This window comes from Haemaphysalis longicornis, unplaced genomic scaffold (assembly GCF_048455015.1).
Source record: "Haemaphysalis longicornis isolate Haplotype H1 unplaced genomic scaffold, Haemaphysalis longicornis Haplotype H1 scaffold_1, whole genome shotgun sequence".
In the NCBI taxonomy this organism is placed as follows: Eukaryota; Metazoa; Arthropoda; class Arachnida; order Ixodida; family Ixodidae; genus Haemaphysalis; species Haemaphysalis longicornis.
In genome coordinates, this window is record NW_027526203.1 from 415,162,606 (window position 1) to 415,232,728 (window position 70,123).

The following is a 70,123-nucleotide window of genomic DNA, read 5'->3' on the forward strand; positions in this document are numbered from 1 at the left end:
AAACGTTTGTTGTTGTTAAAGGCGCCCTTCTTCCTCTTGTGAATGCAATGTTTTTGATGTCAAAAAAAAAAAAAAAAGGAAATGTATGCACATGCATTACAGGTGCGTGTTTTTGCGTCTGTATGTGTGTGGTCGTCCACACGCTTAGCTGGAACATCAGGTTCAACTTAAGAGTACGTAGAATATCTCAAACCTTTTGCTGAAAAACTGTTCAGATGAGTGTGGAGTACTTAAGTTCCCCTTTGAACTTCATAGAAATGCAGCAGTTGTGGCTAAATTACCTTACGCCAAGGCAGGTGGAGGCGATAAGTGGGTAAAGCATTGTTCCAGCTAAGACGGTGGACGGCTGTACATCCAATACCTATCTTCACATGCGGTGTGCTGATTCCCTCGAAATAAGAATTAACCCAAAAATTTTTTTCACCTCCACTATACTCCCTATTAACAAGTTTTATTCCAGTGAACTTTTTGAACAATTTGATTAGTACCTATGAAAGAAATTTTTGGTGTGTAGCAAAATTATAACTTTCTACCATCATTAAACAAAATATTGCAAGAAAATAAAAAAGTAAGCATTTTGTAAGCAAAAGTAAGCAAAGTGTACAAACAAGTTGCTTTAGTCGGTAGATTCCAGCACCATGAATCCAAATACCCATACCACTCAAGGCAACAGCAGTCGCTTATGAATGTAGAAAATGTCAAAAGCTTGAAAACGGGTATTGCTACCCTATCCACTTTCCTGCACTATGAACCGTGGTGTCACAAATTATGCATGGTGAAATGACATTGATAGAGCTTGTCTAAGCGTTTTTTTTAAACAAACATTAGGGCAGGTACACGTATATGTAAAACAACTATATGAAAAAACTTCTGCTGAGCACACGTCTTTTTAAAAGATTTATCACGCAATCAACTGAACAACAACCTGTCCAGTCATCAGCTGCCATGCTAGAGCATTTCACAAGTTCTAGATACTTCTAGTTGGCAGCACCTCCCTCACTGGGAATGCCTGGAATAACTCTGTAGGCTGTCCTCTACACAATGTGCGATGTATTTTTTTGCATCACAGAAAAATGGATAGGTAAAGGAGATCAAGACAGAGAAACGCTAACTTCAACTATTAGGGGTGAAGCCCCTTAGGAGATCGGGCTGTCCGCGTCTCCTGCCGTCGTAGTCGTTTCATATAGTCAGGGTACTAAAATGCTGGGACACTCGTTTTCCAACGCCTCACGCTAGAACGCTTCGTGCTTCAAAGACACGAGACCTTTACAAGCAAAGCTGTATGCCTTAACCCCCCAACAGTTTCATCTCCGTGGGCAAAAACGCCAAGGCGCCAAGAATACACTTATGCACTGCATGCTTCGCCCCTCTTCAGGTTTGACGTTAGTAGAGATGGCCTGGGATTTTTTTACAACCAAAGCATTGTTTGCCATCAAACAAACGTCAAAGGACTGATCTTTCAGTTAAAACAAAGCCATTCAACCTTTAGTGTTTCATTAAGAAATGTGTACGGATAAGATTTGTAAAATATAAATTTTCTTGGCTCACAAAGTGCAAGAAGGTCGGCAGGTGGCATAACAGCACCATTGTCACAATGTGTGGCAGCAAGAAGCCCCCTTCCCCCCCCCAAGAGTCATACTGGGTAACCTATCGAGGCAGAAGGAAATGGGAGAGGTGGGCCTACTGAGAAACAGCAGTGACACTTGTCTGCCAAAAGAAAAGTATGCAGCTGCCAAAACAGAACGTAACAGCTGCAGGGGGCCAGTGGGCTCCTGATCTATGTCACTCACATGGCCCAGAAAACTTGCTTTCCGTACAAAGTGTTCCCATTAGATCAATGGCAAATTGGGAAAGAACATTTCCTCCACATCAAACAAGACCAACCACCACTTCCCAGGCCTGTTACAAGCAACACTACGGCAGTCCGGCAGCGTGTCCTTTTGCATGAAAGAATATCACTGTTCTAACCCATACAAAAAGTACAATATAAAACAATTGGTCATCATTCCAAAAAAGTTGACGACAAAATTATCTTTTTTTAGAAATATTTTCTTCAAATCAAGTTTTTTTATTTCACTCGGCAGAAAAACTGGGCGAGAAATCTCAACTGCTAGGCTCAAGTGCAGCGGTTCTCAAGGGATGCAAAGACCACAGTGTTCTGTGAGAGATTCCCCGCCCAGTCTTTTTTTGGTTTCACAATGTATCACCCAGGCAGTACTAATGCAAAACTATCAACGAACTCGTTTTTATTCAGCTTTCCCAGTAGTCTTAAAAGGAAAAACATGTTAAAGGCACATGTACAAGATACAACATGCAATAACACGACTAGAGATCGAAGTTGGAAATTTGTGCAATGCAGTACAGCCACCACAGCACCCTTAAAATTTGTTCAAATAGCACATTTATGGTTCTCCTCTTTGGTGCTATAGCTGACCACGTCAGCACTAGTTCCCAATCACGTCCGTTCCTGCTACTTAGCAGTAGGTTAGGAAATAATCCTGAACTTACTTCGTAGAAATATGTACAAGCACACTTTGTGCACAGAAAGTGATTCAGCAACTTTACGAGGCCGAGATATTGAGGCATTTGTAAAAACAAGTTAAACCCCTTTTTTTTTTCATCCCCCTAGTGATGCAATCTCCAAAAAGCCTATCTTACTGAACCACTGTGTCACAGACGGAATGAAGTGCCCAAATTTCAAGTCTCCATATGGCTGAAATAAGTGAAAGAAAACTGCAAGCAACCAGCAAAAATCTTATGATTTCGACACTGAAATTTAGAAAAGCAGAGGCATTCTGGCCAGGCACAAGTGACACCACACCTAGCCAAGAGAGCAACACAACCAAGGCCGGCAAGCATGCCCGCACAGCCGCATTGGCTGATGCTAGCAGTCATGAAGAGATAAGCACGATGCCCTGGCAATAAGGAGGGCGGAGATCGACCATTTCTCCAGCAGTCTGGTCAGCTGGTGGGTTGACCGAAATCTCAGTTTCTGTGGTTACACTGTCGTATGCCACAGAGCTGTTTTAAATAGTACTTAAATTACGGGCATTTTACAGAGCTATCACACCTTCCGCAATAACTCTTCATTCAGAATAAATTTAACTGCAATTAAATTTTGCTGCAGTTGGCCTGAAGAGGAAACATGACAATTAAAACTAATTTTATTACTTATGCGCCATGTATAACGAAACTTTGTGACAGGTTCGGTTGACCCCAGCCTCGTAAGGGCTTCCACAAGGGGAATAGATCCATGCTTGAGAACCGCCATTGTAATGCCTAGATTATACGCAGTGGGACCACTCATCAAAGAACCAACTGCCTCCCACGAGATGGTGCTTACATGCTGGTTCTGCTGTCAATGCTATGTCGGCTGCACTTTTGGCTAAGGCAAAACAAACCAATGCCCTTGTGCGTGAGCTCCCAGAACCCCACGAGCTGGTCTAAATTGTAAATTGTGCGTGACATTTTGATTCAGGTGCCGATGCGGCTTACTGCTGTGCATGTGGCAGACGTTATCTGCTATGCTTTTTACACCGAGCTAGGTTCCGCTGTCCACTAGGCGCGTCCCTAGGACGAGTCAGGTGGCTCCTGCTTGATGTGCACCCCTGGGGGCAGGCCAGGCTCAGAGGGGAGAGTTGCGGCTGCCGCGACAGCGGCCATCCGTGGCTGGAGGCAGAGCTGCCGAAAGGCTGCGTAGCTCAGGTAAGGGTCGCTGTCCAGCCGCTCAGTCTCGTCGATTGCACTGCGCGACACCTCGAAGCGCACCCACCTGCCAACAGAACATACACCCTCTGCGTTTACGGTACGCACAAGCTGGCCGAGTCTTCAAATGTGCCGGGCATGGGGCCCCGACAACCCTCAACCATTTCATGTGGAAAGCAAAGCTAATTCTGTTGTCATAACAATGAGTTGATCACCACAAGGACATTACATCCTATACCTTTCTGCTCGGCAGAGGCATCTGGTACATACGCAGCACGGTACTATGAATGTTATTTCACTTCGACCTTTCAAAAAACCGATTTTCCTGTTCATATATACTGTGCATATCCTGCATTTCAGTTGTTGGCAGTTTGCCAAAACTTGTGATTCCGATAATTTGCAAGAATTTCAGTTACACTCAAAATTACGGCTCTGGCTTCACAATGCTTCAGCAACACAAGGTTCAAACTGGGCCACTGCATGAACCTTAACTTTAGGCCTCGCCCCACTTGGTGGTGTACAAACTAGGTTGAAGTTGAGGTACACACCAAGCCCCATAGGAACACATTACGTGACCCAGCCTCTAACTTGTAGAGCAGGCATTCGCCTGGCCAGTGCCGTGCTCCAGTGCAAATCACATCAGACAATTATGTTCAACCAAGGCCTGGGACATTGCACCAAGACATTGCACACAGAAAGCATCAACAGTGACACCAAAAAAGAAAGCAAAAAGTCAGTGAGAAAAAAAGAAAATTCCATGATGCTGGAATAAGATATCACAGCCTAGTGGCCCCACTTCATGATCGTTTGCAAAAAGATTCAATGACCTTATTTTTGTTGACATGCATTAAAATAATTAAATTGACATTTTTCATTTCCTCAGTCATAAGGGTGATTGACTGATGATTGATTTATTGTTAATCCCCATTGTAATGGGCGATCACATGTGCCATCTGATCATAGAATCTGTGCATCTATATTGCATTGTGTTTTTAGTGCTGCTATTAGTGGGCGGCTCAAATTAAATTTTGCCCATTACAGGTGGCAGCTGTCATAAGCTATAGTCCCCTCGCTGTTCTTCCTCCACCAGCATTCCAATCTTGTGTTAGTTACCTCTACAGCTTTGTAGTTAGCTGTCTCTGGGCTGCCTTTAGACCCAAGAGCTTCAGGAGCGAGAATATCACCCTCATATGAATTTGCATGGAGACAATCAGACTCCAACACAATGTGCTGAACTGTTTGTTTCCTTTCTACAGGCCACTGATGCCCCACCATTTTGGGTATGCTTCCCCACAACGCTGTTTGCAGGGGTGGAAGCAGGCTTGAGCCTTTTGGAGCATCACAAGGCGAATTTTGGAGCAGTGAAAGTCTGTTTGGGTGCAGATTTGTAGCGCCAAACATCATTTATTTGCCATTTTTCATTCCTGGTAAACACAAAAACAAAACAAAAATTCAAATGCCTTTTACTCAACATTCGTTCAATACTGAGCAGAACACTTTTTCAACAAGTTAGAAATATATACGTTGCCGGAATTAAAGCATCACAGTTGACAGAGAAGTCACCAAGAAAAAACTAGACGTAAGCGATGCTTTAATACTTTTGTGACCGCGCCTATTCCCATCGATAGTATGTTACCAATAAATACAAATTAAAATTTTGGTGCTCTCCGAGCGCTTCTGGACAGCTAACGCCACCCAAAGAGTAAAAGAGGAAGTATTTCATCAGTTTTGCCTTCGAGTTTCTTTTCTCCGCCGCGGGGGGATTTTTAAAGGTCCTTTGCAGTCGGACGCACGTGGTTTCAGTTGCGGCGTCGATGCCGTTGGCCGATACTCCATGGGAACGGCGAATTTTGATGGATTCCGATGAATCTGAGCTGTAATCTCTGGATGATGGTAGGAGCACAGACACTTCAGACGACTTTGATTCATCAGACTTCAGTACGGGTGGCGAAAATGCATCAAACCAGCCCGAAACGTCAGCAGGTATCCGCCGGTAGCCTTCGCTGCCTCCTCGGGTTGTTCTATCGCTGTGGGCATTGATGTAAACATATACGGTCTGTTCTAAAGGTCACAGCTCTTATCTGAAGGGTGTCGGCTTTGTTTGAGCAGGACCACTTGGTGCTGGCTGCACAGAGTGGGACCAAACCTTGTTTCACCGCTTCGAGAAATTGCTGGCGCGGTGGCATAATAGACACTAGTGCTTATATTTTTGCATGCATCTTGTATTTGCAGTATTATTCTATAAGGGCCTTGTATTCAAAGAGTAAATTTCAATTTTTTTAATGTTTACCCTGTGCAAAGTAGCATTGATGTTTTCATCTTTTTTTTTTCTTTTTGTTACTTTCTTGTTTTGATAACTTTTTGAAAATATTTGTAATAAATCTGTGGTTTGAAATTAATACTGTTAGAAATCCCTACCCTTCCTCTATCATTTCATTTCTTACACTTCAGTATCAGTCATTTTCTGATGAAGGAAAAACATTTCTCAGACTACCAAAACACAACCGATTTTTCGGTTGTGGTTTGGTAGTCTGGAAAGATCGGAAAGAACCGGAAAGATCGCCATGTCAGCTAGTGCCGACGCATGTATCACTGCACAGCAGGCTGTGCGGTGAAGCTGCATTTTGGGGCAAAGTTCATGCATCACCCGCACCTCCACCCAAGTGCTGTGAAACCGCACTGCCACTTAAAGGCCAGGAAATTATGAGCAGTGACTCCGAGCTGCGAGTGTTAGTCCTTTAGGGAGTTCGCCGAAGTGCGCCCCGTCACAAATCATAGCTGAATGAACGAGTCCCTACTGCTCACTGCTAAATGCGGCTGGCATCGAACATCACCTCACAGTTGCCTCACATCGTGTGGTACCCCACTTTGAAGCAGTTCCTGTGCAATACTGCCTTTTTGGAGCAGGATGGCACGGGAAAAGTGGATTAGCGCAGCACTTGTGTTTGTTATCAACCCCTGTGTTTGTTATCAAGCAACCTGCTCTGTCTCAAAAAGCAAAGCACTGCCCTTGCAATTATCGCACACATTTTCCTTTCTGGTATCAATTTTCCCACTCTGTACATCCCTAACAATTTCGATTCCATTTTTTCCCCTCCATTTATTCATGTCTGTCTGCCTCACTTCTTTTTGGTTACCTTGGCTGTTTTTGATTACTCACTGTTCCTCACATGGTTCATTGTTAGCCTTCTAGTTTCTCTTCACCACTGCATGTCCAGGCCTTTCAAGCAGAGGTACCCAAACACCTTCGCTGTCCACTTACATGAACCCATTGCTCTAAACCTCTTCCTTTAGTCAGAGCTTCTTGAACTTCAAGTGAAGCATAGCCCATAGCTCCCTGCACTGCTTCGTTAGTCATTTTACTTTAAGCACCTAAGGCCAAACAGCCAAACAGTCTCTGGTTTGCTTCTAAATATGATAGCACGTATTCTTTGTGAGGCCCAGAACCATTACGGCTTTTCAAATTTCTCACACTACTTCATATTTGTTTACCTATACAGAGCTCTATGCTTTCCTTTGATCTGATGTTGTTCTCGTGAGTTCTTATTTATTCTTCGTTTACCTTCCCTCCCAAATATTTGTATTCCTTGACTTCGGGTATTTCGTCATGCTGGATTGACACTGCATCTGTGCTACTGCTGTTATTAAGTGTCAGGAGTCTGGTTGTTACAATTAGGGAGTTAATAAGATTCTGAGAACATGCAAATAGAGTTAACCTTGAAGAGTGGGGTTGCCTATGAATGCACAACACTATTCTTCCACTAATAAGAAGTTATAATAAGAAGAAGAACACTAATAAGAAGTTATACCTCAGAGAACCTACACGTTGTAGCAATAGGCCAGAGCCACAACTACTTAGCATTCCTGATGTGCCCTGCACTGAAATACATAGCTTGACGGCCACCAAAGTGTTTGTTTTGTTGGCACAACATGCTTTTTGCTTGCACACGTTGCAAAGAATGGCGGAGAGTGGTGCCCAAGACCAAGGCAGGAGTTGCACAGTGCAAATGGGCTGAATGCCGGCCTCACCTGTAGTTGGGGCACTTGCGGGCCCCGGGGCAGCTCTGCACAAGATTCTGGATGGTAGGGTGGGACAGGGCGAAGAAGTCTGCCCCCCGAGCAGCGGGCACAATGACCTCGGCTCCACAGGCCCGGTTCACGGCTCGCAGGAGGGCCACATAGCACTCGTCTGGACTGCTGCCCACGAACGGTCGCTCGGGGGCATCCTCCGCAACAATCTCAAACTGTAAGGGCGTGAAACAGGTGCTGTAGCCACAGGCATGTATGAGCGTGTGAAGTTGTTCATTTAGCTTGACTTCACAGCTGCTATCACCGTGCAAGTAAGTGTCAAACCCTCTTTCTCACCAGTGACTTTATTCTGACAAACACTTGATTGTGTGGATTCACTGCACCTCTGGATGCTAATATTCTGGCTGTGCGTGATGAAATCGAAGTGAAAGTGACGGCTGCAGTTGTTTCCTGTGAATGGTGCCTAGCTTCATAGGCGCCGACTACGGGGTGGCTCCTCCAGGGCCCGCCGAGCCCCCTCCAGTGTGTCCTGGGGTGGGCAGAGCCCCACCCCCCCCCGTAAAACACACTCTCCAAAGAGCCATTACCAGAGTTCTGTTACCTACATCAATTGAGGTTTCATTTGAGTTGCCTCTACCTTTTCACTTAAACTGCAGAGGCACTCGCTCAGGCTAGCTCCTTCGCTAGTGGCATGGATTTGTACAATAAAATAAAAAAGATTACAGTGATGTGTCTGCCTAGAACGGTCACTGGTCGGCAATCAAGATCATTGCACAAACCTTGCCACTCATACCCGAGTCCCATGGGACGTGGGATTTAGATTTGCCTTTAGAACAGCCGCATACACAGGATTCAAGCAACAAGCAAGTACCCGAGGTCCAGTGCCCGCATCCAAGATGGTGCAGGTGTAGATGCAGGCATGGTTGGCATTGAGGACGCTGGCGTAAATTCGGGAGCTGCAGTAGCCCACCGGGAACAGGCTCTCCTGGCAGTGGAACCCAATCCGGTCGGTCACGATCTCCCCGAGGCTGTGCACCTTGCAGCCCGGCAGCACTATAGGGAACAGGGGGCGGCCGCACGAATCCAGTGGAATCGGGGCCACAAGTCGCTTGTCTGCACCAGCTGGTTTCCTCCGCTTTGGCCGCGGCAGCTCATCAGCAACCCCTTCCTGAAAGGGCAGTCCAGGGTCAGCAAGAGAATGCCCCACTTCTGTGGCAAGGGGGTAACCAGCGAGGAAGAGGCCCGTATACAATCCACTGGGAGCCAAACAACAACAACAAAAAAACGCCCCTCCCTCCTGGCTTATTTCAGGATTAAAAAAAGAGGAAGCAGAATAAGAGGTGAGTGAGCAGCTAATATAGCATAGTCACTAGACGTACTGGGTATGCTGACATCTGGCGATAGCTTGCACGAGAACTGCTAGCACCAGTAACATAGAGGAGAGGAAAACTCAGGAGAGGCCCTGACGCCACGTCTCCTGATGCCAGAAACACCATTTTAAGAGGTCTACCTTTTTTCTTGTATTTTACGCACACTGGTCAGCACCTCCGCCTTTATGTGGTGCTAATGTTGTCTGCCCCGTCTGCACCTGTCAGTCTTTGCATACTGGTCGGGCCATGCCATGAAGTCAGACCTTGGAAAACTGGCTTTTCACCACCGTTGCTACGACATCTTTGCAAGTGGCCTCCCGAGAGTGTGAAAAAGCTGTGTGAGTGCTGTCATGCCTCTTCTACTGTGCCGATGGCTAGTGGGGCCTTGCCCAAGCTCTCCTTCCTCCATGAGCAGGAGTAATCATAACAATAATAACAAAACACATCAGACCAGTCTTGCTCATAAACACTGTAACGCTGCATGAAAGTAAAAGATCACAATGCTTTGCTAACAAAAAGATTGATTTGCCATTGCAAGACAGTCTTCTAGCTTACTGGCCAACTGTTTGTCAGCTGTGCACTCAAGAGACAGCACTTGCCACCAGCATGTTCACTTGCCCCTCCTGCTTGCTCGCATACCAAAGCTGCCAAAGTGTCTCAGGTGGGATGCAACCCTGCTGAGCCATGTTACAAAAACTCAGGACAAAAAACAGTGCATCTTTACAAGAGCTGTTTTCACTTGTTTCAGCCTAGCGATAAGTTAAAGGAGTACGGACAGGACACCAAGGCTCAATGTATAAAAACTGATATGGTTCGCTATATGAAAATGGTGTGATGCCTTCCTACAATTATCGGCGTTTAACGTTGCCTGAACCCAATTTCACATCTACATTACTGCCACAGTTTTGTGGGCCCAAAAAATAGCTGTCAACTCCCTTCCTTCTAAATGACAGGCATATTAGTCAGGAACGAAACAGGCAAGCACACATGGCAAAAATACAATACAAAATTGACATCTTGGTGGAGTTTGTGGCATCTTTTGTCCCCTTTCTCCCCATCGCCCCCACCTCTGGTTAGTTTCGGAACTGCTGAATGTGGTGGGACTAATATTCAATTGAGCTAGGGGGAATGCATAGTTTAGGTGGTCATGAAAAGTGCCCTCTAATGCTTTTGAAGCCAACGACAAAGCTGGCGTCTTGCTTGGACAGAAAAAAGTGACTCACACTAGGCCCCAGTGTCCTACCTGCCTGCTCAAGCAAGCCTAATGCCATGAATGGTGCTGTAATCCATAATCAGCAGCTCGTTGGCCAATCTAAATTCATGCGTTGCTGTTTATGGGCAAGCAGGGACTTAAAAAAGCGAGAAAACTGAAGAACATAAATATGGTGTCAGTACTCCTTCAAAACGTGTACTCGAGCACCTATTAGTGCATACTGTACACTAAAGTTAGACTTGGCCAGACTTCGAACAGACAAGGCACAAGTTATGATCTTTATGGGGACAACTACCACTTTTCAAAGTCAGTAGAAACACTCCTCAAGTTCAGGTGAAAGGACAAAAAGCAAGTATGAAGAAAAGGAAAACAAAAAAAAACAGGCATAAAGAAGCTAACCCTGAAATTTTTACCCCAGTCGTCAACCATGGATGCACCACTTATCCCTTGTGGGCAGTTGACGATTGTGGCAGGGGACCTCCACAGAGGAGAAGGAATGAAGATGTTGATGCCCGACATCACTCCTTAAAATTCTCTCGCTATTAAAATTTTGTCCCGCTTACACTAGGTTTATGCATATTTTATGTGGTTCGCCTTTTCTGTGTGGCTTGGGCTCAGTGCTGCAAAGCCAACTTAATGGTGTGTTGTACAAAGAAGTCTCAAGACAGCATGCTTTGCAGCAGAGCGAACTCTTTGCACCAATACCAGGGGTATAAAAAGCAGAGATGAGATAAACATAACAAAGTGTAACAAGCTGGACAGGCTGTGTCCCACCAATAGGCTTTGACTTCGTTCAGACGGCACATGAAATGACTGTTACTAAAGTGACACTCAAGGCTGTCACTGTCAAGGCTGTCACTCAAGGCAAACAACCCTTTAATATTTGCATTTCTATGCAGGCTGCTTTAAATTTAGAAGGCAGGCACACGATTCTATGTCTGGCACACATTACTTTTAATGCGAGAGCTTAAAAGGGCTCATTGAGCGAAAAAGTCGCCATGCCACAAACACGGCAGATAAGTTCCAACTGGTTGAAATGGGAATGCAACGCGAGGTACAGCCGATGGAAAGGTGCAATGCAGGTAAGCAACGGCCTGGTAGGCCCAACATCGTGAACCAGTACCTGCAGCTCACTGTACGAAGAGAATGACGGGGCTTGGCACGTCGTAAGGCTCAGCAATAAGGTCACCTAACGTTATACTTAAGCACTGGACGTAAGGCCTAATGCCCTGCTTTGACGTCTGATGTAATCAGCCGGTACCCATTCAAATAAGTACTCACTGTACTTCAAAGTGCAAGTACTAAGTAGAATTTCTACCAGATCCCATGGTGTGAAGCACAATATCCAGGGTCATCTGAACTGAGGAGGGGCAAAGCACGCAGTGTATAAGTGTATTCTTGGTGCCTTGGCATTTTTGCCCATGGAGGTGAAACCATTGGGGGGTAGCTTTGCTTTGCTTGAAGCACTAAGCGCTCTAGCGCGAGGTGTTGGAAAACGAGTGTCCCGGTGTGTTCTTTTAGTACGCGTTACATTCTAGCGTGAGGCGTCAACGAGTGTCCCGTTGTCTTCGTACCCTGACTACATGAGGCGCCGACAGCCCTTAAGGGATTTCCCCCTAAAACTCTTAAATGGCAAACACGAAGTAGACAGCACTAGCACTAACTGCTTGAAGCTAGTGCTAGTCTTGTCTATTTTGCATTCGCCGTCCATGTGTTTTTCATTGCGCTTCACACCAGGGGATCTACAAGTACTGGTTTATGCCAAAAGATCTCAAAGCATGATGGTAGGCTTAAGCTCGCAATCCACGCCGCATACCCGACAGTTGGTGCGGTTAGTACAGCAAAGTGTTACATGCCCACATAATCACACATACCCGCAAAGTCCACTAAACCTCTGCATCGTTTTCAGTGTAGTTGACAAAACAACTACACTGAAAACGACCTATCTTAAGCCCAACTGAACTCAGTAGAAGTCCTGTGCATCGGCCATGCGATAAACGTTGGAACAACCCCGTGGCAAAAAAAAAAAAAAAGAACACTATCAAAAGCCCGATGAACAAACGCTTGTCAAATTCTCAAAACCACAAAAAAAGTTACCTTATTCTGGACTCGAACAAAGTCCGCCCATCTAAAAGCCGGTACTATACCACAACAACACGGAAGCAGCCAGCAGAATGAGCTTTCTCGGAATATTTGACCCAACAATGTCCCAGGTGGCATGCTTAGCCAATCACAAGTAACTGCTGTAAGAATTTCCGCAACGTAATTCTCATGGCTGTCATGAGAATAGACAGTGCCAAATTTTTACGCAAGGGCCCCCTACCTGAGGCATTCCCCTGGGTCTGCCCACATTCTGGTCCCCACACATATTCATTCTTTCTGCAAAAGCAATTGTAATTTTGTGAGAGCAAAATTTTTTTGATGAGCCCACAAAATTTGCCTACACTAACGTCTTGCTCTTTAGATTGAGAGTGCTTACGAGTCGACCTAGAAGTTCAGAACCAACTGAGTAAGCAAAAGACATCACTTAGTGACCACTGAAAAATCCCAGTGGAAAATATTAAAGGGGAAGTTGCCCTTTGGTCTCCCTCCTCAATAATTTGAGCTGTTAATGTTCACTTGTCATGAATTGCCTATCAGCCAGTAACGCCCATTGCGAAATAATTCTGGCATACATAGGTCGACCTGGGTGCTAGCTTTTATTACATTCGCTGAACTGTTTCAGCATGCTAGCTACTATCCTGGTCTATCATTCAAAAGATATTTGAATTAGGAGGCGGAAGGCACTACAAATTTCCTTCACAGTCCGCTTGTTGTAGCACCATTCTTCACTCCGACGTCACAGCCTTACGTCAGCTGCGAACACTTTCGCGATGACCTGTTACCAAAAATCACATACAACCAGATGGCTGCAAACTCAATCACAGCATGGTATTCATCATAAGCAAAACACGGCTACTGTGCACACAGATTCAGCGTGCTGCCAACTTTCCAGAAAGGAAGTGGATATTCTCCAGAAACTCATGTCCCTATCGTCGTCGCTTACGAACCTTCGTGTTACGTCGCTTCAGGACTTTCCTCGAACTCTTCGTCTGAGGCTTCTCGGTGTTGTCCACGAAACTGCTGGCCGGTGCAGGCGGTGGCGTCGAGCCGCCAATCTGAGCAGGCGCGTTGGTGGGTGCGGGCCGCACTACCTCCACGGGCCCGTCACGCTGTTGACGGTACTGCAGAAACTTCTTGAGTAGGAAGCGCCGTTCTTCTTTGGCCACAAATATTGACTCCTGCACGCGAGCCACCTGGTCGCACAGTGCAGCACTCTCAATGACCAAGTCCTTCATAAATCGTTCAAGCTTACGGCATTTGGTGCGATAACGCTCATTTTCCATAGTGAACATGAGGTTGGCCCGCTTGAGGGCCAAATTGCTGGGCCCTTTCTGGCGCCCACTGCGAGGAAAATACTTAATTGTGTGCGCTGGCACGCCAGCGTCCAAGTCGCTAGAATCGTCCGACACGTCGTCATTCATCTTTGACTCCAAGAACTGCTTTTCGACACCTGACCTGGTCCCTTGGCGATGACTTGATAGCACGACGCAGCTCGCGGCACTTCGACGTGACGTCCCAACTTGCGCGTTGTTCACGCCAGATATTTAGCGCTCGCCTTCGTCATATAGTCATTAACTTACGGGCACACTGATTCCGACGTTGCACTATAAACAAAAGCACGCCCAACGATTAGCGGGGAAATGAACTACAAAGTTCGCCTGCTCACGCCAGCAACCAGCAAAAAACACCACAAACACAAACTCAAGCAGATCGATCTTGACTTGGCTAAAGGCTGGAGAGAACTGTCCTGACGTGTAACAGGAGTTCCCAGGCCATCAGAATAAAGGACTCAAAATAAGTGCTTCATAAAAGCGTAAACGATGCAAGATAAAAGCGTACAAGGGTCTAAGCGCCTTAGCTCTGGTGCGAAGCTGAGCTTGCGAAGCTACCTGAGTTGGCTACCTGAGCTCAGAAGCCCGATCTAGTGACACTAGCCCGATCCGGTTCCCACGGCCATACCAAAATGGCCCCACAAAAGCCTCTTTTGATTGGCTCCTAGCCAACATGACGACATTGAGAGCCAATCAGAACAGGAGTTTGGGAACATGGCGACGCCCAGGGAAACTTGAGAAAAGCCAGGTCGCAGCGCGCTCATAACTTTCTGTTGTAGCAGGTTGTAGTGTCACTGGTATCCTCCCGCACCAGAAACTGCACTAACCACACGCCCTGTAGAACTTCACTCCTGGCATTTAATCTTCCACGTAATTTCCGGTGTTCAATTTAACTTGCCGGTCTCCAACCAAGGCAGCCAAGGCAGGCCAAGGGCACAGAACAGGGGTGCGCACAGAGGACGTAGCACGTGCTGCTGCCGGTTGAAGCTTCACTGCGTCCAGAATGCCTCACATCGACTACGACGTGAAGCTTGATTTCAAAGATGTGTTGCTTCGACCTAAACGAAGTACATTACGAAGCAGGGTTGAGGTGAGTGAGATGTGTTCACGTCCAATTGAGCGCGCTGTTTCTTTATCAGTCTGCGCGCGCGAATCTATTGAGATCACTTTTTCTGTTTTGCTTCTGTAGGTGGACCTCAACCGCACGTTCAAGTTCAGAAATTCAAAAGCAACGTATACCGGAGTACCAATTATTGCTGCCAACATGGATACCGTGGGGACTTTCGAAATGGCAGAAGTGCTGGCAAAGGTTTGTATTCCTCCAAACATGCTCAAAGGCCGTGTGCTGCAGGAGCGACATTCCTGCGCATGGTGCCGGGCAATCGTCGTTGTTTATAAACCATGAACCTAGTTTATACGCAGTCGAAATTTCGCTGGAGTGAAAACCAGCGGTAAAAATATTTGTTATTAAAGAAGAGGCTGCAATCGGCTCAGTTTGCTGAGTTGAGCCTGCTTGGATCAGGCTCGATTTACAAATGCTCGGAGTCTCAGCTGAACTCAGCTCAGTCTCACCTGTTTATTTCAGAACTGTGCGGGCGGACAGGCTCGCGCGCACTCCACCGCCGTACAGCCTCCCAAATTTTTAATAATATAGCGGGAGCGACGACCGACCGGCATCTCAGCGCCTTATCACGGTGCTCAGCAGCGAAATAGACGAGAGTACGCGCATAGGACTATCTGCTGTATCAGTGTCGTCTGCTACGCTGTTTCCTTGCGAGTGGTACACCCCCTGCCACTGCGTCTGAATGACTTTGTGCCCCACGCTGCTTAGCTACCTTAGGCGGTAGCGAAACGGCCTTGCAAGATAAGAAAAACAGGGGTGCCCTGACAGAACAGCGGAGCAAACGACGCTCCCACAACAGGTAGTTCTATGCTCGTGCGCGTACCCTCGCCTATTTTGCCGGTGAACACCTTGATAAGGTGCTGACATGCCGATCGGTCGTCGCTCCCGCTATATTATTTAAAATTTGGAGGCTGTACGTTTTCATGGCATGTCGGGCAGTTCATAGAACTCCCTTTATCCGATGCCGTTTTTTCAAGAGCTTTTTCATCGAGGCTCTTCAATTTTAATTCATTTATACATTTATTCAGTTACTTATTTAACAATTCCTAGCCGTTCCCTTTCTGCAAAACATGCGAACGTCTTTACTTTTATCCTTACCCAAAAGAAGTTAAGTTAGTTGTGCTGAGCCCAAGGACGCAGGTTCGATTCCCGGCTGCAGCGGCCGCTTTTCTGATGGACACGAAAAGCGAAAATGCCCGTGTGTTTGAGATTTTGGCGCACGTTAAAGATCCCCAAGTGGTCAAAAGTAATCCGGAGCCCTCCACCACGCCGCGCCTCATCGCCTGTGTAGCGTCGGCGAGTTAAACCCATAATCAATCAAGTCTGCACACAGTATTAATATTAATAACTACAGCTGTGTGCTGTAGACACCCTTCCTCTCCAGCAATCTTTCTTTAAGCACGTTTGCTATATATTAAGGTGCAGCCTACTGGCTTTCATTTTTTCGTGACCCCACAAAAATTAGCTTTCGAATGATTGGCCCTTGAAGGCTTACTCAGGAGATAATGTTCAGGAAAACCCTAGATATGCTCCTTGTCTGGCTGTCAAGGGCACGGGGCTTGTGTGGCTGCATATTCTATAGCAAACCACGAACGTCAATCAGAAGTATCCACAAAATCTAGTGGCACCAAATAAGCATCAAGTGCTCAAACTGAGGAACAAAGAATTATCGTGTGCGAAATGGCACTTGATAATAATTCTGGCCCTCCTTTCCACTCTCAAAAATTGTTACAATGCCAGCTTTTACAAAAGCTAAAGTTGTCAGCTTTTTGGCTTTAGCTTTAAGACGTTCGAATCCCTGTTTGAGGACCACTTTGAAAGTGTTCCTGGTCTCTTTCATAATGTAGCACCAACGTAAGTTGTTGCACCCTTTTCAGGAGAGTATAGGTTTTCTTAAATTGTTTTATTCCACCAGAAACAGCACTGATCACGCTTTTGCAATTCCTTGCAGAACTCTATGTTTACTACGATTCACAAACACTACTCTGTGGAGCAGTGGAAGGAATTTTATGCTCGTAAGCCAGGTATTTTCGAGGTGAGATTTTCTCCTCTGGCCTGCTTTTCTCACGTGATTAGGTTCAAGCAAAATAATAAAATTAGTCAAGTGCGTTCACTGTGCATCCTTTTAAGGATTAAGAGAAAAATTTGGTGTAACTTCCAGAAGCAGAAATGTTTTCTGGACCAGCATTTGCAAGATTGCAAGGAAGAAGTTACAATGAGTTCAGAAACATGGTTTAAACAATCCGAACTAAATTTTTATTGTATCCTTACTGTAGTATTTTATTTGAAAGTGCGGGAATTGTGGTATGAATTTTGTGTTTTATGGGCTGTATTTCTCGATATGTTCTTATGCTTTTACGAGCAAAGTATATTTGTGCCGCAATCAAGCACCAACATCTCTGTTGATACACTGGACGAAATGCATCTTGTCAGCATAGCCTTGCAACCACGATACAACAGAGCTAAATTAAATTCCAAGTGGGAAGTTTGCAGGACGTGTATGCATTCATTTGCAGAAGGTGGCACCCTTACTACATCCGTATGCTCTAATGTAGACTAGCTTCATAAACCTAAGTGTGAGCACGATTGTTTTGCTTTTACCACACGATTGTGCTCCATGTATTATGTGTCCACGTATTAATGCGTTTGCCTCACTTTATTGTCCAGAACATTGCTGTGAGTTCTGGCTCTGGGGAAGCTGACTACGTGAAGATGAAGGCCATATTGAAAGAGATACCTGCAGTCCGTTACATTTGCCTGGACGTCGCAAATGGCTACTCGGAGGCGTTCGTTCAATTCGTTCGGTCAGTCAGGGCCGACTTTCCAAGTCATACAATTATGGTAAGCCTGGCCCAAATCCTTCTTCTCGGCACCTTCCTTCATTTTGTGAGTAGGTTCAAAGGGAAGGAAGGGCAGAGCTTTGTGCACGAGTGGACGGCAGCACTACTCGTATGCGGTTGCTACAGGATGTATGCGTAGGGCATTACTTGAACTGTATTGCGGTACACTGGTATCCAGGTGCTGTTTGCACTCTGAATGAGCCAATGTGTTTGGTTTTAGCATGGGTGAAAGCATTGTGTACGATTGTTTTTGCAAGTGTGTAGAATTAAATATACTTATGCATTGTTGGCATCTTATACTGTCTCTCTCTCTCTCTCTCTCTCTCTCTCTCTCTCTCTCTCTCTATATATATATATATATATATATATATATATATATATATATATATATATATATATATATATATATATATATATATATATGCGCACACACACACAGTAATCCCTCGTTATAACGAAGTCAGCGGGACAGCGAAACGTTTCGTTATAAGCTAAAGCAGTTGAGCTTTAATTGCACCACTACTGCAAGGGGTCAAAACACAAAGTATTCAGTGAAGCAAAGCGTTATTCAGGTGCAAAAAAGGCAGTTAGCTTTGGCTGTTTCAAGTCTTGCCGGGCGCGAGCAACCCCTGCTCCAATTTGACCAAGCATTGCATGAGGCTGTTGTCGCCGCCCATTAAAGTGGCTGTGGCCAATTTACAGGGGGACGTGCTGGCGTCGCGGAACGCTAAGCGAGTTTCGCACTGGAAAGCGCCGCAAGGGCCGTGGCTCGAGTCTGAGGTTGTGTTTGTTGCGCTCAAAAAATGATCAACCACTCATTTTGGGTGCACAGCGCAATCCTGAAAACTGACTGGTTTTGCACTAGGGGCTTTGCATGACCTGGGAAATTTTTCCCCGAGGTGTGCAGCAGTGAAGTTTGCAAAACGAGTTTTTTGATGATCCGTGGTCGACGACATTGCTTATTCTATGGTTCGAGTGTAGGTGTTCGAACAGTGTCGTGTTCACGCCATTGATAAATGTCTAGGAACGAAATTCAATGACCCTACCACGCATTCGTACTGTTTGTCTAAAGTGGGATGGCGCAAATAGCCGCAGAAAAGCCAGCTTGTGTTGACCTGCCATGTTGGCAGCCTGACTCAACACTGGGTTGCCGCCGCGAGCTCTTCGTGCAGTTCGAGTAATGCAGCCTAAAACGCATGCGTTTGGGTTGGGACCAGAATAAATTTCGAATAGAGCGATATTTCGAGTAAAACGGTTTCTTATAAAGAAGGATTACTGTGTGTGCATGTGTGTGTAATTTGCATGAATTAAATTTGTTTTCAAATTTTGCTAGGGAGTCTTGCCCATGGAGGAGGATCTGCTTTGACTGTGCTTCTGAAGGGGAAATGGTTATATCGCAGTGAAGCACAGCTTTATAGCGCATGTAAATGTACTAGGGGTGTGCGAATAGTGAAATTTCGGCTCGAATTGAATTTTATTTGAAGAGTTCCTGATAGGAGCAAAAAGAAAACTGGAATTTCAAGTGTTTGAATTTTACATTGAATTCTGAGAAACTTGTTGAGATTTTAAAAAAATGTTATTTAAAGATGCATCTCAATATGTGTACTTATCATCCCAAGGTTACCAAAAATTTAGTGTTTTTCTCTTTACTGGTTGACTTTACTCATACTTGCACAAGGGTTGCATCCTTTTTGCAATTTGGATGGGTTCAGAGCTCCTGTACATGGATAACGAGGGTGTGGGTGATGGGTGCACTGTGTTATCAGTATTTGAAGAAATCTTTTTGTTGTTGCAGCTGACCCCTAGCTTCACCTACAAACCACTGCTAAAGTAAAAAGGGCTACATTTCAAGCGTGCCCTTTTGTTGATTTTGCTCCCCAGTCTTTTAAGAAATAGGCGGCCGCTTTTTGATAGAAGTGAAAATCAAAAATGCTCGTGTGTTCGACATTTCGGCACACGTTAAAGATCCCCAGGTGGTCAAAATTAATCGGGGGCCCTCCACTACAGCGCACCTCATCGCCTGTGTAACGTCGGTGCGTTAAACCCTACAGTCAGTCAATCTTTTCAAAGATAGGCCAAGCGACTGGAGCAGCTGTCCCTCCACTGCTGTCCTCTGGCTGTTGAACAGCTGGCTTGTTATCTGCTTCTGCAGCTGCTCTTATGATGTGTGACCCGGGCAAAGGTTGCATGCACAGTTGCGTGGGCACTATTCTTGCACTGGTCAAGGTCGTGAAACTCGTGAAGGGTACCTGTTGACTGCATTGCTCTAAATGTGGGAGTGCCCTTGCTTGCGGGTAAATGTAATAGGAAGTTATTCACCTGTGCCCTCAAGGTTAAAGAAAACATTCCTCATACATGGTTTTTACAATGGCCGCTAGTGCAAGTCAATTTTACTAGTGGGCCTGCAGGATAGGTTGGGAGAAGGGCCGCGTTCTTTCAAAATATACATTAAAAAAACTTAAATGTTCAATGTTTTGATTTATTTGGGAATTAAAAAATTAGATTTTGAAATATCAATAAAGCTACAAGTGGTGCTGGATGGTGCATAATAATTTTGTAGTAGTAGTTGTAGCAAATATGAGAAAGTACAACACAATGAAAGGAGACATATATCATGTCATCTCTTCTTTCGTTGTACATAATAGTTAATTAAATGCCACAGAAAGCTCGCTAGTTTTTTTAGAACAATAAGTTATATTTAGCATATCTTGCTACATTTTTTGTTCTAATGTATTATATGCAGTTGGATGAAAAAAAGTGGGGGATATAATGAATGTGTTTGTGACGCAAGAAGTTCATGTTGTGGGGAAGAATATTATTTCAGTGTGCAGGTAGGTGGCATGTGAGAATAATAGGAGATGCAACAGGGTTTCACGTTTTCCTCGCAGGCCGGCAACGTGGTGACAGGGGAAATGGTAGAGGAGCTACTTCTCTCTGGAGCTGACATCATCAAGGTTGGCATTGGACCTGGCTCTGTGTGCACCACCCGCAAGAAGACCGGTGTTGGCTACCCTCAGCTCAGCGCAGTCATTGAATGCGCAGATGCAGCTCATGGTCTTGACGGTCATATAATTTCAGTGAGTAGCACTTGCATCTATTCTGTGACGCGGTCTGTTTGTTTTGTGGAGGACACATCTTAACCACAGCCCAGAAAGTGTCAAATGTGTCGGCTTCATTACTGTTCATTACACGACACAGCTGGCATATCTTCCTGCTTTGTGTGTGCACGGCATATGTGCTCTTATGCAGTTCCGTGCTGGTAGCAGATTAGACTGCATGGGATCTTAAAGTGCATAATTGGATTCGAAACCTTGCCCGAGCAGTGGTTTTAATACTTGTGTAGCTATTTAGAAGTGCAGCAATACTTGCAACATTTCAAAATGTCTGATGTGAGCTCCGCAGTGACTCTTTGTCGCCCTCCTCTCTTTGTTTGCGTCAGGACGGGGGCTGCACGTGTCCCGGTGATGTGAGCAAGGCATTCGGAGCGGGCGCAGACTTCGTCATGCTGGGAGGCATGTTGGCAGGCCATGACGAGTCTGGCGGAGAAGTGATAGAGAAGGACGGCAAGAAGTACAAGATGTTCTACGGCATGAGTTCTGCAACTGCCATGGAAAAGTACCATGGAGGTGTTGCTGAGTACAGGTACAGCAAGGGCTTTTTCTTGCAATGCTCACTCCAGTGTTCAAATGAAAAATTTGGGGTGGGGGCAGCGGTGGAGGTAGTGCCTTACCAGTTTGCCGTAGTCGCAGAAACAACCAGCTGCTGTCCCACTCCGCATTGTCACGGTACACGGGAGTGGGCTCTTCTCACTTTACTGGCTGGGTGCCACGAGTGCTCCAAGAGACAAAGGTCAATGATGAGGCTTTGTTGCTCTGAGGTGTACACACTGTGTAGATGGCCATGCCTCTTGGTTGAGGATTCAGAAGCTCCACCAGGCTGGGACAGCTGCGCATATTGCACAGTTTCGATACAAAATTTGTTTTCCTGCGCCAGGCTGCTCCAAAAGCTTAAAAATTGCAAAAATTGCGCCGTACTGCTCCAGAACAGTTTGAGAGCCAAGGATTTTAAAAGAGTACTAACACTTTTTTTTTTTTTTTTTTTAATGCGTGCTTGCGAGCCCACTAATCAATAGAATGACACATTATACGTTCGAGCACAGCGTAAAGATTCATTTATGGCATCGTTTATTCGTGTCAGTTTCGGATTCGACAAAATGAATGCCAAGCGGCCGCCATGGCAGGAGGTATCACATCACGTCACCATTCTTGCCGAACCGCTGCCGCTGTGGACGCGCGCGCGCCCAGAACGGCTGAGGTTTTCACCGTCCCCACGCGCCCGGGCAGCGTGACGTCAGTCCCAAAACCATGACGTGAAAACACGCCAGAGCAGCGCACGCCAATCACAGCTATCACATCGGCTTCGTCGCGAGAGCCCTGACGTCGGCAGTTTGGGGCAAGTATCAGATGATGTCATGTCGGCCTGCTCTGGGCTTTCTCATGCGGGGGAAGATTAAAATGGATTTAAAATATGTTACGCCGAACGGTTGCTGATGAAACTTGCTGGGAGATATCTCTTGATAAAAAAGAAGACTTTTACATAGTTATCCCAGCTTTCGTGTCAGTACTCCTTTAATGCTCCCATTAGTTTCAGTGAGGAAAAGTGCTTACTGACAGCATAATTTTCCAGCACCTCCAAGGTGACTCTGTTTTTAAAAGTTTAATTGTTGATAATTCAATGAAAAAACACATAAAATTGTCCCCGAGATAGGTTTTTCATAAGTCGCAATGTCGGGTTGCACATGTTGCATACTGGGAGTTGTTAAAGTTTTCCCATCGAAAACAATCGCAAAGTCCAGTAGAAAAAATATACATATGTACTGAGGCAACAAACTACTTGCGAAAGTTTTTGGGCAGTTTTCGGAGCGGCAGATGTCCAGAATGGCATTACAGGGTGCCGCCATCTTGGTGAGGTGAAGATTGGAAAACATGGCCGCCGGGCGAAGCAGTTGCTCGTGGTTCAGGCAAAGTGCTCTTTGCCGATTTCTACTGTGGTTTTGGTTATGGGGGTGACTGGGTTTACATTTAGTCGTTTGATCTGCTGCGCGACTCGAAAGACGGGAGATCATCAAAAACAACTTAGTGCTTGCGAATTCGCTGTGTTTCGGCTTGAAGTGAAATTTCGGACTCATTGCGGAGCTAGAAAACGCTGAGTTATTGCTGCTATTGACAGTGAGCTTGTGAGCGGTGGGAATGGGATGATCGACACTGCAGAAATGGCGGCACAGGCTACATCGCCGCAAAACGTTCAAGCAGTGTCCGATAGCAGGTCGGTCTATTATTGCACGGTAGTAATAATGGTTCATCTGTCTGAAGTGAAATTCAATGCCAAAAGGGAGGTGGCTAACATACAAATGTTACTCAAATTACGATCGTAATGAACGTGCACCTTGGAGAATCCGCCTTTTTCATTGCGGTGTGCTGCCACCTAGCGTGCCTAGCGGAAGTTGAGGCGGTAGGGTTTGCCGGCGTTTCCTCCGGCTGCATTCTCGTTGTATGCACGGCAATCCCACATTACAGCGAGGAGCAGCCGAAGTTTTTCTTCTGTGTTGGTGTTATAACGCCTTAAGACGACAGCCCCTGGTCATCACATAATACCAGGCGGCTTCTTATCACTGAATGAAGGCTGGCAGAGAAATCTCGGACAGATCCGTGTGCCGTCCGAGTAGCAGAGCGAGCAGTACTTGGAGTCGTCTGGCATGAAGTGCGATCGCCAGCTCAACAAAGGCCGGCAGTTCGCAAAATGCCTTTAAGCGCTGCACACATGTACGATTGGTACACGCGATTCGCATGCGACTGATCGTTACGACTGTCGCCCCGACTAGTCGTACGTGTGAATTTGAGACGGCCCGATGCGCGCATGAGATGCGTCGTCGGCGTAGCTCCGCCCACTGCTTTTGCTCCATGGTCAACTACGATGATCGCTGAACTGAATTTGTAGAATCTGCGCGTTTGTTCGCAAGAAATGGATAAAGCAAGCAATCGTGAAGCGTTTTCTGCCTTCGGAAACAGTGCGCGCACACGCTGGCCGCGCCTGCCAGCTCGGCACACTCAGCGGCTCGAACCGGCGCAGACCACGGTAGAGTAGCCACCCTACCACGGTAGCAACCGCGCTTGTTGCTGCTCTTCTGAATCAATCTGATTGCTAAAAAGAAGTTCCGCATGCGAGAAAGTAGGTGTTAGTGTGGTGAAAAATTGTGCTAGGGATTGTTGTCAGGGCTTATTTTAAAAGCGGCGATCAGACATCTGCCGCGATGCAAGCCTACGCTGACCGGTCGCCGCGGCGTGCGGTGCGCCGAGCGGCCCAGAGATGGCGATACCTGCACAGAAGCATCGAAACAGGCTACGCAGATGTCTTGGTCACCGATCGCTCAAACGGCAGTTATAGCTTAAATGGAGTTCCTCATGCGAGAAAGGGGATGATAGTGTAGTGAAAAGTTGTGTTGCGGATTGTCATTCGCAGTTGCACAGATAGCGGCGATCAAAAATGAAACGATGTAAATACAACCACGACCCCACAGGCCCCACGATAACCACAGGCCCCACAGCTCCCGCTTGTGCGGGAGCTGTGGGGCCTGTGGGGAATGTCGTCTGCTGCCCCTACCAGACTGCTAGGGACTTGGCCGCTAGGGGATTGCGCTTGCGCAGTGGGGTTGTGAAAGAGGTGGATTGAAATGGGAGGGCTGGTGGGGTGCGACGACTGTCACCTCGCTTCGCACAACTTTTGCCGTGGCTCTACACTTGTGCGTAAAGCCAAGTCTGGGATTACAAATAAAATAATTTTGGAATTCACATGATAATAAAAATGCCTTATGATTTTTCAATTTGATATTTTCAACAGCACTCCACGCTATCTATTTGTAGAGCCTATGAATTTAAAAATGGTTTGTAAAAAAGTAGGGCAGTCCGTACCTTGTGATACTTTGGTAGAAAAAATTTTATTGAAGGCTATTTCAGTGTTATGTTTGTTCAAACATTCTTTGTTAAAATCGGGCCTCTTTGGCTTTTATAAGTACGTGACACTATTCCACACAGAATTTTTGCCGAAAAAACTGCAAATCAAGAGAAAAGTGATACCTAAAAAATGCTTTTTTGGGCAATTTTTCGGTCCCAAAGACCCATGTGCCCCCTTAAATAACAAGCTCAGTGCACTTTTTAATTGATCTGCACAACCCCATACTGGTGTCTCCACAGCCATTAGCCTTTCACAAGTCTGAAGTGTTGCTGGACAACCAGATAATGTGCCGTTCAACATCATGCAGTCTGTAATAATTGGTGGAGTTTGGATGATGTCTGTAATAATCGGTGGAGTTTGGAGAACAGATAGAGTTTAGCATTGTCTGGCCCTGACAAGCCTTGCTGGTGGCTTTTGTCACAGGACGTGTGCATGCACACGTGTGGGCGTGCGCGATAGAGAAGGAAACGACTAAGATTGATGAGAGCTTACGGCTACTAGGAAGAAATGTATTGGCAGTGTCTACACGCATGTATAGATGTAGAACAGATTGAAAAGATGTGGAAAGAAATTGGGTTAATGCGGAGAAATAGGATAGCAACACTGCAGCCCCCCTGCTCGGGCTGGCCTGGTCTACTGCATGTAGCAGCTGTAGCAGAGAAGAGCTTTTACTGTATTTGCGTACACGTGCAGACTGTTTGCCTCCCCCCTTCTATTGCACGTTGTCATGTTTTGGAAAGTGATGCCTGGTGCGTGGCACGTCTTCTGCAGGGCATCGGAAGGGAAGACTGTGCAGGTGCCCTACCGGGGTGACGTCCAAGCGACGGTGCTCGACATTCTGGGTGGCTTGCGGTCAGCTTGTACTTACACTGGTGCTGGCCGGCTGAAGGAGCTCACTCGTCGGACAACCTTCATTCGCGTCACGCAGCAGCTGAACGAGGTGTTCTGCAAAGAACCTTGAGAGCACAGGCAAAACTGTGTCTCCCCAAGAGCCGGCCGTTGCCTTTGTAGCACCAACGGCCTCTGCATAGTATTACTGGAGGCTGAGTTTGATGGCAGTGGTACTGCTCACATGGTATGACGAAGGAAGAGAGGATCTTACTCTGTGTGTCATGATGTATGGTATTTTGCTGTTAATTTACCGTGTGATGTCAGGAGCCTTTTATGGTAGCATAGTGTTGACAGGCATAAGCCTTGCAAACACCTTGTGGAAAGGGAATTACCACAGTTGTGCTTTTTTTTTTTTTTTTTTTTCCCTCACTCTGCTTGCTTGCACTTTTTAGAACAAAAACAAAAAAAAGACCTACCGGTCTGGAAAGTGTAGGCATGGTGAAGTGCCAGTCATTTAGTTGCAATTTTGAATTATGGCTTTGACAGCACCTCCATACCTTTCGTTTCTTTTACTGCATTTTCAGCTTTGTTTTTTCTGCTTTATGTGAGCTTCACACTTCTTTTGCTGCATTTCTAGCTTTGTTTTTTCAGCTGTTCATGAAAGAAATGCCAGTTATTATACAATGTGCCAGGCAGTTCAGAGTTGTCTATGATATTCATAAATGCTTCTATCGTATTCAGAGCCGTCCTCGTGCAACCAACCTACTATTTGTTGTGCCACTGTTGTGCCCTTGGCGCAGTCCTATGAACCACGTAGTTCAATCACACCACCACCCGTCATTTCCCAAGCGATAGCAGGGAACAAGTTGTCAGCGCTACAGCCTAGGATAGAAAGCAAAAAAGTTGTTCTCTCAGTAGTTGCCTCGCTCTCACAGTCTCCCATTCAGGCTGTGCCACATAAGCAAGTGGAAGGACGCCAATGGGCAGCCTTTGCGTCATTACATTGTTGGTACCCTTAATGATGGAATAAGCTATTTGCATTTTCATGATGTTTTGTCCATTGCCTTGTGCTACAAGAAGGTGCATGCTGTTTGCTAACTTTTCGTCCAGCAGGAAACAGAATAACCTTGCCTTGCTGAGGTCCGGCGTCCCATGCCTCTCTCTCTTTTTTTTTTTTCCCTCCATTTTTTTTTACAGTTTCGCTATTAATCGTGTTTTATTAATGCTGATCTGGGGCACCACACCCCGAAGCAAACTTGTTTTTAATTAAAAGCAGGCTTTTTTTTTTTTTTTCTCTCCTTTTTCGAGGCTGATGGGTGGTAACATAACACCTGCCGCGGTGGCTCAGTGGCTAAGGCATTGTGCTGCTGAGCACGAGGTCGCGGGTTCAACTCCCGGCCGTGGCGGCTGCTTTTCTGATGGAGGTGAAAAGCTAAAACGCCCATGTGTTCGTGATTTCAGCGCAGGTTAAAGATCCCCAGGTGGTCAAAATTAATCCGGAGATCTCCACTATGGCGCACTTCATCGCCTGCGTTGCGACGGCGCGTTAAACCCCACAGTCAATCAATCAATGGGTGGTAACAGAATGAAATGGAATTTGCTAGATGCCTCATGCACGGGCAAAGCAGTGGCAGCATTGCTTGACCAGTCTGTGATCAGATATTGAAGGAAAGGTATGGCTGAAATAGCGACAAAAAAATAAAGTTTATACATGAGTACTTCATTGTTATGTAGTGTGTTAAAAAGTGAGCAGCAAAATGTCTTTCATATGGCTCCCGAAATCATCTTTGATGCCTGCTTTATGCTTGTGAAAGTCATAGTCGCAATGAATACCAAATCTAAATAGTTACCCTATGGTTGTGTTTTAAGCTAAATGTTCCCATTTTAAGGTTGTTCTCTTTTTCTTTCTCTTTTGCTGAACTTTACTATTGTAACTTTAATGTCCTCTGTTTTGTTGACGAAGGTGGTTAAGAAGGCTGTGATGAGAAGTGCGGTGAAATCCTGATCATCGAACTGGCCTATTTCGAACTGCCAGATTTGGACTCGTGTCCTTGCCCAGTCATGGTCTTGTGTATACTTCCTAGTGTGGTTTATTTGAAGAAAATGATGTGTTCGAATCAGTTTGAATCGATGACAGTGTACTGTTGCTACACCAAAGAGGGGCTTGCTTTTTTTGTTGCAAGTGAGTCATAAGTTTCAGTGCTCTTCAAAGCTCTAGTTGACTTGTATTAAATAATCTCATTTTCACAATAAAACAATCAAATAGAGTGCAGTCATCGAGTTGGGAGGAATTTTTGTCACTCATAGAAATGCTCTTGTTCAGCAACCACCTCACGTTAAAATCCCTAATATCAAACTCAGATTAAGTATGCTTGCAGTACAAACATTCATAAAAATTATTCAGGGGCTGTCTATTAGCATTACAGAATTTTTTTAAATGCGTACTTCAGTTATTCTTGCGTAGCACTGGCTGTTGCAAGGTACACGAAAACCATTTATATTTTTCCAATAAATGTGTTTTCTCTGTTATGTTGTGAAAGGCCAGTCCTGTTGTAACAGTTTTTTAGCTTAATAGAAATGTTGGAATCGTTTATTTTCCCAAACTGCTTCCCCCCTCCAGAGTGGTATATATACAACTTGCAGTTGAAGGCAACTGAAAAATTTCAGCTCATTTTTGTGTAGCTGAGGTTTCTGCAGTCTCGGTTAGTGCTGATGGATGGTTTAGTTACCTTCTCAAAAGTGAAAGCTGAGCTCTTAATATTTGTGCAATTTGAATTGCTGGAATTAAACCATGCTGCCGTTTGAGAGTAGAAGAGCTTGTAGGAATTAGTGAAGTGCTTTCTGGGCAAGTGCTCTTTTTTTTTTTTATATAGTTGAATAGGGGTATTAGAGCTATGGTTCGAATTTTGAGCGTGCTTTATTGTTTCAGCTCCCTGCCTCTCATTGTTGTTCACTTCTAGTATGTTGTGAAAAATAAGTGTTCCTTCTTAAAATGAGAAGATCTGCATTTTAGCTAGTCATTGCGATAAGTGCGTGTAGTGCCACAGCTTTGCCACGGCTGGTGTTTTAGGATCCTAAACCTGAAAATGAGATTTTTGTCGAAACCTGTTCTTAGGAAGTGTTCCTTGTGATGTGATACTGGAGCTGATACAACTGGCTGTTCACGTGAAGTATTGAACCTTTTATATTGGGCCTGACCTCGTCCAACACTGTTTTGAATCTGTATTGGCACTGTATGGTTGCCAATGTAGTGAGTCTCTCTCTGTTGTTGTTTTTTTTTTTTTTTTTTTGTTTTTTTTTTAATAATTCTGTCCTGACGAAATTTTATCAGGTAGTTAATGGCGAGTGTTTGTCTGCCAGTTTGCACCTTCACCTTAATGGAGTGAAGAAAAGTTTCTACATATGTACTTTTTGTTATCTTGTCCAATGCCTTACACCTTATCAATTTATTGGTGCACCTTTTTTTTTTTTTTTTGGTACTTAGTTTTTTGTGACATTTGCACGAATCTCCACTTGACTGCTCTCTGCCAAAGGCTGCAGTGTATTTGAAAGCACTATGTTGCATTAGCATTTGTAGAAGTGCCGCAGTGTATTTCTCCTGGTCATTCTTATATTATTGCATACTGGTACTTAATATTTCAGGCAGTAAGCGCTACAGGGGAGAATGTTGTCTTGGCTATTGTTTGCAGGACTGTACTTGCCATATCGTTTGAGCTTCTACAGTGCCATGCCCAAGATTGTGTATGTGAAAGGTTTGGCTGTGGGATATCGATGGCGCAAAGGGAAGTTGTTGGTAAAGGTTAAGTTGAAATGTTTGGTGGCACCAGCCACACAAAGGCATGAGGTGTATTTGAGATATGGGGGTGGAGTGTGCACTATCCCTCCATTCAGGTTACAACATCCCTGCAGTCCCACACTCCTGTCAAACGGCTATTTCGGTGGTTATCGAAACCAGTGGGCCGAACAGTGATCAGGCACTGTTATTTGCTGCTTTCAGGGGCGATGGACTTCAGTTGTCCTCGAATCTATAGTTTGAGAAACGCAAATGAAGCAGTCAAGGATCATTGAGCAGCTGTTAGCTGAGCAAGTAGTGTATAACCTCACTATGGCACATTTTTGTATGGCAGAAATTGTGCCTTTGTATGAGCTGCATTATCCAAAAGAAATAAAAACTAAATTTAAGAAACAAAAATTATTGCATTTATTTTTTACCAGTGAAAAAAATCTTCCATCCTCAACTTTAATGCTTTTATTGCACTACCTGCCATCTGTTGTGCACCAAGCACAAATCAGTTTTTGATAATCGTCAGATGCCATGTAGCAGATGCTTATTTTTGTTGTTCACTGGACTTGAAAATTTTTACTGTACTATTTCAGGAATATGAAATAACCGTTTGACAGGGGCATTAGCTATGTGAATACCTGATGTTGCAGGGTCATGCTATTGCAGCACATAAAACAATCTTGTCCTTTAAAAATCTAGATCATTATTTGGCAGCTCTTCTTTGTAAAAGTGGAGTCATTTCTTCTTAGTGTGCAAGAAAGGAAATTTTCCGTAATGTACTAATCATAATGAAATTCTATAGAGCCCTTCAGCTGTTGCCATCTTTTGTAGGTTGGTTGATTTTGTGAGCACTAGTCGGAATGTCGGGATGTGATGGAGGTGCGCTGTGAAGTTTTGTTTTCTCCCTTTTTGAAGGTCTTCTCGGTTATTGCCCAGTCTTGTTCGTGGAAGTAGTTGATCTGATTTCCTATTTTATTATGTATTGCAATGTTTTTGTGCTTCAAATGCAAATGGTAATAAATTGCCTTTACAAGTCATTTCTTTGAGCTGGAGTTGTCTTGGTGCATGTTCTTGTTGAAATACAGGTCCCCACTTCAGCACATGCCCTGATCAAGCCAAAAACAAAATTTAGCAGCGAGAGCTATATAGGGGACAGTTTCGCCAGGGAAACGGTGTCATTTGCAACTTAAATTGGCTACTTATTTAGGAATAAAAGAACAGTCTGTGCAGAATTGCAACAGCGTGCTTCAGTAATCCAAGCATGGGGCTGCTGTCACGGCAACCTTCTTGATATATTGGGGAGCCCCCGTGTTCCAGATTGCTGGCAAGTGGTCACCATGCTAGCAAGTGGGAATGCTGCACTGATCATGCAGGTACAGTAGAAAGTGAGCACGGTGTGTGGGTGTTCTTGTAAAAATCCCCTGCATCTTTGTCCCCAAAGTGAAAAAGGCATCACTGGCTGGCATCAAACCAGTGGCTCACAGACTGAAAACACCTGGGCTAGGCAGCTGGGCTACCAACACTTTCTTTATAATCCTTGTAAGGAAAGCCACGCACAAGCACACACATAGTTTCAATTTTGTGTTAACTCTGGCAGATGCGCAGAGTTAGTAAAAAAGGGCCTATCTCCCCGCGAGGGGGACTCGAGTAAATGCGTCGCATAGGGGGTGGGTGTATTGCGTTAACGTTTATTTAGTGTTTGGGGAGTTGGTGGTAGTGAATGCGTTGTATCAGCAGCTTCTTGAAGTAGTTTGAATGAGTCAAGGATATAAGGCGCGTTCGTAGCCTTTGATTCTTGTGTCGGTTTTGTAGCGCAGTGGGAAGAGCACCATGTACCTCGCGTTCCGCCCACAGGTAGTGAATGCGTTGTATCAGCAGCTTCTTGACGTAGTTTGAATGAGTCAAGGATATAAGGCGCGTTCGTAGCCTTCCATTCTGTGTTGGCTTTGTGGCGCGGTGGGTAGAGCACTATGTACCTTGCGTTCTGCCCGCAGGGTCGTGGGATCGAAACCAGGCGCCGGTAAGTATTATTATTTTATATAGTGTAGGGGGAGGGGTGCGGACCTGTTGTTGAGAGCGATGAGGGTAGCGGGAAAGGAGGATTGGGGGAGAGGGCGCACCTGGAACGGCTGTTGCGGACGCCGAGGCACGCCAACGCCGGGTGACATCGTGAGTTAAAGAAATGCTCTGCATTTAAAAGCAGCTACCATTACAAACTGCTACTCTACTGACAAAACAGGCTCAGCAGGCCTGCATGCATGTCCTTTGTGCTGTTGGGACCGTTCGGTTCAATGGTGTTTCGAACTGGTCCAACTAGTGTCACTTAATTTAGTGACACTAGGTCCAACTAAACCTCAAAGGTGTTTTTTTTTTTTTTTTTTTTTCCCTTCCTGCTGGGATATCCCTGACCGGACGCTTCTGGCCCCAGAGCCACCAGAGCACAGTCCAGAAGTGCCTTGAGATGAGTCCACGGAAGCCGGAGGAACGACCGAGATTCTATCGTCGGGTGGTTCTTGCGTCGCCAGAGGAACCGGCAACAACATGCTCGGGAGTCGGGCCATGGCATATGACAAACAGGTCCTGAAGGGGTTCTGCAAGCTGGAAATCTGTCCCCCTCTCAAAGAAAACTGCACCACGCCAGGTCGCTGCCTGTCGGGATCGAAGGGGCTAACCTGAGAATTAGAGCCACTAAATAGGCAAATAGGCACTAGGCAAACCAAGCCACGCGGAGTCACGGGGTGAGCAACGAGCGGGCCACCCTTGACCTTCAACGTTATGTACTAATTTAGTAACGTTGCTTAGCGCTGGGGCGTGGTTGGGGCTGTAGGGGCATATGAAGCAGTGTGAAGCAACATGGAAATTTCAACGCGAACAGAACAGGGAGAAGAAAGGGGGACAACACCGGCGCTGGTGTGGTCCCCCTTTCGAGAGAGAGAGAGAGAGAGAGAGAGAGAGAAATAACTTTTATTTACATCAAGGATAGGGCGCGGTGGGCACGACCCGAAGGGTCGCGACGACTTCAGCCGCTCGAGTCACGAGCTCCTTCTGGAGCTGGGAGTCCGAGCGGCCCAACGCCTCCATCCACAGGTCAGAAGAATTAATTGTTGGGAATGGGTCCTCTGCACAAGCCCACATTTGGTGTTGGACCGTGGCTTTTTCACCGCAGCGGGGGCAGAGCGAAGATGGGTAGAGGGAGGGGTGGACATGATGAAGGACGGCTCTGCACGGTAGAGATTCCGTTTGGAGTTGACGCCAGAGGCGTTCCTCCTCCAGAGTGAGGGATGAGCGAGCGGGAAGCTTGCGGCGGGAGAGGCGGTAATGCTGTGACCTCTCGGAATGTGAGGAGACTAGCTGTCCCACATCGTATGCCCGGGTGCCCGGGTGTCAAGTGCACGGGCTGCCGTGTGGGCCATTTCAATCCCTCCAATGCCCGTGTGAGCCGGGAACCATTGGAGTTCGACCGTGTCGGATGGCGAATTTAGACCGAGAACACGATGCATGTTCACCAACTCTATGCATAGTTTCATCAGTTTCATGATCTGAAGCATCTGAAGTAGGCGGTTTAGTCGCAGAATTTTACGCTCTGGGACTCTCTACGGGTTTGGGACTTCAATCTTTAATCGGACGGAGTAAATGTGCCATTCTATGCACCATTCTATGCACAAAGACTTAAATTTTATTCGATTTTTATGTGCGAGAAAAACACGAATAAATTGTTTGATTTGGTAAATCAACGCTTTTGAATTTTATTTCTGATATTTTTTTTATTCCTTTATGGTTTAATTCACGTTTTACAAAAGAACACTGCTCCGCTTTTTGACAAGATGGCGGTAGTCACCACACCCATGCAAAGTAATCGCGATAGTGGGACCCCCTCTATGGTGGGAGCAATGCTATGCAACTTCGTGCAACTGGTGCAACCGCTCGTGGCGTGTTTAGATGACTGTGTCTACTGTGTGACTGTTCGCTTCCGTTTACCGCGTCTGTTTAACGTTATTTGAAGGCTGTCAGAGCTGTCTTTCGTTGTGTTTCAGGGCGACCTCGCAGCTGGATTTTGACCCACGCACGGTGTTAAACCAAGTGGACTGCTGAGTTACGCTATGTATTCCCAATCCCAAGCCCAAGTTCCAAGAGCTGACGTCAACTACCTCCAAGGGCTTTTCAGGAAGTATGCTTTCATTTACCGAACGCTGTTCTTAGCTGTGCAAGAAACCATGTTCGGAAAATACTTATTAGTCTTGTTGTCTTATTTTCATATAAGAAATTTGATACGTATCGCGAATGTTGCGCATGTCGTTTCGCAGCCCAACCCCCCATCAGGATCTCACGACTTCATTGGGAATAGTATTCCGCGGTCTCCACTTAATATCAATCGCAAAACCATGTCAATTCCTCTTTTAGTTTGTCTAGATTGTCGGGCTTGTATACTGGACGTTCTGTTAAGGCATTTACTAGCAGCTAAGTTTCCGGACGGCATAGGCCGTTAGGTATGTCCCCGTGAAAATGTGCTGCTTCAAACTATGCTCTGTGAAGTGAAACATAGCCATTAAAAAAAAAAAAAAAAAACTTTCATATGAGGTTGGCTTTGGGAGGAGGCTGATTTCACATGAATGCAAGTTTGCGTATCGGGTAGCCGTGGGGACGGTAAGGGAGCTTTTCATCTTTGAAGGGGAACTGATATTTGAAAGAGTTTGCAGGCACAAGGACGCACACAATTGGGTTTTGTTTCCGTAAGAATGCGTTTTAATGCATTAGTACCTGTCTATTTTGTGACCCATGTCTAAATACTGTTTCAGTGTCGACAAAGATCGCAGTGGTAACATAAGCGCCACCGAGCTGCAGAGTGCTCTGTCAAATGGTAAGTGATTCGCCCCAAAACACGGCTGTACAGCTGCACATTACAAAGGAGACTGTGGCTGGCCAGCGTCGTCAATGCCTGTGAGGTGGCTCCGTTCTCGCCATAGCACCATAGCCCATTTATAAAATGCTTGCCAATGGTACCACATGAACCAAGGCTACCGCAATCCCATGTGACGTCTAACATTGCTTTGAGTGCAGTATGCATGCAGTGCATTTCTGGCCACGATGTCTGTTGCGAGCTTGGGTGTTTATGTATTTACAATCCCTGTTTGGTTGAACTGTGGTGCAGGCTCTTGATGTAATTATACAAATTCAAATGTTAAAACATTTGAATTTGAACACTTTTGCGACAGTACCAAGCCCAAACGTTCATTTGATTGACTCGTAGGTGGTTGCTACTGATTTTTGTAAGAAATGCTCACCACCAGCGATATGACAAAATATGAGAATGGAGCACAAAACATTTTTTTGGTTTGCTCACTCGATAGGCATCTACTAAGGTAGCATAGACCTAACAAGGGTTAAAATGCATTATGTAAGAAATTTAAACGTTGCGACATTTCTATTTAAAGGGACTCTGCAACACTTCCGATAAACGCTTTCACTCTTTTCTTCGTGTCTGGAAGCAGTGCGAAAGCTATAGTATCTCCAGCACGCAGCGGCACTGCGCGATTTGCTCGTTGCAGCAGATGCACCTTCCGTTTCTACTTTGCTTTTGTGGCTTTCTTTTTAGCCAGTGTCTAGAGTTACGTCCGACGGAACCCAGAATTTAAAAGCAAAGTTACATCCCACGGAACTTTAAGCCAGTGTCCAGAGTTACGTCCGGCTTAACCTGTAAATGATATTGAAGTACGTCCGACGGAAATGAAAATTAAAGAAAGGTACGCCGGATGTATCCCGACCCCAGCGGCTAAAGTTACGTCGGACATCCACCGACCCTGAAAATCTTACCGTACGTCGATATGATGTCCCCCCTCCGTTGAAGGGACTTAACGTCGGAGGAACTCGATGCCCAGAGGCTAAAGAAAGGTACGGCGGACTATGACGGTGCAGGCCCGTCGGGCACACCCGCAGGTGTATCCTGAGGTTGTGCTATGTGGTTTCCTTGGTCGCTGGATTGTTCGTCTTGTTGATCGTCCGTTGGTGCGGTCCCGCCTCTAACTTAGTGACGACAAGGAACCGCCTCGCTCTCGTGAACACGAGTGCTAGGGTTGAATCCCCCTGGTTTCCTTTTTTTGGAGGGGGGGGGGACAATGATTATTGCTATGCGTTTTTCTATCATTTTTCTAAGATGAACCTTCCTAGGTTCCAGCCGCCACTTTTACGATTTCCCCTTCACGCAGCGCAAAATTAAGAGGACCCACCTGTAGCTTGTAAGCTATGTCTGTGTTGCTTTAATCAAGTCTGTGCTCCCTTGACTAGCCGAAACAGTGTTTTTCATTGGCACAACCCACAACTGTGAAAAATTCACTCTGTGTGCACTGTAACAAATTTAACTTTTGTTCCTCTTTTGTAATGAGTTTATGGTGAGCCTGTACTAAGTTCCCAAAATTTAAACCGTGTTTTTTTTTCATGCTGTGTGCATCGTAAGCTAAATGGCACTGCTCCACATCAGCCTCCAAAAATCAAGTGCTTCGTGCAGTGACAGCAGCGCAATATGTACCACTGCCGTCCATCTTCTAAACATGACGCAGAAATGCATAGCAGTGGTCGTTGTCTCAAAAAAAAAAAAGACGAAAGAAAAGTTTTGGGGCTGGGGGATTCGAACCTAGGACTTGTGTCACGAGCGCGAGGCGGTACCTTGTCGCTACGAAGCCAGTATGGATCACGCCCTTAACAGACGCCTAACAAGATCAACACTTGAGCGATCAATATCTCAGTGGTAAGTAATCTCGTCCTATGTAAATTGTATGAAATCACACGGGAGGCTTTTCCTTCGTGGCAGCGGATTTGCATTTCCAGAGGGAACCACATAGCACTTCCTCAGGATACACCTGCGGGTGTGTCCGACGGGCCTTTACTGTCATCCACCGGTAAAGTACGCCGTATCTTTCTTTTAAGCCTCTGGGCATTGGGTACGTCCGACTTAGTCTGTTCATCGGAGAAGGGACTTTATCCCGTCGTACCGTAAGATTTTAGGGGTTGGCGTACGTCCGACACATCGTTAGCCACTGAGGTCAGGATATGTCCGACGTACCTTAAATTAAGCCGGGTGTAACTCAGGACACCGTCTTAAAGTTCCACCGGACGTAACTTTAGCTTTCAATTCTGGGTTACGTCGGGCGTAACTCTGGAGTCTGGTTTAACTTTAGTTTTTAACTTTGGGTTACTTCGGGCGTAACTGGTTTAAAGTTTCGTCGGACCTAACTTTAGTTATCGATTTCGGGTTACGTCGGACGTAACTCTGGGGACTGGTTTAAAGTTCCGTCGGACGTAACTTTAGTTTTCAACTTTGGGTTACGTTGGATGTAACTGGCTTAAAGTTCCGTTGGACGTAACTTTAGTTTTCGATTTTGGGTTACGTCGGACGCAACTCTAGACACTGCGTTCTTTTTAAACTGGCTATCGAATGCATTCATTGGTGCAACTGAAGGAAAGCCGGCCAATAGCCGCTACACCGCTGTAATGACAATTCCAGCAGTCGAAGAACCAGGATCTGGAAAGAGAGAAAAATATTGTGAGCAAGTTTCTAAGTTATCTGAATGGCTTAGAGGGATTTTTGGCTGATGTACTTTGTGACATCCTAATCTAAGTATTGAAATTGTTGGTTCACTACGTTCTGCACGCATTTAAGATTTCGAAAAAAGTTGAAAAAAGTGTTGCAGGGTCCCATTGAGTAACCCAACCTGGCCGGATGAAACTATAACATTGGTAAGGACCGAAACTTTTTACAGGGCTCTGTGCTTGTATCACTGAACACTAAAATGATTAACGCCATTATAGTTCTGTTTGAAACTTTACTGTACAATAATGACAGTGACATAAAATGCAAAAGCGTTAAGGGATTCAGATTTTTTATTGTTTCAGTGTATTACAAAACTAACACAGCGAATATTCTTTGTGGAGCGGAACTTTTGGCACTATAAAAAAACTTCGGTGTACTGCAGAGTGAGATTGGTCTACACAGTGCTTTTATACTAGGCGTATTTGGTAAAAATGTGAATTGTTGCTTTAATATTACTGTGCTAACTACGGTTGGTGTGTTTTACAGGAACTTGGAAGCCATTCAACCCGGAGACTGTGAGAATGATGATAGGTAATGTATAGTCATTGTGTGCTGATATTGTATAGATTTTTTCCCACCTTTGTCTGAGAGCATAAAACTTGGTGAAGGGGTGGTTTGCTACACGTGTAGTTAGAACCGCAGCCTTAGTTCTGTTGCACTTCCTGCTCTAGCTTTCATTCTGACCTGGTGTTTTCATTGGTTCATCAGATTTATCCAAGTGTCGGATCTTGGTTGATAAGATCCGACACTTGATTTATATAACCAAGATCCGATAAGATTTATCGGATCTTGGTTGATAAGATCATTACCATCCACTGCAGTGCTAAAGTCTCACCCAGTGGTTTCCAGCTGTCCCACACCAGCCTTGACCATCTCTCTGCCTTGAGTCCCATCCCTTGACATTGACTACTATATTACTATAGCTTACACCACCCACCATCTATACTACGTGTGCATGTCCAGTCAGTGTCCACTTCTCAATTTTAGATAAAATGTCCTTAATTGTCTTCATTCACTAGTCTGTGCTGCCTGCATGATGTCTGTTTGGACATGCAAGTTTATCCTGCAATTCTTGGGTATAACGTGATTGTCCATGTTTTGGCCAGTTTGTGTGAGTATTGTTTCCCACGCCCTCTTTGCAAGCAATGAGAGATAATGAGGGAAAAAAGGGGGAATAAATGGGCGGCACTACTAACAGGGGTGGAACAGCTGCGCCATTCGTGCCTTTGAGCTCCAAACTTGTTTACCTGTGCCATCCTGCGCTGAAGCGCCCCTCTTGCGCCAAACTCGTTTATCGGCACCTGAATTGAGCGGCGAGTTACGACCGCCATGATACCCAGCGCCAGAAAATTTGGCAGAAACATCGTGTTTTTGGTTTCATCAAGGCGTTTATGGTTTCTTTTTCATCAAGGCTTTGGCTTAACTTGGTTTTGGCTTAGCCATAAGGCTGCAGGCACTGCGCGCCATCTGTTTTAATTTCAGCGTGTTGTATGTGCACGGTTGTGTTTGCTGCTGTTGGCCGCTCTGCCATAATCAATGGAAAAGGACCAAAAGTAAACGTTTTTGTGTCTCATCGCACATGGCTAGAATAATATCCGTATGAAAGGTTGCAGTTTATTGGAGGCGCACATCAATTTAGTCCCCCATTTTTTTGGCGATCCTAGCTTTGCTGCCCGCACCTTTCCATTGCTGCATGTATTGAACAAATAGGGTCTTGGACGCTTTGCCCTCACTTGTTAATTTGGTGCGCTTTTGTTTTCAGGTAATTACTCATTTTCACCCGTGAACTTTATACAGAAATTAATTTAAAACTTGAAATGAACTCCCTGTGAAACGGAGGGAAGGCTGGCTGCCTTTTGCCTTCCCCCGTTTTTCTGTATTCAGAAAAAAAAAAATCTTCAATTTCAATTAAATTTAACTTTGGGGTTAGCTTTGCTTAGTGGAGGATGGTCCTACAGTAATCAGGCCTTCTGACACGCTCTAGTTACGTAGTCTCCGGTGTAAGTTTGTCGACTCTTGCAACCCTGTGACGGAGGAAGACGAATGTATATGCTCAGCTTCGCACACACTGAAACCGCTGTTAGATGCAAGCAGTTACCTTGCAAGCAATCCCCTTGTTTTACGGAACGCCGCTGTAGGGTTACATAAACACTGCCGTTTACTGGACATGAAGCAAGGCCTGTTATCTCACCTCTTTCGACTCGGCGCGTGAGGTTGGACCTTCGAACGGTAATAATGCAGCTCGCTCGCTGGGGCCGAAGGTAGATTATTCTGCATTTTGTAAACCTTTCGATATAGCACAAGAACTGCGTTCCTTGTTCAGAATAGGTTCTAGTGCATGGTACTATGCCTGAGGTAGTAAACAGATATGGTACATGGTAGGGGACTCGCTCTGTGGCTTGCAGGGAGATTAGGAAGGCACCATAATGCTGTGAAATTGTGTTGCATCTGCTCCAAATGACATTTCTGGCTGCTCCAAAACTGCTCCAAAATGCCTTTCTGGCTGCTCCAAGCCTGCTACAAAAGTCACATTTGCCTGCTCCTAGGACTGCTCCCAAACCCATGGACCTGTTCCACCCCTGTACTAAAATTTTGTCCCAAACTTTTGTGTGTAGGGTGGGAAGTGCCACTGTTAACCAGCGTTGTGCTTTTAGATTCGCACTGTGTGTTTGTCTTGCACGCTTGCATTTTTGAAAGGATGTACCTGTGTGCAATAGTTGTTTTACAGCTCTGCCCATTTAAATCAATTTTTTGTGGTAGCTTGGAGTGTAGTCCAAGGAAGGGTGCTCTTAGCTGTGCCCTGTACCTAAGCAGGAAAAAGGAAACTAGCTAAAAATGGGAAGAAGTTGGTGTCACCAAAAGTCCTCTTGAATCACTTTTGATGCCCTAAATGTTTGCCATGTTTGGGGTAAATGTGCAGGAAATAGAAGCGCTATATCTATCTGGTGCAGGAGCAATTGCTGTACCCTTTCACCTTGGGGGCACACAGACTTACTTGAATTATATTTCATGCAGTCAGAGATAACTGAAGGCAAGAAACTTATTGTTATGCAGTCAACAGGGGAGGAGAAAATGCCAAGCATCTATACACTTTGTGTGTAAATTGCTTGTAGATGTAGGGCCCTTTTTCTTTTTGCTCAAAATACAGTTGAACACGGATATATCGAACACGGATATATCGAATTATTGTCTATATCGAACAGTGCAAACATCCCCTTGAAAATCCCATGCAAAAGTATAGGACTGTTGTGCGCGTGTATCGAACTCCTGATCCCGGGCAAATTCGATATATCGAATTCCGCGCCGAAGGTGCCCCTGAAAGTTCGCTTCCTCTGATGGGGTGGAGTTGATGATAATGTTGACTCATCGCAGGAGCTGCCTGGCTTGGTAAGACAGAGGCGGCGTCCGCGGCATTATGGTCGCTTCGATGGCCTTCAACAACGGTTTTCACGCTAGCACGAGGGGCAGCTCCATGATAGCTAAAACGCGGATAGTGGTTGGGGCGAAAGGACACAAAGGAACAAAAGAAATTGACCAGAGGCACTCTTTTTCTGTGATTGAGCTGTTTGGTGGCTCGTGCAGGGGGACCGATGCGGCGTTGTATGTTTCTTTTGTCCAAGGCATTCATTTCGGAGCAACGAAGGCGGGAATTCGTCGGGCGCAGGCTGCTGAAAAGGTGTTGGTTGAAAAGCCGTTCGGAATTCCTCGCAGTAGTTTTGAGGGCGATGCACGCATCAACGTTGACGTAAAGGCGAATGCAGCACAACCCACCCCGGCTATTCAGGAGCGTGTCGGGTGCAAAGCGACTTCGTTGCACGCCTCCAGATGGGGGAGGTGTTTGGTTCGGATACTGAAGATAACGGCAGTCAGTGCCTGACAACGTTCCCAACCGCCTACTGCAGCCGAGGTTCCCTCAGCGTTATTCGCCTCTGTTGTGGCGCAGTGTACAGCGTTGATTTTATCATTTGTGCGTGTTTGTAATCTTGAAGACAATTTGGCAACCTTTACGACGCAGAAGAAAAAACAAGCGAACCTCAAAGACATTTCAGTGATAAATAAAGTGCGGTGGTCATCATGCTGTGGTTCGGAGTTCCCGTGATTTGAGGGTTAAAACTGTAAACTACCGTTTTCCACGACTTCAGAAAACTCTCAGTGATGTGCGGATTTGTCAGATAATCTTCAGATAGGCGTATTTTATATATCGAATTATCGATATATCGAATTTTTTCCCGATCCCCTTGGAGTTCGATATATCCGTGTTCGCCTGTAGCACTAATTTCACTCTCATGGCATGAAGAACCAATTACACCATGTGTATGCAGCTTATAAAAAACAAGTCAAAGCAAGTTGAGTAACGACAGAATTGTGAAATGGACTTTCTGTTTAGTGTGAAGGGGAGCAAAGGCTGCAGAAATAAATGTCTCATTTGTCTTGTCTCTGGTCATACAGCGAGATACTGTGCCGAGTGGTCTTCATAGTTTGTGCGATGTGTGGTTGTCAGCAAAGCAACTGCTGCCTTCATGTCTCGTGATGGTGGTGTGTGGTTGTGTTGAGAGCTGCTTTGGCAACACCATAGGGCTCACCCTTATCATCACGGGAGTCCGGTAGGGTGTACCGAAGGAGGGGGGCAGAGTTGCACTCCAGCTTTAACCAGTGCAGCAGCTTTATTGAACATCATGGTCAGTGTGCAAGCAAGCTTACTGCATATCTTCCTCTATTTTGCCCCCAAGCAATGCGTTAGGAACTTGCTGTTTACCCTAAGAAATGAATGATAAAATTTTGGGAGATACTCGTGCACTTGCCCCTCTCTCAAGTGGACAGAAAAGAAAACCCCTCCCGGACGCCCGCAGTTTTCACCCGCCCACCCTCGCCCACCTTCTCCTCATCATCATCACATTGGCTATCTTCTTCCTTTCAACACAGACATGTTTCGTTCACCAGGCATGTTTGACCGCAACCGTGTGGGCACTGTCAACTTTGACGAGTTTGTGTCCCTCTGGAATTATATTACCAACTGGCTGAACTGCTTCCAGAGCTTCGACAAAGATCGCTCTGGTTCCATCGACCAGAATGAACTCAACGAGGCTCTCACCAGGTTTGGTGCGTATGCCTTGTTGTGGTGCATGGTGGGCAGTTGCAGCTGGGTTCACGCTCTTTGCGCTGCAATCAAAGCATGGGCATTATGTTGGTGACAAGATATGTGGGTATAGATGTCGTCGACTATTGGATTTATCGTTACGGCGGAAAGAGGAGGTTTATGATGCTTTGTAGGCTGTTTTTTTTTTTTTTTAATGGCAGAAAGCTTGTGTAAATAGTACTTGTTAGATGTGAAGAAACTGATTGAATGCAGACTTTTGTATAATATCTGCATAAGCACACTCTATGCTCATTGTACAGATTTATGAAAAATACATTCTGACACAAAATACTTGTTCCCATAGTTATGTGCATCCAAGTATATTTCAAAACCAATTAATTTTTATTTTAACAGACCCTTTTACAACAGGCAGTTGGTTGCAGCAGATAAGATTTGGGGTGAAGGGGTGAATTTGGGGCTTTGGGCAGTGTTTATAAAATATTTTTCGTATCCCATTTGTTTCCGTAGCCCATGACAGAGTTATCTTTCAGTTGGATGAAAAAAAAAAAAAAGCTTCATTACAACATTGTAGCATTAGCAGGGTGTGCAAAGCTAGGCAGGCTAGTGAACATTGTTTGCTACAAAAAAAAAAAAGCTTCATTACAACATTGTAGCATTAGCAGGGTGTGCAAAGCTAGGCAGGCTAGTGAACATTGTTTGCTACTTTTTGTGTGGATGTGCAAGAAATCCTGTATGTCAACACTGACATCAGTATATCAGAAGTTTAAAAAGAGTTTACTGCTGTCAGCTATAATGTGACAATCGTGAGTGCTGTGGAGCAGTTTTTGGGCGGCTTGGAACTTTTGATGATTCTGTGGATAGTAAAAAGCTAGCTTATTGACTAGGGAATAGTTGCAATCATAAGCCTTGCATAGTTATCAAAAACAGATAGCATTAAAAAATATATAGCTAGTGAAGCTAATTGAGTACCAAGTAATCTAGCAAATCGAAGCAATCAAGGAAGTCCTCCACGGCCTTGACGTTACTGTATTCTTTAAGCGTTTTACCACGGCATAAATACGAGGTGGCAGTCAAATGATGAGAAGAAAAGCTGATCAGATGAAGTTGTGTGGCCACTGGGTCTTACCATATGAGGGCAGTAATGATCTTAAAATTATTTTCTCCCTCAGTTGTGTCCGATTTATTGAAAAGTAAAGCCTCATACAGCTGCATTCCAAAAAATGTTTGATACTCGTCGTTTTTTGTTGTCAACAGAGAGTGCTCCAACTACAGTGCCAGCTTTTGGCTGCATGGTACAGGACTATATAAAGAGGTTCCAGTGCAGCATGAGTAATTGTGGTGTGTGCAAAAACATTTAATGTGGAACTTGGATTGTTTAGGTTAATGAAAGCTTGGTCCACATTTGGGGCAAGAACACTAGTTGTTGAGTTGAAAATGGCCTTTTGTTCCAGGTCTATAACTGATGACCAAAGATAGCTAGTAATAGGATACTTCAGGTCTAATTGCTGAAGGTTGCTGCTCGAGATGGCAATTACTAAGGCACAGAGTCCTTTGATGTGCTAGCTAACCATGCGTCCTTACCATGAGCCATACGTTGATGCACCTGCCTGATTGGTGCTTCTGTTGTGTGGGCAGAAGTCTGGCAGTGATTGCAATATTAAGCATCCTTTACCGATTGTTCTTTGCAGCACGGACATTGTTTGCTCATTGCTGTTATCAGGCGACGCTGTATATGTTGGCCAACCAGGCAGGTGCATCAATGTACGGCTCATGGAGCACGTGAAGTGTAATCCACTGTTTGAATACAGGTGTGTTTTGTGGCAGCACAATGACCAGCTGACAAGACAGGTGGTGGAGACATTTCACATAAAAAGAAACAAAGGCACGCATGTTAGTCATGTGTCTGTGACGCTACATGAAAACGAGGTTGTTTTTCTGTTGAAAGCGATAGCTTAGGCTGTTGGGTTTTTGTGTGTGTGAGCACCTTTACCTTGTGTATATCGTACCGCAATTTTGAGGTGACACCGTGGGCACGTGTTCGTTGTGGTACTATATAATTGTCTATGCCTAATAAAAAATCAATTTCGATTAAGCATCGTCGTGTATCTCCTCTTCTATCGTCTCATCTTCAAGTGCTATTTAACGGTGTGTGTGCTTTGTTTTATGGGCTACCTTAAGTACGGAGAAAGTGGAATTCCTGTTGTTGCAGGCTACCGCCTGAGCGAGCAAACCATGAGTGTCCTGCTCGTGAAGTTTGACCGAGATGGAAAAGGATCAATCAACTTTGATGACTTTATCCAATGCTGTGTGACTCTTCAGGTACTGTTCCTTTTCGCAGTTCGTGTGACTTCCAGCAGTTTGGGTGTAGCTTCCGTATGTCAGACCCTTATGTTCCACGTATCATACCCCAATGTTAACGTACATACATACATATATATATATATATATATATATCAACAAAAGCAAAAAGCACTCATTTTAATTTGATGTTGGTGCATTCTAAAGTGAAACACTTGTTTAGCACAGTATGTGGTTCCTCTCTGGGAAGGTTGGTCTTAAATTAGATGAGGCAATGGAAGTTGTGGTATGCTTTGATCCACAGAGTTTGTGTGAGTGCGCTGCTGGCGCGAGAGCTATATTATAAACATTCAGGCTTAACTGCTAGGGTTGGTGCCAAAGGAAAATTCACTTTAGGATGTGCGCGTAGCACGCAGCAAGAGGATTGCACAATGAAGTGCTTAACGTGTCCTGAACAGGAGCCAGCAGCCTTTGGGACTGTTGTCTCTTTTGTGCACACAGAGATGGCTCTTCTGCCCAAAAACGGGGGATAGTCATCTCTTCCAAAACACGGCAGCTTTGCTGCAATTGGAAGCACTGTTGCGTTCTGCTATCTGTTATAGTGACATTTTCCCATAACGTTAAACCCGCCAGCATGTTTACCTGTGGCGCAAATAAGGCAATCAGAACAAATACATAACGTGCTTTTTGTGCAAAAAAGAACCCTGTAATACAACTCGTTCTACTGTAGCTGATCTAATACCATCATGCAAAGCAATACACGACACATCCTGTGTTACCATGCCATAGTACTGCATGGTACTTTACCGTACTGCAGGAAAAGAGGATTATTTTTTGTTACTTATTTCTGTCATCTTTTGTGCACCTGCTTTGTGAATCACAAAATTGCACATTTTGTAGACTAATTTTGCCTCATTGAAATGCGCAGCCATGCCCAAAAACATCAAATACTTATTGCTAAATGCTCAACTATTACACAAGCTGTTGTGGTCTGTTATCTTCTTGAAGGGCGAGCTCCATGGAAGCATTCATAGACATTTCATCTCCAGTTTCATAAATATATGCCTGAATAATTGGAAAAAAGAAAAGGCTGGCATATCTCATCTGCTAGTGTTGACGTTAGCATTACAGGCTTTGCAGGCTATGTTGGACGTATTTCTGGCAAAACTCGTAGTGAGGTCAAACTCAAACTGGAGCTTGCGCCGTTTCAAAAGCTCAGTGCACAAGAATGTTGTAGCTTATCAGGCAGTAAAGCAAAGCTCGAGCTGTTCCTCTGCTGTCTGGCCTTTGCAGCTTTTCTGATCGTGCACAAGGAACTTCACTCTAGCAGTGTTGGACTCCATGTCTGTGCAGAGAAAAGCACCGTTGCACTAGCATGGGGAAGCTTAAGTAGTGCATTGCATAAATGGTATGGTGTTCATTGTTCACTGCTGTAAATACAAGGTTCGGCTTGTTTGTTTGAAAATTTTTGAAGCACTATTGTTAGAATTATTAAGGCACTATTCTGAGAGTTGCCAGTTAATGGACACCTAGTTTTTATTAACGTTTTTCAGGAAGCTGTGTGTTATTTTTATCACAGAGGAAACTGTAATTAGCACTGATATTTATTTAGATGCAAAACACTTTAACACTGCTATTGTTCACCAAAAGCCTTGTAACAGCGTGACGAGGTTTTTGACCTCGCACATTATCTCTGCTGGCACTATATGCAATTTGTGGTCTTAGTCATGTTATGACTGAGAGCCTGTTCTGAACAAGTTTTGTTATTAGGAATAATGTCAGCGGGGTATTTTCCATAGGCATTTGTGACGGTGCCTACTGATCTGGTACTACATATGTAGTGGCATTTTGGAAGTTCATATCTAGCCCTAAATCAAGTCTGTGGTGGCATTTCTGGTCTAGATTTAGAATTGCTGCCATTGCTTGTTAATTTAGCACTTTATCTTCTTCAAAGAAGAATTGTGCATTAAGCAACAACTTCACTTTGTGGATGGAAATATTGATGACATTTTTTTGGCAGATGTGAGCTTTTATACGAGATTTATGAACACCGCTTTGAGGGCAAATATTGGGCATTGTATGTTTTCACCCAAAAACAAAGGACCGTATTTGTACAGGGTCTTGGCTAGGGATTAAAATTAGAAATGTCACGTTATCTAGCAACAAGTGAAATAATAATTATTCAGTTTGGCATGGAGCATCTCACCATATTTTAAGATTCTGGTTGCAAAATTAATTTAAGGTGGAAGAAATTTAATTTTTAATGAGTGAATCTTTTCAATCGCAGAGTTGTAGAATATCAAAAGGAACAGCCAATGCAGCAGCATTTGCATAAATTTCATTAGTGTATTTTTCTACGCTTAAAGGAGCCATGAAGACAAAATACAAGTTTGCGTTATTCAAAACATTTCAAGCTTTATAGTGTCCCTGGCACTTGTCCGAATGCAAACGATGCTTTATTCACTGAGAAATTAATTAATTTAAGTTAAAGTTTGATTTTCCCGCTAAATCGTGCGTTTTCATGGTCTGCCATGACATCACAGGAGCTGACTGTTCCACAGCCGATTGGGAAGCCTTGTTTACCGTTAGTGAACCTAGATGGCACCACCATACCATGGCAAGCCGTTTTCTGCCTTTGGTTTGCAGGGTTCGCACAGGTCCTTAAAAACCTTGAAAACCCTTAAATTTAGAAGTGTCAATTTCAAGGCCTGAAAAGCCCTGGAATTTTTAAATGGTCTTTGAAAACCCTTGATTTTCAAGGGTTTTCAAGGGTTGATTTTCAAGGGAATGGCCCTGTCTTTTCCCAAGAATTTAAAGGTTTGTCGTGGATTGTAGGTGGTAACAAATGTAAAGAATCATTGTAACACTCAAGTTTCAGTGTATTGCGTGAAATTATAAGTTTGGTGGATTTTCATTATTACAAGGCAACATTGAGAGCAGGCACTTGTAAATCCAATCCATGTCACGATACAATCCAGTGAAAGCCAGCTTCTGTTCTCTATCTTGCATCTTCCATCTAGTCTGTGGACGCTCGCTCCTTGCATGTTTGCTGTGCCTCATACACTCCATCTGCGTTTGCTTTTACGTACAAATGGTGGACGTGTACATTGTTCATCCTGCCTTGCAGCAACACTTGCTGATTCAATTTCAGCTGATACTCTTGCTGACAAAGCAGGAGATGCAGGCAACATTGACGAAGTTTTGAAATCAAACAGCCTCAGCAAAACACCAAGAAAAAAGAAAAACCTCTAAATACAAGTCATAAAATAAAAAATAAAGCTGGGGGAGCATTTGCGAACCCGTTAGCACCTACCTAAATGTGCACTAATGTGCTTAGGCATTGTGCAATAAAACTTTTGTATTGTGTTGAAGTTATAGCCGGTATTCATTAAAAAGTTTAGCTATTAATTTCTTCGTTTGGCAACACTGAAATGGCCATGAACATGGCCGAAGCGCCCCGTACATGGCGCGGCTTGTGCTACTGCGGCCGCACGCCGAAGGAAAATATAACACTGGCGTGCGTCGTCTGCTCCGTTTCAACCCGATTCTCAACGGTGGGGTCAACAGAGTTGCTATTAATCGCACTCACATTGGAGTCGAGGCATTACTTTGCGTTCGGCGGGCTAAAGCTTGGAATGTCCAACCCATGTTATGCGCTTAGCACGGACAAGTACTGCCATCCCGCGGAGCCCGACGTAACCAGTGACGGCGCACTCACATGGTTGCCTGCATGCGTGCCTCGCTATTGAATACAGGCTATAAATAATCCCAGAGAAAACGTTAGATGGGCACCTTGAAAATGTGTTTTCTGGTCCTTGAAAGTCCTTGAAAACTTTTGAATTTTTGCTTTTGAAGCCCGTACGAACCCTGGGTTTGTTTTTGGGCGTATTTAAATCTGGCTTGTTTTTGTTCAGGGAAAAAATAATCGCTTTGTGAAACATAGTGCTCGCTCGACAAATATGGTCACATAAGACACCATTGCTTGCGTAGCCAGTGTCGTCTGAGACTACCCCACAGCCCTGCAATCCTGCGCAGTTAAACCAAGCATAGTGCGCGCTGTACCAACAGCAGTACGCGTGGGTATTTTATGTTTACGTGTGCTTTCGTAACTTACACTGTTTGTCCCACCATTCTTACGGCTTTAAAAAGAATGTGCCCTATATTTAAGCGCAAATAGCTCGTTCAGCAAACTTATAAGCTCTGCCTAATTTGTGTTTGCTTTTGGTGGCCTCCGTCAATCGCAGAGCTGGCTGGTATGACATCATAGGTTCTGTTGCGGGAAATGAGCTAGTGGGTCGCATGGCCATTCCCTTTTTTCCTAATTATGTAGCTTATTTGAGCCAAGTTTATGTTAAAAGTGGTGCGAGTATGATTTTAACGAGGCAATCTTTTGAATGAACCAAACTTGTGTTTTCTCCTCATGGCCGCTTTAAAGAAAATGTGTTAGAGTCAAAGAAAATTGTTAGTCAAACTGTGAGCGGGTGGAGTGCATCATTAAAAGCTCACAGAACTCGGCAAGCTTTCACACTAGGTACAGCCGCGCTGTCTCGAACGCACAGCCGCTGTTATCAGCAGGCACATATGCTGTCAAATCTTGTGGCATGCCTCAATTGTTTTATATTTCGTTTGAGTATCATAAACTCCTTGTTCAAGGAGGTCATAACTGTTTGTCATATTTTTGGATGCTCTTTAACTTTGTAATTAAAAATTTTTCTGCTCAAATATGCGTAAACATGTTTATTAACTAATTTGTTAATCAAGGTGTAAAATGATGTGCTGTGGTTTACGCCGCTGTGTATGGCTATTAATTTTTTAATTAATTAATTTTTTATTTCTCATTTTAATGTTTTATCCAAGCACTGGCATACAAAGTGAAACACTCTGTATGCGAGTGCTTTTTAACAGCTTACACAGAAGAGCCCTGGTGACAAGGCACATACCTTTCTGGTACCTTTTATCAGTGCAGTCAGTATCCTACCGGTAGAGAGGGGGAATAAACATTTATTGGAGCAAGGTGGTATTGAGGCAGGGACGTGGTCAGCCTCCTATGTCCAGGAGGCTGTGAACCTGTGCCGAATCCAGGGCTGGTCTCACCAGGGCTTTTTGAAGCTCTGGTATCGAGCTTGTCAGTGCAGACTCCCACTGCTCGAGGGATGGGTTGTTAAATTCATTTCATTCATTTCATTTATTGTCACCTTAAAAGGCCAAAGGCATTTCATAAGGGCGGGGGGGGGGCAATAATAACGAGTTGAATAGAGCACACAGTGACACCAATGAATAGGCAGAGTAACAATGACAAACAAATGCAAAGAAAAAAAAAAGCAAAAAAAAAATCTACATACAGGCTACACAGAGACGAGCTGAAAATTATAGCAAACATATACAATAATAGGGGAATAAGGGCAGAAAAGGCAGACACAGTCATTCGTTGCACTCATGATAGAGCAACATAACGATAATGAAATCTAAGGTTCGACGAAATCTCGTCTGGTCGGGTAAAAGGTTCATAGTTAAAAACTTGCGGTCACCGACCAAAGGCTTATTAAAAGCATAAAAAAGAGACGTTTCGGCTTCCGTACGGAAGCTGAAACGCTATTGGGTGGCTATGGTTTAGGCGGGATTTGAGGTTATGTGGGCAGGAGAATGGGAGATGGTACGGCGTAAGGGGTGAGGCAGTGCGGTAGAGACTTCTTTTTGTTGTTTTTGCACAGTGCAGCAAGTAGATAGGCACAATTTCAGAATGCATTTGAGGCCAATTTCACTGTTTGATTAAAGTTGGTGGCTTGAAATTTGTTCGGCAAGAAAGAGAGCGAGAAAGCTCTTTGTGCTCAATGCTGAGTTTTGTTTCTCATGCACACTTATAAGCTTTTTGCAACTGTTGTCCCCAGACTTTAACGGCGGCCTTCCGACATTACGACACTGACCAAGATGGTTGGATCACCATTGGCTACGAAGACTTCCTCAAGCTTGTATTCAGCCTGCGGATGTGATGGCTACCAAAGCATGGGCAGACCGTGCTGTACTCATTCCACCAGTCTACTTGTCACTGCTGCTTCGTGTTGCCAAGCGCCTGCCTATGTGCCTTGCCAGGCACATGCGTGATTCGTGGGTAGCCGTTTGTTTGGTTTTGAGGTGCACAGTTAAACACCCCGGGATGCATTCGGCGTATTAACGTTTGTACAACTTCCAAGCAAGAAATAAAATTTTTCCAACTGCTTTTCCTTGATTTGCATTGTTGGCACTAAGGGCTTCTGTTCTTACTTTTCCATCTTAGTGGTGCAGTTTGTCAGTACATTCACTTTTGCCGGTGTCCCACAGAGCAAAATGTTTTTGTTGCAAATTTGCGTTGTCTTGCGGTGTTCTCATAAATAGAGTATGTGCAAGTTAACTTTATTTCAAAACTATGTTCTTGTAAAAGCCTGCTCTAGGTTCTACTTCTCATAATTCAAATTTCTGCAGTGGTTTTCGCAGTGACAGTGGTTGTACCGACATGTTTTGCATGTAGACTTGTCGGAGATGGTTAACATCTTTTTCATATGGCTGTGAGGGTGATATTGGTTTTGTGTACTTGTATGCATGCTTTCAATGGCGAGACCTTTCAGGGAACAAGCACTTGCTTGCTAAACAAATGCAGTATACAAAGTCGAACTGTGATGATAAAATTGGAAGATGATAAAATTGGAAGTTTCAGATATTTAATTTTGTAAAGGTAAAAAATTTGCAAAAGGCTTTCTTGCAGGCAGTAGGTAGAGTAAGAGACTATGCTGAAATAATATGTGGAGCGAAGCCACTGTGCAGAAGGGCGGGTTATATGCAAGGTTCCACGTCTGTAATTAAGACTGAAAAAAGTCCCCTGGTGGAGTTTTTTGTCAATTTTTATTCGAAAAACCCCCAATTTTTAGAATTACGCTTTCAAAATAAGGGGAAAATATCAAATAGTCGGCACATGGTGTCACACCCTGGGTAAGTTTATTAGATACACAGCAGTGCCTTTCCAATCCACTGGAGTGCACAGCCGAATTGTTCTGGTAAAGTGGTCAAGTTGTGAAGCTTGAGCTGCTCTGTTCATTTGCGAACTATCTGCAAACTTTCAGGCTAGGGCTTGGTGACAGCATGTGAAAACTTGCTGATGAGTTTGCATGCGTTACGAGTTGCAGAAATATCAACACTGTTCACCTGTTGTGACCGAGACTTTGTGCTCTGAAATAGCCAATTTTCTATGGCTGCGCACTCGAGCTATCCCTCCCAGTTTCGAGTGCCAGTGTCGGGGGGGCATTGTCTATGCTGCATTGATGTGTTGAAAAGAGTGCACTGTCATTTGCAATGCCAGTTAACCTTTTTAAGGTGCATGTGTACCCCGTAATGCCACCCGTAATGCCTCCTGTAATAAGTAGATTTAGTGTGGCTATTTTTAATGAATGTGCCTAAATTTATGCCTGCTGGAATTGTAAATATATTATATTATTAAAGTTGGTTCTAACTTTACCAGTGCATTCCTATATAGGCACCATTCTTTGAGGTGTCTGTAATTATAACTGCAATAAAATTAAATGTAGAATTTCAGATAATTTGGGAGTTTGTGAAAATTGGCTCTGAGGCGACATCTCAGGCAATAAATCAGCCCCGAAAAACGTCTGCCAATGAAAACACAACACTCTTATTATACATAATGTAAATATTTAAGCCCTTCATGGGTATTTAATCTTTGAACTTTCAGAAACATTACACCAGGTCACACAAGTTCTTTTAGGCTTCAACCTTTTTCATTGGTAGACGTTTGCAAGCCGAAATAAGCACCATGGATGCATCCGGGCGCAACAAATTTTGTTTTAACTTTCAAATGCTGGTTTTCCCATTGACCGATTAGGGCAGATTTTCTTCGCCAGGATTTTCTTGGAATTACTCGTCCCTTCTTGTTAAACGTCGCAGTTCTCTGTGAAATATGCTTCCATGTGTCTAAGATGTCAATGTGACCACAGAGGCTCGGTCCATATGTAAGCACTCGCAGTGCTCTAGTGTGCACATGAGCCCAACAGTCATGTTGGGGAACAGAAGCAGCTTACAAGCAGGGCTGCAAGAACACTGGAAAGTGGGTTTACCACCCGTTCTGTGACTCACGGGACTGTCCCACTTTGAGGGTATTGTCCCGTGACCCACAAGAGATACGAAAATCTTCAAAAATGTCCCGCATATTACTAAGGGCTCTCGTGGGGTCACCAAGTACAATGCCACGTTTTGTGGGCGAAGGGTGCGACGCCAAGGGAGCGTGCATTGCCATAACTGGGGAGCAGCGTCCTCGGCTAGTCAAGACTCGCAGAGACGCCTGAAAGTCAAAAGATGATCATCGAGTGAATGGCCCCACCATTGTGGCCCGCATCATGACACGAGTTGTAGGAACACGCGGGGGCGTGCTGCAAAGAGAGGATAATGGCTTCAGCGGAGGACTTGTGTGGATGCATGCAGTGTTGCAGATGCTCCATATTGCAGAAAATCTATCCAAAAATATAAATTATTGTAGCTAATTTCTCATGCTGTGTCAATGCTTCCTCCTCTCCCCTCCCCCCATCATCGTGTCCCGCAATTTGCTCATAAGAAGGTGGTCACCCTACTGGAAAACAATAAAAAATACACATTTCGCCCTTCCAATGTGTTGAATATCTAAAGTCCAGTACCGCACCTTGAACCACTTGTTTGTTGCAACCTGTTTGCAGTTGGAAAGGATGCGCTCATCGTGCATGCTGAATGACGAAATTCCAATTTTCATTCTTTTCCATGTTCTCCTCCTCCCAAAAAGAAAGCAGGGAACCACACCCACACCAGCAGAACTATTGCAGGGTTACGGTCAGATATCAATGAATAGGGGCAATTGCCAGTAGATTTTAGAAAAAAACCAGTTAGTAGATTAACAAGTATAAATGCAAAAATACAATTTTGTTGACACCAGGAAAAAAGGGGAGAGCACAACACTGTGGTGTAAGAGAGTTTTGTTTACTCTGCAATTACGTGACATTTTCGCATTATTCTTTGCATTTCCGACAATGTTAAACGCTGGACTGAAGCTTCAGTGGTGTGTATATACCCATCATAAACCCCTGAAATGTGGCAAAGTGATGGAACATTTTAAAAAAAATTAAATGGGCGGTGCTGTATTAGTTAGGCCATTGTCAGTGTTGGCAAATAGTCATTTTACTCCATTCGTATTTGAGCATATAGCATTTTGGCATGCAACTGCCAAAGTCTAGCTTTTAAGAGCTTTGGAAAAAGATAGGAGAAATGCTATGTCTTGTTGTAAATTTGGGACCAGAGTGATGGATGAAGCTGCTACACGTAGCACTGAATGGCGTGTGGAGTGTGGCCTTGTAAATACTGTACGACTTGTAAGCTCGGCAAATATGCAATGGTACTTTTACTTGGCAGACGCCAGCCATGTTTGGGCAAAATTGAAGTTCAGTTGAAAAAAAAGATTACAATACTTTACTTGAATGTGTAGTTTGAAAGGCATGTTCAGCACGATGCAACATGTATCACTATCCCAAGGGAGATGGCATCACTTCGTCAAGAATGTTGCAATGGATATCTTCCTTGTCTTTGACTGTGCTTTTCACAGCTACTTCGCTCTGCAATCATTCAGCAATTGTAAAAGGCCACTGAAGTCAGTCTTATTAATGACAGCACTGTTTGAATATTTTTTATTTATTATTTGACTAATTAGATATAGTCAAAAGCTCAAGTTTGCATGCAATAAGTGGGGAGAGAGAACACCACAATGCATTTATAGCAGCCAGAAGAACTATGACATCACTGTGGTTCTGTTTGCATGCCATCTCACCCTTCACCCACTTAATGGTCAATATTGACTGCTTGGTTGTTCACACACGAGTTGAACATGCTGTCAAGCCACTGAACTTAGCCCAGCAGACATTAGGAAATCAATGGGTAGGATGGCGCCAGGGTAGCTGCACTTTCAAACCCGCTTTTTTCGATCAAAAACGAGTGTAAATTGGCCACAAAAACTCGGAACATGGCCTACTCAATCTAGGCTTCAAACTGGTTATTTAAATGTAAATGTGAGCACTTATTGCATCATACAGTCGGGCTGCAACCTTCACAGGTGCATTGAAAAACCCAAATGTCCGCCAAATCCCTAACTCTTCCCATGAGCAGTGGGAGAGAGAACTGGCCAGCTTCAGCAGCGAAACTCGGCTTTGGCTGGTGGAACGTGCGGAGAAGGCAGCAAGCTCCAACGGTATCCTGAAATGAGGAATCCGACCACGTGCTCCCTTTTTTTTTTTTCAAAATAAAGTTTCTCTCTCTACTGATGGCAAGGTCGGTTGAAACTTGTAAAATGTGTTCGTTGGGTGGTGTTTAGCCGTGTGTGCATGAACAGTTTTACAACACTTTTTTAGACCATTTTATTGAGGTAAAAGAGTCTATTTACAAGTAGTGTACAAAAGTGAAAAATGAAAACTTTTGCGTGCCACATAGGAAGACTCTCCATGGCTCTTGCAAGAGCAAGAACTGCTGTACCAGCGCTTTGACTCAGTATTGCAAGAAAAAAAAAATAATAAAGCAAGTTGTCTCGACCATGAAATCAACATTGCACAGGGTCCCCTGAACAGAACGGGATGTCCCACTAATCCAAGTAGACAGGACGCCACCCCCATAAATTTGCACTATGAATGTTTTCGGTGGTGTACCTCTTGTGAAAAACAGCAAGACACTTCATTGTGGGGGCACAATACTGTTTGAAAATTCGATTGTACAGCCTGTGGGGCTGGAAAAAAAGTTTGGGGTTCCAGGCAACTACTTTCAGAAGTAAACCCAAAAGTGAATATGCAGCAATTACCTAATGGTGCATTTGTAGTAATTTTGTATGTGTAGCACTGAATAATGTGCTAAATGATACTCTGTAATCTTGAGCTCAAGGCAAATCCACAGCGGACTCCTGATAACAAACCATGAGGGCCCTCAAGAATTGTTCCAATAATTAGAACCCCTCATAGAGCAAGGTCGTTAACCTAATCATTCATCAAGTATTCAGTTAAATTACTTTCATGCCCGTCGCAGTTTTTTTTTCTTCACCAAAGAGAGTGGTCTGTGTTATTTTAACCTTTTTGGCAAGTGTGGACAGGAAATCGGCTTTATTTTGGGCTGCTTTAGTGATGCAACAATTTAAGGCAATCATTTTCCTGTAGTAACAAGCAGGAAGTACAAATTAAATGAACAGAGCAGTTCAGCCGCTTTAAATTCACAACATATCAGGCCGAATAAAAATTCGAAAGTGAAAACACCAACACCAGTCTTAATTGTCGAGTCTACTGCAATGCCAATTTGAAAAAAAGTGCAATATTTGACCATGGGTTTATTTGGGAGTGTTTGCCAAGCTATCTGCTCCAGGAGCACTAAAGAGTTGGATAGCTGCATATGTTCCAGCCCACATTGAACGCTCCGCTACATTACTGACACTACCTATGGGCAGCAGTGTTCCCTGGCTCCATCCTGTGTGCATAGTCCTGACTGGTCCTCCTTGTAGTCTAAGCATGTCGAAGCACTTGCTAATTGAAGCATTGAGAAGCAGCAAGTTCGAATAATTGAAAGTAATAATTGTCACGAGCACTTACATGAACGTGCTTCAAAGGGCAGCCAGCCCACTGTGGTGTCATAGTTTTGGTAACTTTGATTATTTCCCAGTCATCTGCAGTTACGTTATAAAGCAACACACAAAACGTCATTCTAACTACATGATAAATGATGGGCTTCATACTCCTTCAGGATTTGAAAATACAGCAAGCAAAGGTGTACTTGGTAAGGCGAATTCTGGCAGGTTTAGACAAACGTAGCACTCTTGTCTTTGTGCGCCCTTGTGAACTCGCTCGCAGTGCCACACAATGGTGTAAGAAACTCTGCTTGTGTTACCGTACATAGTTTGCAGTTTTGGCCCAGCCAATGCCTTCACAATGAGCAAGTGCTGCAGTGCCACATAACAGCAAGATTTCAACATACAGCAGTGCATACAGCAAGATTCCAACATTTACGTGCAGAATTGCTGCACGGTGTGAGGTGCAGCTCAACTAAGCACACCCCCAGAATATCAAACATGAATCGCTGATGAAAGTCCCAAAATGAACTGACTTTTAATGGATTAGTACAACAAACTCCGTAGTCTGAGGAAGTTTGGGCATACAAACCTGGTACAGGTATGTTAGAGTATAAAAAAGCATGACAAACACACTGGTCAAGGCTGACAGCAGACTGCTTGCTGATGTAAGTCAATGGCACAGCATAACATTTTGTCCTTGGCCTTGTGCGCACAGTTACTTTTTAAGTACATTGTGACTACAGCAGCCCAAGCAATTGCACTTGTGACAGTACAAGACGATTCTTTGTCTTGTGCACAGTGACAACAAAAAGTATAACCAGGGAGAAAAAGTAATGTACCAGCATTACGGAAACTGGAATGCACAAACCCACACATAAGCATTCAAGCTAATCACCCACGCGTGACTAGCCAGTGGCAACAAACAAAAAGTTAGGGCCCCTAGTTCAACAAAATATGTCAAGGTAGCGTTTTAACGAAAAAAAAAAAAAAAAAACAAGTATGCATTCACAATGACAGCCATAAATGCGACTTTTAATGGCAAACAGAAACCAACTCACAAACACATTTTCCTTGAAAAATGCAAACCAATGCAAACCCCCGATGTCTGAAACAACAAGGATGAAAATGGTGCAGCATGAAAGGCAAGCACTGCATTTTAAGCTACGCTTTCCCGTTAGAGGTTCTGTGAAAGGCACAATGCTTTTGCAGTAAAAGTTTGATGCCAAAAAAAAAAAAAAGACAAGTAGGCTAATGAAGCTCAGCAAACGTGGTCAAGTGTTCCGACAAGAGCTTCGACTCATCACCTGTCTTTGTGGAAACAAAAAATTGCAGTCATTGACTAAGTCAAACAAGTGGTTGTTTTTGCAACCCACATGGGTCTACTCTAAGCACAGAGTATAATGAATGAAACTGTGGTGCGTGATTAAGTCAATGGGATGGTACTGATGTTCTGCAACCCATACTGATCAACTGTAAGCACAGAGGATAATGTCTAGGTTGTGCGTCAACAACAAACTGCTTGCCTTATCATACAGCACCCGCATTGGAATAGCACAGAATTCAATTAGTGCCCCGATGGTGCTTTGCCCACTGTCGCCCACCGTAACAAAAAAAAAAAAAAGCACAAACAACAGGAATAACTGGAAATCAAATAGAAAACACCAGGCAATGAAACCAAGCAAAGCTAATTTCAGTGTTCACACACCATGAACAAACTGTCCCGCAGTCAGTGTCCATACCATCCTTTTGGTGAACAAACTGTCCTGCAGTCCTCCCTCAGACACAGCCAAACACCAATCGTTGCAGGATACACCCTATGCTGAAATTGACCAAGCAGTTGCTGCTTGGACGGCAGTATACCAACCAACAGACAACATTCACTGGCCATTTGTGCTAACAATGTAGTGATGCACTCTCCCCTACGACATCAGGCTTCAAAGCAATCTGCAACAGCCACTACAACTGAGCCCATACATGACACGTTCTCCAAGACACCTCCACCCAGGTGAACCTGCTTCAGCCCACAACAGTGTGCCTCTCCTCAAAGCACCCTAAGTCTCGAGTTGGCACACGGCAAAACCATGAGCAGCATAGCATATTTGGCCAGTGGTTGGCATTTGCCAGAGCATGTCATGTCTGTGCCAAGGGTTACAAACCGGTTTCATGAGCAACGTAGAAGACAGCAATGTGTATTTATACATAACCAGATCACTTGCGAGCGTTCCGGCTCGTCCACTTCTTGCAATACACAAATCACACGGGACTTGAAACAAAAAAAGATGATATGCACAACTGACACATTGAGGGGGCCATGTTTCCCACGGAACCCTTGCCTTTTCCTGAGCCCCCCTCCCACTCCATGTGCGCTTATCTAGCAAGGCTTGGTATCCAGATCAGACCTCTAGTCCACTGAGACTTTGCTCAAAGAAGTGCTGTTCCTGCAGCAACAAGTATCTAAAAATAGCAGTATCAAAAAAGGTGGCACCCGACATTCACGAAGGAAGGCCTGTTTGATGCCAATCGTGAGAAGTACAAAATGTTTTACAAAAGGTACAATTTCCACGACTGCTGGAGGGGGGACACCTTCATTTTTCCTTGAGGGATGCTTCCAGGGCCTGCTGCAAAGCATCGTCGTCGTCAATGCCGTAGTCCTGCAACGGAAGACCAAGGCTCATAATGAGTGCTGGCCATGAATGGAGCGGCCCACTCCACAACTGAACACTAGACGCACAGGCAGCGACACTACTGACAGCAGCTGGCACACAATAAAAAGATGAAAATAAAGGAACTGAAAGTGTACATGCAGTCAGCCGGTAATACAACTTCCCGAAAAAAAAAAAAAAAAAAAAAAAAGGAACATGTGACAGGCATATGGTGGTGCGTTTTGTCTTAAGATGTAGCTCACAACCTATTCTCACCGAGATATAGCATTGCATAATACGCAAACTGGAAATACCAGTGATCAGGAAAGTTTCCTCCACCAGTATGCGACTGTATGACAGTAGGCAGAGGATGACAGTAGTCGGCACCTCATAGAATGCTCGCCATCTTGCAACCAAGTTGAAATGCCAGACCACTCACCACATAGGTGTCGTATTCAAATCGGTGCCGCAGATTCAGGTGACTTAGAAAGTTGATGGACTTCTGGTGAGGATTTCCCCAGGGCATAGAAGCACACACCGGGCAAACCTGGATGAACCAATTGGACAGACTAAGTGTTTCAACAGTCGCCAGTGCACTGGATGTGAAGATAACAAGGTCTGCCGCACACTAGCTCCAAATGTGCCAGGTCACCACAACCACCTGGATCCTATGCTCGACTTCACCTATTTTGCCACAGCTGTGTCACCAAATAACTGCAGTGATTTGAATAAGTTGCATCCTTATCTTTTGCTGCTGCCACCTAACCAGACTTGGTTTAGAAAAATTACACTTGTGCGAATGTAGTTGACCTATTCAACATTGAAGTAATCTGCCACTCAAGCAACCGTAGGTTTGTTACACCAGCGATTGTGCAGAGATTACATTTGTTTCATGTCAGGGCTTGTCTAAACCTTGGCCCTGACACAATTTATTAATGTCTGGAGCTACTGCAGTGCTGGGTGTACAAGAGATGCAAGGTACGCACTGGTCAGACAGATTGTATTTATGAAGCTGCTACACATGACGAGCAAACAAAACCGTCATTGCATTGTAAAGTAAATAACAAGGAAAAGAACACAAAGTAACTGCAACCTGTACATACAGCGTATTGTATGACGACTGGTAACCGAGAGCACTGTTTCAGGGCAATACAATGTAGCTTCTTCCCCTTTTTATTTTCCCCAAGTCTTACAAAACTTTGAGGTTTAGAAAAATGAACAGCAGATGTCAGTGTGCCTTTTTTCAGTGCCTGCCAAATGGGTTCTCTCTCCATTTGTTCAGCTAAAAAACTTGAACTACCTTTTTGTATGCAGTGCTACAAACTATCTCATGTTCACATGCCTGTTGCTTTGGTTGAGTGCTTTTGCCAAAGCAAACTGTAGCCATTTGTGGCTTGCCCGGCTTTGGCCGTGCATGCTTCTATGAATGTCTATTATATACACTGAAAGTCTCGAGCCACCAAATAAGCAGCTGTTTATTTAGTGACAAGAATATCCAGTAACAGACTTGAGAAGACGTGGATGAAGTGAGCTTTCATGTTTATTGTATTCCAATTTAGCTGCACCCCAGCATGGTCCAACAGATAGTCATCACACTGTTTGTCAACGATTTGTTTGGTAAATCTCTACAGCATGTTAACAGTGGAATGCTGACAAATAGCTATTTCATCAGGCTCAGTATGGCTAGACGAATACAGCACCGAAGTCGATGTAGCCATACAGCCAGCATGAGGCGGTGCAGCAGTGTGTGGCTCACAATAGGTTTCTTCTATTTATCATTTCAGGCTGCTCTGTATTTTATTGGCTTTGTATTTTATTTGCCCAAAGAATTTCTATTGCGACAGCAGTGTTGGACTGCCCAGTACGTGCTCAAAAATGCCCTGGACAGGCAAATAAGAGAGACCAAATAAAACCAATGTGTTGACAAAAAGGTGCAGGAGCTACCCAAGGGCACTGTAACATAGGAAAACGGTGCTAATTTGGCAGCTTTTTTAGAGTAATGCTGCAGGGAGCTAAGCTCAAAGAGTGATTTTAGCAACAGAACACTTCGGCATTCACAGAATCCACAGTGGATGCTTGCACACCCCTTCATCAAGTGAGCGACTTGGTAAATCAGAAAATGGAGACTCAGCCAAAAATCAAACCCCCTCTACCAAAGGCTGGTTGAAAAGTGAGCTTTCTTGAGAAAATCAAATGGCAAAGTGCCGAAGTCAAAGCCGACAACAAACAAATCCCCCCCATGAGAAAGCTGAGCCCCTCCTCCTCCAGGGTATTAGAATGGCGCAATCGGATCCACGTAGGCTTTGCAATGTGAGGGACCCAGGTTCGATTCCGACCACTGCAAGCATTTTTTCTTGTGTCATCATCATCTCATGTGCCCTCCCATTGTGTAAAGCTGGCTCTCCTGCAGTGTGTTTTGGTTGCGACACCGCTATCAGTGAGACCTAGAAAGCGTCGCTTTAATAAATGGTCACCCCCCACCCGAGCAAAACAACTGCAAGAAATGTGCGCACATTCTCACTCATCATCAAACCTAGGCGTGTCTTTCACACCAGTTGGCCAATAAATGACATGCAGAAGCGCAACGATGGAGTGTGCACGCGACAAAATGAGCACCGAGAGACACAGACCCAACAGATTCCGTCCCCTGCAAGCCTCCTGATGGATGCAAAGCTCACCACAGAGCGTGGGTTGTTGTAGTGGTTGGCATTGCAGTGGTCCCTCAGAGAAGGCAGGTCCAGGTTGTCCGTCTCGCAGTAGGGGCATGGGAAAGTGACCCGGTTCTCCTTGCTGGCCGAGTGCGGGGGCTGGTAGACCGGGGGCGCTGCGGCCGCCCCCTCCACTTCATCCGTGCAGCTGCTGTGGTGGGCCCGCAGCTTGGACAGTGACAGCTGGGCGACCAAGGCCCCCCGTTAGGCCTATCCATTAGGCTTACCACTCGTCCACTGGGCTTACCACTTTCCTGCAGCCCGAGCAGGGAGCCTTAAGCGAGGAAATGTTCTTGGCAAGGTCCTTGGCTCGCACCGTTTTGCTGGGGTCAAAGATAGACCGGCACAGCGGGCACTTTGGGTCATCTTGCTTGCACTGAGCCAGGCATCCGCTGCAAAAGCTGCAGGGCCAGTGGATGATTATCAATGCCAAGTGAAACAGTAAAGACACTAGGCAGGCAGAAAGAATTTGGAGAGAAAAAAACAAGATCATGCAGTCAGCCTCTGCAGGTTGCACCAGCTTTGTTCCCAGATGCTATGACCTCAAGAGAGAGAGAGAGGTAATTTTTTTTTTGCACTCGCACTTTTATGTCCTTTTGAATTTTTGAACGCCCTTTTTAGACACCACTACTTGCGCCACGACCAAATGATGCAACTATGGTAAAAAGAAACAAGGGGTCAGGGGAAGAGAGAGAGAACTTGAGCTAATTTTGTATTCCCATGGCAAAACAGAGTAGTGAATCATAGTGATGCATTCTTCAGACGACTATGGGAAGAAAACATTAAAATAAGAAAGTAGTGACCAGAGTTAGCTCTTGTAAAGCAACACGCGGAACATAAAAACACCTGGGTACATATCAGGTTTCACAGCACAACAGCATGTGACATTTGCGATTAACTCTAAGCTCAAACTTTGCAAGAAAAGAAATGCTGCATAAATCCATCCGTACACACTATGAGCCAGGCTTCTTTAACTTATCACTACCAAATTATCCACAAATAATACGAAGATTGATTTAATATGACAGTTTCATGGCAATGCACAGAAAATAAACTCTGGGTTGCATCTCTGACAGTCTGTGGTGAGCTGTAAATTTATTGCCATTTGATCTTTATGTTCACATAAATGTTAAAAGCCGTTCCTTTGTACTCTTTAAAATCTTGTATAGGCACAGAGGTTCATATTCCACGGGTATAAAACAAAAAGACCTACAAAAAACTTTAAAAGTGCAGTTTTAACGCACCAAAACTACACCTAGCTAGGCTATAAGGATTGTCACAGCAGAGGGCTATGTATGAATTTAGGCCACTTGTTAACAAGGTACGTGAATACACATGTTTCGACTATTATAAAAGTAATGGTTAAAAAATGAATTACATGTCCACAGCTCGCGCTGCACCCCTTAGGCCCGCCCACAAGGTTGTCAAATTGTTTTTTTTTTTAGCATCCTACAAGTACACGAGTACTTGTGAGGAAGCATGAGGAAAAACTTTATTGGGCATTTTTAAATATTTTGCCATTAACGAGGTGAAACATAGCACTGGGCTAACACACGCATTTTTACAATTACCCAAAATATCTTCCGCACAGTAAAAACGCATCGTGCATTTAAATATCTAAAAACTGATTTCGATATTTTTGGAAATGCCGCCATAAATGAGGTTAAATAAATTACAGCCACGTAGTTACACGCACGTTCTTGCAACCGCAAACAATGTATATCCGATTCCCGCAAAGTTATCTAATTGCTTTACAAAGTTAGTTTTTATGTCTAATAACAAATAGCACGTGCAAATGCTTACATTACAGCGTATTTTTCTCGTTTAAAAATACGGACATGGCCGGGTCAAGTTGCTTGTGTAAAATCACTACACCTTGCACGAGAACCACGTTGGAGAGCTGAATGGGAGAGGGGGGTGTAAAACGCAATACAAGATTCGCTTTGATACATTCGACAGCACAGCAAACATTTTTACATCTAAAATTCCAGAAAAACTACGGTCCTTAAATTTTAAGGACCTTAAGAAAAACGTTCTTCCAGCGCCGCCGCACGAAGCTTGCGGCAGAGAGTAGCTTGACCACGGGCAGCTTCGCAAGAAATATTGTTTTCCGTCATCGTGGAGAAAAACAAAGCAGGGACGCAAAAAAGCCTAACAAGCTCAGTACATTTTTCATTTCACAGCTGTTACGACCAAACAGCTGCTTCAGACATTACTCATGCAAGCAGTTGAAAACCGGAAAACAAAGCGAAACGCTAACCGAAAAAATAAACACAGGAAGTTGACGGCTAGCAGCACGTGCCCGAAGCCTTTGTCTCCACATCTCACTCGAAGGCGAGCAGTGCGCGCACGCTAGCGAACTCCGCAGAAGTTTCACCGCTGTTCAAATTCGCGCAGTGCAGCGCACTGTACGCGGAAATGCGCCGGAAGCTCCTGGAAACGCGCAGCGCGATTCCCCTGAAGTGCGCATATCAGCTGTTGCGTACACGTACTGGGGTAACAAAGGATGCGCGCACTGTTGCGTAACCCCTCTCCTCGAACTGCGTTTCGACAGTCACTGCTGCTGTTCATGTCCGCGTCTCGGCTCAAGGCTGGTCTCACGAGGGCCTCAGGAGTCCGAAAGACGCCGGAGACCCCCCGCATAGCAACAGCAGACCTCGGCGAGGGAAGAACGCCAAAACCGAAACTCTCTTTCCAAGCCCCACAGGCTTCAGTCAAACCTTGAGACGATATATTGACACCAAGTCGCGCTATATAATTTTAAAGAAACGTATGCGCGCCCAGCAGCTCCGAAAATTATTACCAGAGCACGCGCGCACACCGCGCAACGTAACAGCGCAGCGTTCGACGGTTACAAAAAGAAACGGTTATAAAATACTTTCAAAAATGAAAAATCCAAGTTCAATCTACCCAAGCGCATAAAAAATAAAATGCGACCACCTGAAAGCAGCAAGGGGCGCCGATGAGTACGAGCTGAAGGAAGTTGCGACGCGAGAACCATGCGTTCGAAAGAACAAAGCGATTCTTACGTGTGGCCGCAGCTGATCGTGACTGGCTTTTGAAATATCTCCAAGCAAATGGGACAAACAAATTCTTCCGTGTTGCTGATCATACTGCTCGCCGTTTTGAAAATGGAAAGCTTTGCCATCATTCTGATTTACGTTCGGAGCACTGGACGTTACTGCATGAAGACGCTGAATTAGTGCGCAGCAAAAGGCTCATTCTACATAACTCGGGCCTGATTGTCGTCGTATGAGTGGTCTCGCGGTCCCGTGTTTTCGTCGGCCAAGCTTGCTCCTCATGCAATAAAAAAAGAAGAAGTGATTACAAATACTTGTTTCAATAGCTTATAATACGTACAAAAATTTAATTAAACAATTTACTGGTACTTTGTTGTTTCTCAATATTGTCAGTTGTTTGATATGAATTATTTTCGTTACACTTTTTTTTGTCAGGCAGTGACCTCTAATGTTCATATCTAAACATTTCAGCCAACAGCAAGGGCTAATGGAGGAGCGGTGTCGATGTAAACAGAAGCACGCCGCATTTGGAAGATGGCCGAGCTATCGTGGATTTTGCGTGGTCTGACGCATACGCACTACTCTTCTTTCCCACTGAGCAGACATTTTTCGTTGTGCCATTGTAATAGTGCGAAACTTGGAGTGTTTTTGCACAAACTTCTTGACAAATCAAAGTAAGCGATGTTCGTCATTCTTGTTGACCTCCTGCGTTTTAAATCGTCTGTGCCAAATAAACTGCTGGCCATTAGAAATTAAAATGTCTGATTGCCTTGGAAATTACAAAATTACGTCAAATATTTATTTAAGCCGATCTAAAGCGATGCGTATAAAATATCTATATGTCGTTTACGTATGCGTGGCAGCAAATTTCATAAAACTTTTACTTTTCCCAGAAAACGACATCCGCAGCAGTACGTGTACATGGTAAGTCACATATTTTCAAGCTGCTAGTATAATGACAGTGTAACTTTAATAGTGCTATCCATCTTGCCTAGCATGAAACGAAAGTACTTGAATGTACTACTACTATAGTTGGAGAAGCTTTGCCACTCGACCTTCTTGGCGTATGCGTTGACTAATCTTGCGCTGTTCATTTCGTTTTGTCGCAGCCACCCAACTCTTCTGTACCGTCAGCACCCAGAAAGGTGCAGGAGCGCACTAGAAGGCAGCGAGTTCTGAATGCCGTACTCATGGAGAGTCTTTCGAATATCATGGTGACGGGCGACTTAAGCGAGAAACTGAAAGGATGTGCTGTTGAGCTCACTCAGGTGAATCTCTCATTTCATTGCGCTGAGTGTAAAAAAAATTACCGCCGTGCATGCTATTCTCGTGTTCTTGCTTCCTCATCATCCGTAGCCAGCCCCGTAACAGTCTGTACCACATTATGTATTATGAGCGCATTTTGATGCGGTGCTTGGATAAACTGCTTAGGTTAGCTCATCAGGCATGGTTCTTGGCTGTGAGGACAAAAAGTATGCAACTTATGGAGGCACCTTAAATAATAATTTTTGCAGTCTTACCACAAAGGTTTATATTGTTTGCTGCTTTGAGGCAGTAGCCTTGTTGTCAGTAAAATGGTAGTATGAGTGCATAAGGTTTTCCTCCAAAGGTCGTGCTGCTGACGGGCAAGATTAGGCCACCTCTATGTTGTGCAGAAGGCGGCAGCAACTGCTTTTCATTTATTCCACCTTAAAGGCGCATTCTCTAGAAACCAGGCTAGTGCTGCTGCTTTCTAAGTCAGCTTTTAGAAGCAATAACACTCTCTGTACATGGTGTCAGGTGCACATTAATCAGCCGCACGTGGCCTGAATTAGTCGAAAGTCCTCACCATAGTGTGTCAACCAACACGAGTGTGGTATAAGTTTATTAGTCCCCAAATTCGATTTCACTACCTGCATGACAGCAGGGCAAACAAAACTATGCAACTACTTCGGGACGTCCCATGTGTTGTGACGTGTAGACTACAATGAGCCAACTGCATGTCTTCCCTTTACCACTTTCAGGCCAGGACAGCCCATAATGTTGCTTGCAGTTGATGGGCCAACCACGCTCACACTTTCTCTGTGCATCTTTGCAGCTTGGTGCTTTTTTTTTCTTTTAACCAGGCATGCTGATTTCTTCTGTGAAACATCGCCTGCCATTTCTTGTCTTGCATGTTGGTACTGGTACAACATCAATTGAATGCATAAGGCTGGTGTGCACATAGTGTGTCGATGCTGTGAAGACCTGTCACAGCTAATGCAACAAAAGGAAATTTAATGTCAGCAACTTCTGGGCTGTTAGTATGTGTGTGTCTAGCTACAAATTCTCTGGGTAAATCATTTTCTAATGCAACTCATCTTTACCATGCCATTTAGCACATCATCTCTAAGCTGTGTCGATTTGGAGGTATACCAAGCATTCGGGGTATACCTAGCTTTCAATTTTTGTTGTTACTATAATTATGTACGTTTGTGCCTTTTCACACATGCAGAAGCAACCTGATGGTTTTGCGTTCCTTTTCTTTGGCTGTCCAGGTTCGTATATCAGCGGACTGCACCCACTTGAATGTTTACTGGGTCACTTCCATTCAAGAGCACGGTGCACACGAGAAGGTTGCGGAACTTCTTCAGTCGAGCGCTGGATATCTGAAGTAAGTGTGTTGAAATATGCAAACAGCTGAGTGCTGTATGTTGTGCGTACCATTTTAACATGCACCACTTGAGCCATCCTCGCCCATTTTGGCCCTCGATAGATCTTTTGCAAATCAAGAAAGAGGCGTTAGCCCTATTCTAGTTGCCAGAAATTGTGAATTTGCCTTGTCGCTTGCTGTTTGAAGTTGTTGAAAGGTTCTTCTGATGTGCGGTGCAGTGCTCTGCGATACTATTTGTTCCTTATTAAATGTTGGGCACTATACTACAGTTTGAAAGCGTGTTACTGAGTGTGAAAAACGCAGTGAAACCATATGCATGTATGTATGAAGGCTATAGCTTTTCTTGGGGAACTTAAAAATTCAGGTCGTGTTTTTGTGTCTGCCTGCCTACCCATCCTCAAAAAAATTTGGCACAAAGTTTGAAAGCATGTATACTTCTTTTGCTTATGAAGAAGAAAGTATGTCTGTCTCCCTGACGCGTTTGGTGTGACAGGAGTGAGGAGAGAAGCCCTATGTCTGTAGCAGAAGGATGTGAGTGCACTGAAGGGCCACGCCTCCACAGTTAGGCACATGCTGTTACCTGCGATGGCCTGGTCTAAGTGGACTAGCTTGTGTTGTTTGAGTCACCATTGCTGCCGTTCCTTGCTGGCGCTGGCTTCTGCAGTTGCTGGCTCCTGTTCACAATAATTCAGCGAAGAAACTCTCCGACAAGATCACGCTACTGCAAATTCTGCTTTTTGAAATGCAGTAATGCTCATCTAGCCATGAAAATTCACTTAATGTGTGAACAACTGGTCCTCCACTGAAGCAAAACATTCCAGTTTTTTTCCTGTCTCAAGAAAACTTCTGGCTGGCAACTGCTTATAGATGAGCCTAGTTTCGAAGTCTGTGGCATGTAAGGCACTGCAAACACAGTGTACAGTTCACATTAGGTGTTAGGTGCTAGAGCCATATCTCGGCTAAGAAGCATGACATAGCAAAAGACTTTGGAGTGATTCGGACCACCTAGGAATCCTGGGGACGCAAAAAACTTAGCAACTTTTTGTCCTCAATAAACTGAACTGGTGCGCACCATCTGTCCTCGATAAACCGGAGTGCACTTCCATGGAGCAATTTTTGGTTGCCCCGTCGTGCACTGAATAGTCGACAGAGCGCCAGGGTGCAACCCCAGGGCACATTGTGAACTACGCCAAGGAAGCGGCTTCCTCCATCGTCTGCTGCAGCGACGGCGCATCAACGCACTCGTGGCAAGGCAGAAACGGCTGTATATTGTTGCTGACAAGGATGGATTGCTTGCGAATTCATCAGACAGCGGTGCAACGGGCTCAGATGGGGCACTAATAACGGCCAGAGATTGCATATGAGCACACAAACATTATGTGCCATGAACGAATTTCGCTTACTGCAAGGAAGACTGCATGGCGAGCCAGTAGGAGTAAATATTGGAGCTTTGCATTCGTATTGTTTGAGTGAGGTATCACACACAGTCACTGGGGTGCCTAGACCATGAAGGGCCTACATATTTTCTTGTAGCCGAGGGACAGGCCGTGACTGCAGACACTTGCATTGTTGTGGCTCTCAGAAGACGAGAGGCACCTTGTAGATGGCTATTTAGTAGGAGTACATTGTCGCACATGTGTGAGGGATATAGGTTGTGTGGTGGCTTTCAATAAATATCACTTTGTAGCAGTGCTGTGTCATATTTAGTTGTTTTATTGGAACCTGTCAATGCTTTCGTAAGTTTCTCTCATAGCCCAAGAGATGGCGCTAGTGTAGAACTGCTTGGTTTTTCCTTGATCAACGGTTCATGCTGGTGCGCACCGTCATGGAGAACTGTGCATCGCACCGGTTTTGGGGGTAACCCCGGTGCTTGTTTATCGAGGACACTAAGAGAGATCACATCTTTCACAACTCTCTTGGCTTGTTTTGATGACAAACAAGGATGTGCTTGTGTAGAAGTAAATAGAACTGGCCATTTCTCATTTCCATTTTGCTTCCATTTTTTGGTGACACAAAATTGCACATCACAAAAACTAGCCTTTAAGCCAACTGAACCAGTGTGGTGCTACCTCCTAAATGAATTTGTATAAGATGAACAGTGACGCCCGGACCGGTCTTGTAGCCTTGCTATTGCACTAATAATCTCTTTCTTCTGTTGGCTTTTGAATACGTTGACACTGGCAGTAAAAAAGGACTCTGCTCTCGGTTTCACTGTTGTACATCTACTAACTGCTCAAGATAAAATATTTTACCGAAATCAAAACATACAAAGCGTACCACTTGTGGCAGCGGGCCTGCTTGTTTTATATTGTTTACTATGTGAAGTCTGTATTTTTTTTTTTTAATTATGGGATCAGCGGAAATTTCCTCATGCATTTATGTTACGCTTGAATGTTCCTATCTCCCTTTTTCTTTATTTTTTTTTCTTTGGAAAAATGTTTAGATAGATTCTGCCAATCCTGTTTTATTATTCACGATTTGTGATGTCATAGTTCCAAAAAATGTATGAGGTGGTGAAATCCATTTCCGCTGTGCATTTTTTGCGTTAATAATTGCTGCAGTTGTGATTGGTGTATTTGCATTTTTAGCACTGTAATCTACCGAGTCCAACTATTTTTCAGACTTAAGTGTCTCCTTAACATGTGCCAAAGTCTCACACACATGGGCATTTTTGTTTCTCAACATTCTGTAGGAAAATAGGTGCTGTGGCAGGGAATGTAACCCATGGTTGTTGTGAAGTGCGCTACTTTAACCACTGAACCATCGTGGTGGGCACCACTAAACCCTTTGGATTAGATGACTGTGTATGCTCAAGAATGAATTATACAAATTTCATTGCTGTGAATACTGTATTCACAGCAAATTTAATGGAGTGTTAGGTTTGAAAATCGTGTTTAACGTAAATTACGTGGCTGATATGGGTGTAAGCCACTGATCTCCACCAGAGTTGCTGGATGGCGCTTCGAGCTCTCCGGCGCACGGCCGCCGGAAGTTCGAGCGATCGTCCCGGAAGTCGGGCCGTTCCAGCATAGCGCATGCTACGCATGGGCTGGTTTCGCACGCATTTCGCCAAAAATGCCTGCTTTTTGCGCCGTAAACTGCACAAGCAGACCAGAGAAGTCGTCTGGGAAGACGTTCTACTTGGAAGTATTACAATATTCTGAACGATGTGCGTGATACGCAGCGAAACGCAAATGTCAT

The 70,123-nt window shown here is 44.6% G+C and overlaps 5 protein-coding genes across 6 annotated transcripts in view; 3 read left to right on the top strand and 2 right to left on the bottom strand.

Moving 5' to 3' along the window:
* Positions 1-884: 884 nt before the first annotated feature.
* Positions 885-14,370, bottom strand: LOC144155577 (transforming growth factor beta regulator 1). The gene is made up of 4 exons (XM_077687111.1): positions 13,368-14,370; positions 8,606-8,902; positions 7,735-7,949; positions 885-3,772 (listed from the first exon to the last, which is right to left on the bottom strand). Exons 1-4 carry the CDS (start codon positions 13,839-13,841, stop codon positions 3,571-3,573), a joined length of 1,188 nt encoding a protein of 395 aa, XP_077543237.1. The 5' UTR covers positions 13,842-14,370; the 3' UTR covers positions 885-3,570.
* Positions 14,371-14,466: 96 nt separating this feature from the next.
* Positions 14,467-30,377, top strand: LOC144155579 (GMP reductase 2-like). The gene is made up of 7 exons (XM_077687115.1): positions 14,467-14,841; positions 14,941-15,060; positions 16,826-16,909; positions 17,542-17,715; positions 20,603-20,791; positions 21,154-21,356; positions 25,497-30,377. Exons 1-7 carry the CDS (start codon positions 14,755-14,757, stop codon positions 25,684-25,686), a joined length of 1,047 nt encoding a protein of 348 aa, XP_077543241.1. The 5' UTR covers positions 14,467-14,754; the 3' UTR covers positions 25,687-30,377.
* Positions 30,378-33,211: 2,834 nt separating this feature from the next.
* LOC144155582 (programmed cell death protein 6-like) lies at positions 33,212-50,542 on the top strand. 2 transcript variants are annotated; one of them, XM_077687118.1, is made up of 6 exons: positions 33,212-33,508; positions 34,137-34,198; positions 37,412-37,456; positions 41,849-42,025; positions 44,233-44,342; positions 50,210-50,542. In XM_077687118.1, the coding sequence occupies exons 1-6, from the start codon at positions 33,441-33,443 to the stop codon at positions 50,309-50,311; spliced, it is 564 nt and encodes a 187-aa protein (XP_077543244.1). In that variant the 5' UTR covers positions 33,212-33,440; the 3' UTR covers positions 50,312-50,542. The 2 variants fall into 2 exon arrangements, with proteins under 2 accessions (XP_077543244.1, XP_077543245.1); XM_077687119.1 differs by having other exon boundaries at positions 41,867-42,025.
* A 5,896-nt stretch (positions 50,543-56,438) lies between these two features.
* Positions 56,439-64,540, bottom strand: LOC144155581 (E3 ubiquitin-protein ligase RNF166-like). The gene is made up of 5 exons (XM_077687117.1): positions 64,300-64,540; positions 61,518-61,671; positions 61,241-61,453; positions 59,002-59,109; positions 56,439-58,571 (listed from the first exon to the last, which is right to left on the bottom strand). Exons 1-5 carry the CDS (start codon positions 64,419-64,421, stop codon positions 58,506-58,508), a joined length of 663 nt encoding a protein of 220 aa, XP_077543243.1. The 5' UTR covers positions 64,422-64,540; the 3' UTR covers positions 56,439-58,505.
* Positions 64,541-64,749: 209 nt separating this feature from the next.
* Positions 64,750-70,123, top strand: part of LOC144155580 (putative ribosome-binding factor A, mitochondrial) — a 9,257-nt gene continuing 3,883 nt past the window's right edge. Inside the window, exons 1-4 of the mRNA XM_077687116.1 lie at positions 64,750-64,964; positions 65,184-65,214; positions 65,400-65,558; positions 66,807-66,922. Of these exons, the coding sequence (XP_077543242.1) occupies positions 64,825-64,964; positions 65,184-65,214; positions 65,400-65,558; positions 66,807-66,922 (446 nt within the window). The 5' untranslated portion in view covers positions 64,750-64,824. The remainder of the gene's footprint in view (positions 64,965-65,183; positions 65,215-65,399; positions 65,559-66,806; positions 66,923-70,123) is intronic.

Bases quoted from the DNA above. Each gene is read 5' to 3' on its own strand.
- LOC144155577 (XM_077687111.1), bottom strand. From the start codon at position 13,841: ATGAATGACGACGTGTCGGACGATTCTAGCGACTTGGACGCTGGCGTG. The intron at 7,950-8,605 runs GTACTTGCTTGT...ACGCCCTTACAG, and splicing joins ATGCGGGCACTGGACCTCGG to TTTGAGATTGTTGCGGAGGA. The intron at 3,773-7,734 runs GTGAGGCCGGCA...TTCTGTTGGCAG, and splicing joins CGCAAGTGCCCCAACTACAG to GTGGGTGCGCTTCGAGGTGT.
- LOC144155579 (XM_077687115.1), top strand. From the start codon at position 14,755: ATGCCTCACATCGACTACGACGTGAAGCTTGATTTCAAAGATGTGTTG. The intron at 15,061-16,825 runs GTTTGTATTCCT...AATTCCTTGCAG, and splicing joins TGGCAGAAGTGCTGGCAAAG to AACTCTATGTTTACTACGAT. The intron at 16,910-17,541 runs GTGAGATTTTCT...TTTATTGTCCAG, and splicing joins GTAAGCCAGGTATTTTCGAG to AACATTGCTGTGAGTTCTGG.
- LOC144155582 (XM_077687118.1), top strand. From the start codon at position 33,441: ATGTATTCCCAATCCCAAGCCCAAGTTCCAAGAGCTGACGTCAACTAC. The intron at 34,199-37,411 runs GTAAGTGATTCG...TGTGTTTTACAG, and splicing joins GCAGAGTGCTCTGTCAAATG to GAACTTGGAAGCCATTCAAC. The intron at 37,457-41,848 runs GTAATGTATAGT...CTTTCAACACAG, and splicing joins GACTGTGAGAATGATGATAG to ACATGTTTCGTTCACCAGGC.
- LOC144155581 (XM_077687117.1), bottom strand. From the start codon at position 64,421: ATGATGGCAAAGCTTTCCATTTTCAAAACGGCGAGCAGTATGATCAGC. The intron at 61,672-64,299 runs GTAAGAATCGCT...CTGGCCCTGCAG, and splicing joins ACGATCAGCTGCGGCCACAC to CTTTTGCAGCGGATGCCTGG. The intron at 61,454-61,517 runs GTAAGCCCAGTG...TTGGTCGCCCAG, and splicing joins GCTCGGGCTGCAGGAAAGTG to CTGTCACTGTCCAAGCTGCG.